Source organism: Mercenaria mercenaria, unplaced genomic scaffold (genome assembly GCF_021730395.1).
Source record: "Mercenaria mercenaria strain notata unplaced genomic scaffold, MADL_Memer_1 contig_2880, whole genome shotgun sequence".
Taxonomy (NCBI): Eukaryota; Metazoa; Mollusca; class Bivalvia; order Venerida; family Veneridae; genus Mercenaria; species Mercenaria mercenaria.
The window spans coordinates 2429-74349 of NW_026460968.1; the positions used below are offsets into that span (position 1 = coordinate 2429).

At 34.0% G+C, this 71921-nt stretch overlaps 2 protein-coding genes across 2 annotated transcripts; both read left to right on the forward strand.

The window, feature by feature from the left end:
• Positions 1 to 31802: 31802 nt before the first annotated feature.
• On the forward strand, positions 31803 to 54401 carry LOC128552534 (uncharacterized). Its single transcript, XM_053533581.1, has 5 exons — positions 31803 to 31901; positions 45077 to 45140; positions 45472 to 45810; positions 49763 to 49857; positions 51442 to 54401. Exons 2-5 carry the CDS (start codon positions 45104 to 45106, stop codon positions 51499 to 51501), a joined length of 531 nt encoding a protein of 176 aa, XP_053389556.1. The 5' UTR covers positions 31803 to 31901; positions 45077 to 45103; the 3' UTR covers positions 51502 to 54401.
• A 2883-nt stretch (positions 54402 to 57284) lies between these two features.
• On the forward strand, positions 57285 to 59382 carry LOC128552535 (uncharacterized protein K02A2.6-like). Its single transcript, XM_053533582.1, has 2 exons — positions 57285 to 57475; positions 58617 to 59382. The coding sequence occupies exons 1-2, from the start codon at positions 57285 to 57287 to the stop codon at positions 59380 to 59382; spliced, it is 957 nt and encodes a 318-aa protein (XP_053389557.1).
• The last annotated feature ends 12539 nt before the right edge of the window (positions 59383 to 71921 follow it).

The following is a 71921-nucleotide window of genomic DNA, read 5'->3' on the forward strand; positions in this document are numbered from 1 at the left end:
AAATACGGTAGTAAATAAGTAAAAATGAACATAAAAGTTCAGATTGCCCTAACAAAGCAAAGCGTTTCTTGAATAAATGCATAGAATTACCCGTTTTTCATTAGAATAAAGCCTTATGTAATATACAATACAAACAAAATCTTTGAAAACTTGCAATAATTTTCTATAAAATTCTTTGTAAATGAACATTCCTTGTGAATGAAGATAGTGGACAGTATCTTGTCTCTTTCCCTTTTCTTAGTTGTCTGTTTTCTTTATCTTTTTCAAAGTCTTCTTTGTCTTTTCACAAGTCTTGTTTGTAGCTATAAAATAAAACATAACAGTAAAATCAAAACTTTGTTAATTGTTGTTGTTACTCAAATACTGTCCTAAAAATTGTGTATTACATTTGCCTTTTTTCAATGCAAGAACAAAATCTTCTGGAAAATGAAAAACCTACGTCACATCTTACCTTTGTAGAAATCTAATTGTGTATCGAAGATTGAAATATAAGCTTGTCAAAATTAATATCGGTAGGCAACCATTTGATCATCAATAGTGAGGAATCGGAGACAACTATCCGTGGTTTTTTGCTTAATTGTAGCTTGATGCTCTCTGCCGAGGTAGCGGACAATTACAAACCACAGAAATGCATTACTTAATCCTTGATTTGTGTATTCAGTAATCGTTGTTCTATTTGCATTGACTGAAACTTCCAAAGCAAGGCTATTGACAAGTTTAAAAATTAAAATAATTATATTTTCCTCAAGGTTTGGGTAGGAAACTTCTGTATGTCTAATTTTTAGCAGAGACGCCTTTCATAACTGACGATTGTCATACAAATGCAACAATTTCATAGGAAAAATATATTCTGGAAAGACAATACCAGAAGCATTCTACGCAAACACATTATTATAATACTATTGGAGCTTTTTGTAGATTTAAGAATGGTTAACCAATGACAGGCGAATAAGATAGGATATTCTTGTCAGCGCAAGAATAAAACGTATAAGGAGTACTGTATGATTTAACAAGAAATAAATATTGTTTTTAAAAAGAGTGACGTTAATGCCGTCCTCGCTCAAGAGATCAAAACAGTATTGACTGGCAAGCTAAGTAAGCAATACATACCTTTAGGAATAGTAGTACAGATACACCAAATGCAACAATTAGTATCATAGTTAGAACAACGAGTGTTACCATAGCAACAGTAAAATTCACATATTCTCCTTGTCTTTGTTCATCTGTTTTATCTGCAATATTGTAAGTTCTGAAATTGGTTTATATTAATCAACCTAAGTTCAGCATATTAATGTACATGCACTACCATTCATGTCAGAAAGGTACATATACTACACATCATGACCTAGTAGTTTCGGCATCTGCCTCTGAAACGGAAGGGCGAAGGCTCGAATCTCTATTCAATCCAGGTAACTCGCCGGAAAGTTAATAACTACATGTGCTAGCCATTTCCTTTAGAACCGATGCCAGGAAATGATAGGATAGGTGAATGTCGACAGGGCAAAGGCGTCTCATAAGTCAAAATGGTTGGCCCTTTCTGAGATCTGACACACTAATAAACACATACATCCCTTTACTTATATATTTAATACAAAACAGAGGCTCTGATGTAGTGTTGATTGTCTTTGGTTTTTTACTGTAGTATATGGATGTTAAACCTATTTCCAGTATGTCCGATTGTTTCTTTATATTTGTGTTTATTGCAAGAGGATAAAGGTACCTCATCTTTCTGTCCAGTCCGTATGCCCATGTTGTAAACTCAGTTCTCGCCAAATGCAATTAGTAATGCCATGTTTGACACAATAGTGTTTCGTTTTCTGATCTCGATTCGTAACCATTAAAGAGTGTTGTTGTAACCAATTATAAAATAAATGGGTTTCATAATTAGCTTCCTCAGATTGTTCTTCAGTGGTTATAAATTTTAACATGCATTTTTAGCATGCCAGAAGACGTAAATTATTAATGCAATCAATTAATTGGTTAAATTGGTTGGACTCTTTTATCAGTTGTTACTAATTCATAATGTTAAAGAAAAAGAAGTGTGTGTAGGAAAATAGCAACTTGGTTCGCTGCTGTTTACTTGAAATCTTCCAAAACTAAACTTATGTCATTTAAAACAGGGTTTGTTATGAGCAGTCTAACATAAGCTTTTTAAAGTGCAATCTATTATACGCTAGTTATTTTAATGTAAGCAGAGGAGGTAAGAGGAGGTAACCACTGTGCTTACAAATGTTCATCAGCACTAAAAACAATTCTTGCTTACCCCTCTTTGTGTTAATGGTTATAGATGTCTCTATCACAATGTCTGGATATTCCTTGATTTGTGTTTTTTTTTCAGACCTTCTACGCCTCTTCCCATTAGGATCATAGTAAATGAATTTATTTAACGGCTGTGTAATGTGAATATATACAATATGTGATCCGGAATTATTACGTTGACCTTTCCTCTACAAAAGAAATTAAGCAATATACAACGTTGATAAATGTACAGGGTATTCTTTTATATACATTATGTATTAATCAGTTACTTTCAAGAAATTTATGCAATTGCTCTCTTACTATTTTTGTTATGGTTTTCGTAATGATGAGGAAACTGTCAAAATATATGTACATTTAAAGTTACTGTAGAATTCAATTCAAAAATATATTAAACATCCGCACGCGCACACTTACGCAATTTTGTGCACTGAACGGGTCATATACATGCATATATACACATGCATAAAGATAATGCACAGTTTTGACAAAACGTTTTGCCAACATTGAAAATGTATAATAACACACATAATCCTTGATTATCAAGAATTTGGGTTTCCGACTGAATTCAATTCTTTGACCAACAATTGTCGTACAAATTTCAAATTGGGTACATAAGATTGGTAATATTGCATAATTTAGTATGATTTTTATGTCCCCTCGCTTTTTAAGTACATGTATAACAAGTAAAAGATACGTAATTCTGGATCTCTTCTCATAGATCAAATTTAAAAGGTACACTTATCATGTCTAATTCATTAAAAATATATAAACTATACAACAAAAACGTGTTTTGTTTCTATCATGGCTGTTACGGGTGAACGACAGAACGAAAAAGGCATTAACAGTGAACTGTGAACTGTTTTAATCAAAGTCTACTTTCACAAAGGCGAATATGATTTATGTACTGTTCTTCCAAAATAAGGGGTGGTGGTGCAGCTTTAATGTATTGAAAATGACAGGCTGAAAATTAAACAGGCCATTATTACAACCATCAACGTGACAAAACAACAAAAGATACATTTATGAAGAAATTTTAAAAGTCATATACATATTAAGTAAAATGACAAATATCATGGTTATAGCTTGATACAGTATAGATCAAAATAAGAAATATATACGGCTAATAGTAAGAAGCTTAAACCATGTAACAACATACTATATCTGCTGCTTACAAAAATCAGTTATTGTATTATATTTTTTGTGTAAATACACTGTCACTTAATACGGTTTGATTAAAGTTTTATAAGGTCTATAATTCCAGCCACTCTTTACTGAACGAAAAATTATGAAATGGTGTTAAAATCCTACTCACATTCGTACATTTCGAGTTTTCCTTGAAATTTTGGTTCCTACAAAAACAAACCGTACATCGGAAATAGATTGTATTTGGCTCGCCAATAATCCAGAATGCTGCGTCAAGCTTACCCGACATCTGTACAAAATTATAGCTGGACGCACCTTGGGAACTATCCTCGTAGACCTTTTCGAAATTATCATGAATATGAAATGCTTTACCTGGTGTAAGTGTTGCCGGTACACATCTACAATAAAACAGAGCGATTTTAAAGTAGTATTGTTTATATATCTATGTAAATTAAAGAAACGCCGTTAGACTTCATCGTAAAGTCATGTACGATCAACTGTAAAATGTTCAGGACGGCAATTATATGTTCGAAGGTAGTAGTTTGATATGCCTCCATGATCCACGAAATTATGTAGTCCATGTCAATATTATAGTGCCATTGTCCTGCCTAGTAAAAGCCATTTTCCTGCCAGATATAAGCTTAGTTTTTGTTTCATGGTAAAGAGGCATGTCTGCGGATGGTTTTAAGCTACGTTTAATGCCTAAAATGTTATGTCGAAGCTGTTTTGTAAAATGAAAGTGAAAGTAAGTATTTTTTAAAATTCTATACCTTTTATAAATTTGTAGTCTTTCCCTATGATGCATTTAAATACAAAGTCAACATATAATTTAAGTAAAACTTTTCAAAATCGACCCGAATAGCATTTTCGGACTCACTTTCAACTGAGTTGTGTTTTGAATGTGCCAGTTATTTTATATATAGCCTTATTTTCCCACAACTTTCTTTCAGTTCTTACCCATTGCTTCCAATTAACTGCCGTCTTCGATTTGTCCCCTCTGTACTCCCAACGCTGTCATCTTTAAAGTTGGCATTATTTGCCACAAAGCAATCTTTAACATACACACCATATGGTTCAACTCCAGCTGAAAGGCGTGAAAAAACAATTATATCGTAAGGTAAATATGACAATGAATGCACGTTGACCTTTATAATTATATATATATAATATATACATGTATAACTTTATTGCAAGCTCGCAGAATAATTCAAGCATATGTTGCGTTAAAAACCAAACAGCCACAGCAATTAATACTTTGTCCCCTCAATCCGCATTCATTCACAAGTTAATTCATGCCAATTAATTTGAGTCGTGTAGTGAAGCTACACTTGTTCTACACATGTAAAATATTCATGCGTAAGACTATAACGTATGCAAATCGGTCACAGTCAAAATCTCTGTCTCAGAATATAGTGAGCTTCATTCAGTGGGCGAGTAGCTCCAGTCTCTAACTTCATACCACTTGACTCTCACCGATGTGGGTTCAAAAGTTTTGGGTGTGGAATTTGTTTATGTGAGGAAGGCTGGTGTACAGTGGTCTGTGGTTCTACCCAGGTACCCGCCTTTGTCGAGCGGCACCTTAGGTCTTCTTCTATCATTAAAACCTATAGAATGACTGCATGACCTATAACTGCACCGGCGTGATGATAAATCCTACAACGCTATATCAGAATATTCCCTGTGATAGTCTGAAAGTAGAAAGTCAATTGATCTCTTAACATTAATTGTTGGAGGGAACTTACAGTTACTTGCGGGATACCTGCGAATATACGAAGGGACTCTGGTAGTGTTGTTGAGGTAAAATGCCGCCATTACAAACTTGACCTACTGGTGGTTAAATTAAACAAGCATTTGTTTTTTTTTTCGAATGTTCCTAATTCGTTAATCATTATGTACACAGGCCTTAACAAATACCAGTAAAGCTAGGTTATTCATAATCGTATCCAACTCCTAAAAATAGATCTTGTCCCAAGTCAACCACGGTACCAAATGGAATTGTCGAGGAAGTATCGGTTGGATTCCATCGACTTGCGTTGTTGACAAACATATCGACCCTGCGTCCACTTATCTTTTGGGATTCATAAGACGGTATTCCACTTTACAGAGAAACATAAGTTTAGGCATTAATATACATCACCATTTTCAAAGGTCATGAAAGACCATAAGGTTTTAACTGTTCTGACAAAGAACATTTTTGTACTAAAATATTCAAGACTCCTTTCGTTAACACATCATTATATAACCAACAGCATTTAAGGTCTCAATTCAAAACAAGTGTCCTCTTTTGTATATCCATTATGGTAAATATTAATGATTGATTACCAACAGTTAATAATGACACTTCTACTTTTTTCTGCAGCTACAAATGTAACAAATCGACAGTGATATGCAGTTAACAAAGACTTAGGCATTTACTATTTTAATGATTTAATAAACAAGTTCGATAGATACATATTTAATGATGTTTATGCGACATCAGTTTCCACCGTGTAAGATATCTACTTTAACTGCATTTCTAAAAGTCATATACTTATATGTTAATACATAATTTTGCGACACAATGCAACTGGGAATATAAATACACCAGAATGGAAAAAGTGCATGTTGTGTTTGTCATACGGAATATATCTATTTCAAATTCTTGTCTATTCATTTTAAAAATCACTGTCAGACAAAAGAACAAACCATTGAACTTAACGTCAGTCTTGACGAAATCAAAACATCTTCGCGATTGCTTATTCTTACCCGGTTTTGACAGTATTTGAAATAGAATTTGGCAGATCTTCATCACTACACGTGCCTTGAAGCACAAACATCCCAGGTTTGAGAATGTCTGAACCATGTTTCTCAGCCCTGTCGTACAGTAAAACGGCAAAATTTATGACATCCGGTGACTAAAATAAACAAAACCATACTGAGATGCATGATTGTCTATTGTAAATGGTGACAATTTGTCATAAAGTGCGTTTGAAAAATAATCAAAATGTTAGAATAAATGTCAGTATGAAAAAAAAACGTTTAGTGAATGAATAGTCAACATGGCAGAAATCAGTTTTGAAACGTTTTGTTAACATTTCACTATTATATTTCATGATTATATGTTATATTCATTAAGTGAATGGATTGATCTTTTCACCCCAAAAACAGTATTGCTAGGTGATCCGTAGTCCTATTAAACTAATACAAGTATATTTTCTAATGTCAACCACGCTACCAACAGATTATTTGAGGACAGACCAGACTACACATACCTTCATTGCTCAGATTTACAAAAGGAAACGTCGCATGAGCAACCGTATAGTATATCACGTCACTGTTTGCAGCAGTGAAGTGATATCGGTGATATCAGTGTTTCAGCGCAAAAAAAATAAGAATGTTATTTATGGGAACAGTCTTAATCGTTTCCATTGCTTTTTACATCTATGTATGTATGTTATGTACGTCAACCTACTCCTGAAACCAACGTCATGCCACAAGGCATCGTACCCGCTTTGTCACCGGTCAGCGTGAGACAAAAGTGAAATCCCTCTATAAGTTAATATGTGTGTTTTGTTTATCATGAACTCAATTAAATCGTTGGCGCAATTGGTAGAACGTAATGTTTATAAAACGTGAAATACGAGATTGATATACCGTAATGATTTATAAACCGTAAGGTGCGAGTTCAATCCCAGGTTACGACAACATTTTATTTCTACTATACATTGTTTTTCAAGTTCATTTTAGTCAAACATTTTTGAAGATTCTTTTAAAAAACACTACATATTTCAGTCATAATGTTTGACTGTTTCTATATATTTGGATATATTTTGCTATTTTTATTTCAATTTAATTCATGTCATATAATTTCAACTTCACTTGCTATGTTTGTTGAAAACCCTTCATCCGTGTCAGTCTCTCAGTCAGACGATGTATCGGAATCAGGGTTAAGCTCGATGATCACCGGTGCTGGAAGATCAATAACTTATCGATTCAATGAACTGCACAGTTTTCTCGAGCAATGACTATTATAATAAACGATTAAAAATGCAAAAAAAAAAAAAAAAGAAAATAAAAGAAAAGAAAATGTGAACTTATCAAGGCTCGAACCTCGAAAGGCAAGATTGTTAAGCCAACGCCATATCCTTTGAACCATGCATTCGTTTACTTTCAATTCCGTAACTTATACCGTATTACTATGTATTACATATACGTTCCTACCCTTTTTGGGGAAATCAACTGTCCTGCATAAATTAGTCACGGCTCAAAACACGTGGTCGACCTATACATGTATTATAAGAATGGTTTTCATGATGTTTTTGCATGTGACATTAACTGCCATGAGTTCCAAACCCACAGGGCAAAACATTTGACCAGTTATAAAAATGTTGAATTCCCTGTGCTGTTTTTGTAAACATCACGTTATCGTTGGGGCATATTACAACTCGTTTAAATGGGTCAAGCGTGTTGTTGAACTTATAAAATAGACTGGCCCGGTTTATAGGTTGGTCAGGTTTACGGATATGTATTGTATTTTGCCATCGAAATATTTCTATAAAATGCTTCTTCCCCTTCCGTTTTTATCCGTCCATGATTACAAACACGTTTGTTTATTTTATGGACTGTAATATATTTTGCATCTATTTATAAATTTTAGCCTCGTTTCGGAGCATTCTTCCGAAAAAAACCGAAGATGCCCGATTGGTTCATAAGCAGTCGGAAAACATGCTTTCGGTTTGAAATATGCAAAAGGTTTTTTTTTGTGGGGGGGGGGGGGGTAATTTGTTGGTTATTCTTGAACATATTCATGATTATTTGGTCAGATCCGATGCAGTGGGTCACATTTTCAGTAAATATGAAGTCTAATTTTCCTATAATACTCGTTCGGGCGTTTGTAGTGGACCTTGAAGTTAATACCATTGCCTATATTATAACTTCTCAAATTGACATATTGGTTGAGCGTTGTCACTAAGCTGGCTGGGGTTCAATACTCCTAAGGCGGTATTTTTTGACAATTGAAGTGCAATTATACTCCTTTCATGGTTTTAATGTTATTCTGATAACAATTTTGCGTTACTATTGACATGTAATTCTTAACCATTGATATATGATAGTTTTAACGTTTACACGAAGTTCAGTTGCATGTTGGATACCCATTCTCACAGAGCAAACAAACGTTAGACCTGTGTTTAACTTATCGATAGGCTATAACGCTCTTTGACAAAAAATAGATATAGTAGAATATATTTGTTTGTTTAAATGTAAGATCGAAATATCTTTCACCGAGTGAAATATATAATGCAACACTTTCTCTAGACTGGCATCAGTCGTTAGAGTCATTGAATGTAAAGCACCTGGCCATAAAATCAATCCTCTCTGATACCACTTTCTAAAAAAAATTACAATATCTCTTGCCTCTGTCTCTAACGACTGGACAAATGCGATTCAGGACCGGACAAATTTCATACTCGCTAGTAATCACCATCTCTTTAAGATCATTGCAAGCGTGTTCATGATGTAATGTAACCTTTGGCTGACTGCCCCAAGAGTTCAATAAGCAGTGCTTTGCTTTTATGACTTGGTGAGTAAGGTAGAGAGAGAAATCAATTTTCACTAATTATAAAAGATCCCAGTAAGTATAAATAAATTACAATCTAAATTTGAAAATGTATAAATTACATCAAAATACTGTCAATTTAATTCTGTTTATGAATTGTTTGAATCCTTGATAAGAAAAAACAGTGGGAAGAGATTTGAAATTGAAAAAAAAAATCTTTTTTTTTCAAGATACCTTCAAATCATTTTTGTGAATGAATTAAATACATTTTATTCAATATACCGCCAAAGTTTTTTTACTTATGTCAGAGGGTAGATTAATCTCTGCAATAATTAATTCACAATTTTTTTTTCCTATCTACAGTCCCCATGCAGATTCATGTTAATTAGACTGTAGTGGTCCCTGTGAATGGCATGGTGCAATGTATTACATCAATTATAATTCTGATTAGATAGTGAAGACATGCTGTGCACAGGGGTGCTAAGTAATAACAATAACAAATAACTTGAAAACTGACCAACATAATTGAAGGTGGCAACTTTAGAAAATCATATCAATCTGAAAGTTTATATGTCATATGTGTAGAGAAATGTTTCAATCATAGTTAAAATTAAGCCTGTTTAATCAATCAGGTTGTTTAAGTGAAAAACAATATAAATATGATTTCAACTTTCCATGATTTAAGAAAGCATTTTTATGTTGTATGTATTATGGAATACATGTAACGTTATAAAGGGTGTAGGAAAGTTTGTTCCAACTGGAAAAGTAAATCAGCAAAAAGACCTGCATAGTTTTCAGTCATATTGAATGCTGATATGCTTACTCAGTGCTGCTACAAAATGTGGTACATAACAGTTTTTAGCTCGACATTTCGAAGACAATGTAGAGCTATTGCACTCGCCCTGGTGTCGTCGTCGGCGTCGGTGTTGGTTAAAGATTTTGATAAAGTCAAATATCTCTGTTTATTACTATCAGAGCTATTGACTTGAAACTTAAAATAGTTATTTACTATCACAGTCTACACCAGGATGAATAATCCCCATAACTCTGATTGAATTTTGACAGATTTATGCCCCTTTTAAATTTAGAACTTTTTCGTTAAAGTTTTTGATAAAGTCAAATATATCTGTTACTATCAAAGCTTTTGACTTGAAACTTAAAGTAGTTATTTATTTTCACAGTCTACACCAGGAGAAACAATCCACGTAACTCTGATTTGAATTTTGTCAGATTTATGTCCCTTTTTAACTTAGAATTTTTTGGTTAAAGTTTTATATAACGTTCAATATCTCTGTTATTATTAAAGTTATGGACTTGAAACTTACAATAGTTATTTACTTTCAAAGGCTACACCATAAGAAACAATCCCCATGACTCTGATTAGAATTTTAACAAATTTATGCCCCTTTTACTGGCAAAGCTCTAATTCAGAGTCAAGCAGCGTGCTGTCTTACGGACAGCTCTTGTTCTTGAACTGATAACTTTTAAAAACTGTAATAAGCTACATTTTTCTTCTGAAATACAAAAATGATTATTCTTCAAGCTAGTATAGATTAATTGTCTAGTTTTTGGAAACGCTCGAAGTATTCATGGTGTTAATTTTTAAATAATGATGAAAATGGTACTTCCGGTCTGGTTAACATGCTAAAATATTCACATACACAAAGAATGTAATTCCTTATGATGCTTACTTTTCCTAATATAAACCGAGATGTGTTACGCGTACATTTTAACTGGATTCGCGATTTGGTAAAAAAAAAAAATTGTGCAAAAATAATCACGTCTGCAGTATTTGATAAATAGTATTTTTATGAAATTAAGTTCAACTGTTGACAGAAATAAATGAAAATTAAGCGGTCAAAATAATTCATGCAGGAAATATTTATATTTTAATACACATGGTCTTAAGGAAATTTCATGAAAATATGATATAACACTTTACAGTCAGATGAAAATGTAATATACAATAATATGTAATTTATCCCCAATCAAATAACATATATACAAAAGTGCACCAATTAAATGTTGAATTCCTGTTGAGATAGTAAATGGGTTGGTGCAGGGGTCACAGAAAGAGGAAAAGGGGATTTTGTAATGGGCCTGTGGACATATGTTTTAATAGAATGGGAAATGTAGGTTATAGACTGATGTCTACCCATGTCGGATACAATGCCTGGAAGTGCACGTAGGATCTTCCTCTGCATTAAATGTCACCATTATAATTATGACATACACCGTTTCAGGTAAAATTTCATACTACTTGTATTTCCATGTTCTTGTTTTAACTGACCACAGAAATGGTTATGCCATAATAGTTATTTGAATTTTTAAATTGCGCAGAACGTTTGGCTACAAAAAAGTGTTCTTTTGTAAATCGAATTAGTAAATCGTAAGTAGTATAATGCGCAGTTTAAACTTTAAGTAGTTTTAAAAGTCCATAATGATTTATTATGAGACGTTAATTATTTTTATTAACTGTTACAGGCAGAATTTGTTAATGGCAGCCTTGATTGTTATGATGCATCAATTTTCTTTTTTTGAAAAAGTAATTTTCATTTGTAATGATTTCTTAAAGTCAAACTAGCGATTTCTAAAGCAATTTTGATAATATTATATTGAAAACAAAAACTCCTGACTCCTGTCATATTTTCTACAATAATGTAAACAAACAACATTTCGAAAGATGTGAATGTTAAATAAAGTTCTGCAGCAGCTATTCAGCAACTATAAATGCCTAACCAATTAGGCTTGTCTTTCTTTCAATTCTAGAGAAAAATCAAACATCTGGTACAGGTCATTTGAAATAGTTTATTCAATTAATCTTGTTGCCGGTCAGTTTGTGGTGGCTATTGACAGGTGCTACTAATGGCTCTTCAAGATGTTATATAACCTCAGAATCGCATTTTATAAGTCTGTTGAGATGAGCCTAGAGAGAAAATGTTTTTTCTGAGAAAATAATTTAGTGTCAGTGTGAAGAAATTAATACTATTACAGACTATTTGATCTCAACAGACTTTGTAAGTCTACACTTTCTCGAATGGCACAGTCACGGGTGAAAATGTACATTATGGTGTTCATAAGTGAAATATATACCGATCTGACACTGAAACATACATCTTTTCTATTTATTTTATGTGTTTTAATGGGTTTAACCAAATCATATCCAGCTGTTCCGCGCAACGTCACGTGCATGATATCATGATGTCATAATGTCGGGACGTCAGAATATCTTTGTAGAAAAACTGTAAATAGTTATATCGCGTTTCCTGTTTTCTTTTACATTTTATTATGAAAGAGTGTATACATTTATAAATCCTATTGGTATCTTTATGCAACTATATCTTTCTGAAGTATATTTTGCAAGGAATTTTCTATTATTTATAAATCATGTTTTTTCGTATTCAAGTGAAGTTTCATACCAGTGAAAAGAAAAAAATACATAATTTTCATTGAAAAGCATAAAACAAAACAGTTTCATTGAACGTCTGATTCAATAGCATGCCTTTCTAAATGCAGTATTCCTTGATTAGAGTGCAGAAATGAAAAATCTTTCTCAAACGCTCTTGATAACTCAGCTTCCGTCTCCTTGAGAAATCCTGGTGTAATTACAATATACATTTTTCAAGTCGGCATCACGTGCCTTATAAAAGCTAGTTTAGGCTCAATCTTTGCATAAATATGAGTAGTATAGGCACCAATGCGCATGCGTGAAAATCACGTGCACAGCACGTGCGGCAGCCATCTTGAAGAACAAGCGCGTGGCGGTCATCTTGAAGAACAAGCGCGCGGCGGCCATATTGGATCCTATTTTTAGACAGTCCCGGAGGCGGACTCATTGAGGGTCAGATGTTCAACCCTAGTAATGACCATTGAAGTACTTTACAAGCATAGGCATGTTCATGCTTCAACATGCACGTCTGTGAAATAAAAAGTTTACAGAAATTATCAAAATTAGTTATTTCTTTCACAACCTCAACATGAAAACAACGTTTTCACTTTCCAATCATGCTTTGGAAAAGCATCTGGATGCTACTAAATTGAACGCCTCTGTGTTTTATAGCAAAGGAATGATGTATGGCGCTCTCGGAAATGTACTTATAACGTAACACCCTAACGCTTCTGCACTTGACTGATTTTAATAAAGGAATGCTCATTGTTACTAAAATACCTCGAATGAAAAGTATATAATAGCGCTTTCATCAGACAAAATCATTCAGAAGTCAAATCATGGAAAATAGCCCGGGAGTATTCGAGAATATGATGAATTCCTTCGCTGCTGACCTAAAGTAAGTGTGTCCAGTACATCACAAAGTATGGATTAATGAAGCGCATTACAGTAAAGTACATTTTGGGTTTTCGGAAGACATTTGGGTAGAATTATTGACAAGCTATATAAGAAACAGGACGAATTTGAATGTGGACTTCTCCATCATCCACACTGGTGATCCGTATACGGACATGGGGATTAATTTGCCTAGCGGTCATTATTTGGTAGACATAGAGTGTGCTTTACGCGACTTTCTGGAAGCGAAGGGGTGTCTCTATGTTAAGTACAAGGACATAACAAAAACGAGAATTGAATTCGATATGAATTACTCCACATGGATGTACATGCTTCGAAACTACATGAGCAAATATCATCCGAAAATAGAACTCAGGTGGTGCGAATATAGCTTGCAACCAAATTCCTATTGCCCCTGTAACATCAGTACGGAAACTGAAGGACCCGAAAATATCTACATAGATGTACTTACTATGCTGTGTGATCACCATGCAAACAGAAATTGGTAGATTTAAAAGCGTGTCTGACTTGAATTCGTTGCTGATTTGTGTTGATCAAAATGTGTATGAAGGACAGACTAAAGAGACAGTTTTATAAAGAATAAATGATGGATGTGTTACCATCGGATCTCTGTAGAAAAATATTTTCCGACTGTGTAGAAAGACCCTACATACCGTTATATTACATGTTGGAGTATGAGCCGTACAGAATGGTTCTTAGTAAAATAACAGCACAAAATTTTCCCCAAGAATGCACAGAACAGTGGTTAAAGCAAAAGAGCACTTTTATATATTTTAAAGACACTCTGATCGACATGATTCGTTTTCATAAGATGAATTTGAGTATTGAGGCGATCATTGAAAGTAACTGGATGACTTATATTCCTGAGAACGAGGAAATAGCGCTTTATGTCAACGATGTGATACGAGGTGGTGGCCAAGAATTTCAATACGATTGGTTTCCAGTCCAAGAGAAGAATAATAAATATAATCTTATTTTACTTACGAAATCTGTAGATATTATTGATGCAATTTAGAACTGCTAGAGACGCTTATTGCGAAGCATGATATCAATTTGTGAAACGATGTTGAAGAAATAAAATACAATAAAGGAATATGTTGTTTTATTTGTGTAATCCATCACACCTGCTAACGCTTCATCTTTTCTTTCAAATCAAATTTAAACGTATGGGTTATAAATAACAAAGACATATTGTTCTTTCAATCTTTTATTGCCAAAGCTTGTATCACTAATACAGGTTACATGTATCAACTAAAATAAGTCAAAAAAAAGTCATCATTCAACTTCTTGCAATATACATAAAACGGTTTTAAAATGTCCTTCATTTTTCGTCCAGAACATCGGTTCATAATGTAATATACGCAATACAGCCCGCATATGTTTAAATCTGTATCCTGTATTTGACTGAAGTTCATCCAATAACGCTTCTTAAACACTTGCTCAAAATGAACTTTGTAGTGCTCTGGTCTATTACCTAGTGAATCAAAGAATTCGTCGGGTCCTCTTTTAGGAAAATAAAAGGCCACCCAATGTTTTCCTGATCCCTGGCTCGTGTCTGTATTTGAGATGACGTATTGTCCCCTACGTATCTGAAGTTGATCCGCAGCACATATTGTCACAGGGTACTCTTTTAACATTTCCTCGAGTTCATAGTTATTCATTTTAAAATGTCGTTCCAATCCAAAGTATCTTGTGTCATGCTTTCGCGATATTTCTAACGTCGTGGGCTGTCTAAATCACGTTTCAAAGGTGTGTCCATTGTATCCCCATGTCGCTTTAGATCACTATGCTTTTGTGACCGTCTTATTTCCGACCTAGCAATATCAACCGCTTGGGCTACGGGTGTCACAAGTTTTACTACGGGGAGATCTTCCCCTTTTTGTTCTTGTTTCATTGCTTCCCTTTCTTGTTTCTCTTTTAATTCAGCCATTTTTCTTCGATGTGCACCGCTTCCTACAAAGTAACGGCCCATATGATCAGGCCGTACGTATCCGTTTCTCAGGTCTTTGAAGTGTTGTATCCACTTTTCCGGGTCCGGTTTATCCGGTACCCATTTTTCTTGTTTATAATCGTATACCTCTATGGAACCCATTTTGGCATGGTGAAAGGTAAAGCACGCGAATTCTTCTTACAACGTTCATTCATCATCATCCGATTCTTCATCGTCAACAGCTTCTTTATTATCATCCATTGAATATTCTTCTTTGCTTTTATGATCGGGCCACAACTCATCAAATAGGTCTTTTCTAAGGGCAATGGCTTGCCGAATAGATTCTTTGACAGTCATGCCGTGCTGACTTCTTAGTTTCGTAGCCGACTGTAGAATCTGCTGCTGAGTAGTGTCGGTTTGTAGCTCATAAAAGTCAATTAGAAATCGAGCATAGTTTTGTCTCAGTCTCTTTCTTAATTGAGGCAATTCGTCATTAGCAGTGCGACGGTAAGCTTCTTCAAAAGAGAGCACTTGTTCTGTATAGTTGTTAACTTTAGCTTTAAATTGTTCTTTAATAGATTGTCTGAGAGGATCCTGAAAACGCTTATCCCAAATCTCACGGGCGTGATCGCTCTTCTATAATCTCAACTTTTCTACGTTTACCGGGAGGTCCCTTGATCAATGATCGTTTCTTTACAAAGCTTTTGTCATTATTTCTATTTTCTGTTTCATCATCACTATCATCATCATCATCATCATAATGGTCATCATAATCCTCCTCCTCATCTTCAACCTTGTCATCATTTTTGTCAGGTGAGTAGTCTTCTCCATTGAAATAGTCTTCTTGTTTATATTCATCATCTGTTCGTTTTCTCTTTTCTGGATTGTTCGCCTCGAAAATGTTATCACGTAAACGGTGTTGTTCTGGGGTGCTCGATTTTAAGTCTATTACCAAAAAACAGTGCGGTCTTGATGTCGCTCGTTCAAACCGTTTCATAAAGATATTACTAGACGAAGGATATATTCTTCTTGCCAATGTAGCTACTTGGCGTCTATCAATAGGATTATTAAATAGCACCAGATACTGCGTATTCAAAGCGATATCTCTGCAGGCTTTACCTTGAGGAAACAAATTTTGGGTGAGATATACGACAGATATGTTCCTGTGGTGACTGCCCTTGGTAAAGAGATCAGCAATTCTTTGGTCGCATTAAGCTTCAGTCATCAAGTCGTCAAAGACCAGCAGGTTCCTTTGACTAACATTTATATATTGGGAATCATTCAAGTAGTCTGAAATACCGTGTACAAATTCGACCCCGAGGATTTCACGCTGAAGTTCATCATACAATGGTTGCTATTGTCCAAAACACCATATGATACGCTGAAGCTGAGGTCTTACAAGATTTGATGATAACAGTTTTCTTGTCCATTCAGTTTTTCCACTACCACTTGGTCCTGAAACGACCATAGAAAATGGATGTTGAAACGTCGTCTCTCTTGAAGTGTTCAATATTTGTAATGATGGTGAATAATTCCCAGTGTGGTCGTCACTCCAATGCTTATTACGTTGATGTCTCAGCATGGCGTCGCGCCTGGAGAATGACTGGTGACATAGAGGGTACTTATTCATTTGTGAAGCAGATGTAAAATTATTTTCATACAAAAAGACACTGCTTTGTGTTCTTATAAATTTTAAATGCCTTTCTTACGCTTTTTAAACATATTTTGCTGTCAGAATTATTGTCAGTAAAGGTGGTGGTGGTAGTGGTGGTGGAAGTGGTGGTGGAGGAGGAAGTGGTGGTGGTGGTGGAGGTTGAGGTGGTGGTTGAGGTGGTGGTAGTGGTGGTGGTGTGGTAGTAGTAGAGTGGTGGTGGTGGAGATGGTGGTGGTGGTGGTGTGGTGGTGGTGATGTGGTGGTGGTGGTGGAGGTGGTTGTGGTGGTGGAGGAGGTGGGGTGGTGGTGGAGGTGGTGGTGGTGGTGGTAGTGGTGGAGGTGGTGGTGGTGGTGATGCAATTATTGTTGTTATTTTTATAGTAGTATTTCTAGTCTTTGTGTCAATATTTGATATTCTGAATACTTTGTGCTTCAATGATGACTGCGTCGATTTTAGGAAGAAGTTGTATGATGGATTTCCACTGCTTAAGGTAGAGTTGTATTCCGATGATACTTGCGGTGTGATTTATGAAACGTCTCAAATCCACCAGGATATCACTATCTCTGTTGCAGATAGTAATATATACGTTTTGTTGTATCTCGAACTGTTTCATATAGTGGCAGGCAGTCTGGTTTTCATTCACTTTAATTTCATAATCTACTTATGTAGTTGAATTCGTAGTCGCAAACGCTAAAGCGAAAGGCAAGGTGAATATAACAATAAGCATAATCGTGCATATGATGATTGCTTTTTCTCGTTTGATGATGACATTTGACTGGCGAGAGTTTCTCATACTGTAAGCTTTGACGTCTAAAGTCAGACTGATTTGACTAACTCAAGCGTGTTCTAATATACGCGCTTCGAAGAGCCTCGTTTTCAAAGCAAGGCTTATGTAAAAAGGGAGTGATTTCATTGGCCGGTTAAGAATAGAAATTCTAGTTTGGAACAGCTTTGAACCAAACTATCGCACAAATGACAAGTTTTAACATGTAAGCTAGCCTTCCTTTGAGAATTAAACCAATCAGAATGCGTCATATCGCTAGCCAATCAGAGCATTGCTATAAGCTATACTGACTAATCAGAACATTGCTTTGGCTCTATTAATTATATTTCTCCCTGTAAATTCATTCATTGCCATTTTGGTTATCAAAGTGTAAGGATCGGGTAAGCTTACTTTGACGTATTTCTCGCATGAGTGATTTGACTTCCGGCTTAAGTTTATTGCCTTATAGTACTTATCGAGACCTTTGGTTAGATACCCTACATGCCTAGCTTTTGTTCAATAATGAAGGAGTTAAGTATGCATTTTCCGAATCTTCTTGACGAGACCTTTCCTATGATACCTTACTTGACCAGGTTCGAGTCTAGAAACGCGCAGATAATGTTGATTTTACGCGTGAATGATCTCACTTCCGGTTTGAGTGTACCTACTTAAAGTACTCGTCCAGACCTTCGGTTAGATACCCAATATGACTAGGTTATCTTTAATAGTAAAGGCGTGAGACCGGGTGTTTCCGGATGAATGATTCCGGTTTTAACCTTAATATCTGGAAAACGGATAGAGATAGACCTAGCTATTCTATGCTATACTATGCTATATTATTGTGTATGCTATGCTATGCGCTGCTATGCTATGCTATACTATTGTGTATGCTATGCTGCACTATGTAATGCTTTGCTGTACTATTGTGTATACTATGCTATGCTATGCTATATGCTATGTTGTACTATTGTGTATGCTTTGCTATGCTATACTATACTATACTATGCTATACTATGCTATACTGTTGTGTATGCTATGCTATGCGCTGCTATGCTATTGTGTATGCTATGTTGTACTATTGTGTATACTATGTTGTACTATTGTGTATGCTTTGCTATGCTATACTATGCTATACTATTGTGTATGCTATGCTATGCGCTGCTATGCTATGCTGTACTATTGTGTATGCTATGCTGCACTATGTAATGCTTTGCTATGCTATACTATGCTACATTTTGTATATGATATGTTGTACTATTGTGTATGCTTTGCTATGTAATACTATACTATACTATGCTATACTATTGTGTATGCTATTCTATGCGCTGCTATGCTATTGTGTATGCTATGTTATACTATTGTGTATGCTTTGCTATGCTATACATTACTATACTAAGCTATACTATGCTATACTATTGTGTATGCTATGCTATGCGCTGCTATGCTATGCTGTACTATTGTGTATGCTATGCTGCACTACGTAATGCTTTGCTATGCTTAACTATGCTATATGCTATGTTGTACTATTGTGTATGCTTTGCTATGTTATACTATACTATACTATGCTATACTATTGTGTATGCTATGCTATGCGCTGCTATGCTATTGTGTATGCTATGTTGTACTATCGTGTATGCTTTGCTATGCTATACTATACTATGCTATACTATACTATACTATTGTGTATGCTATGCTATGCTATGCTATGCTATGCTATGCTATTGTGTATGCTATGTTGTACTATTGTGTATGCTTTGCTATGCTATACTATACTGTACTATGCTATACTATTGTGTATGCTATGCTATGCGCTGCTATGCTATTGTGTATGCTATGTTGTACTATTGTTTATGCTATGTTGTACTATTTAGTATCTTTTGCTATGCTATACTATACTATGCTATACTATACTATACTATACTATACTATACTATACTATTGTGTATGCTATGCTATGCGCTGCTATGCTATTGTGTATGCTATGTTGTACTGTTGTGTATGCTATGCTATGCTAAGCTATTCTATACTATACTAGACTATTCTAAAGTGTAATTTGAAGAAAATAGAAATGCATCGATTTCAGCTATTGTTTACATGTTTCAGGTTGAAATTTGGTAGATTTTAGACTGACTCAGTTCTCAAATTGTTGAGAAAAAAAATACTTATCATGATTTTGAATGCAACTTAAAGGAAATTCATGTTCGTTTACACTTTCTTTTTTTTATTTAACTCCGTTTCAAGGTCCAGTCCTATGAAGTTGTGGTTAGTGATAACAGCAGTTTTGTATTAACCGGTATAGACTGGTATTCAATTAAAAAAAAAGATAACGCTATCTGTCAGCAGAAGAACGTGTATTAAAGATTTATTTCCCTTTCACCGGTAATGCATGTTAAACCATTTGCTGAGAAAACATTCTAAAAAATTCTATTCATATATAGGGGGCAAGTAATTACAATAATTGAAGTAAATGACCACCACTTCAAAACTCTACATTCAAAGAAATATTTAATTGAAAAATGCATGAGGCATCTTCAAGGGGGTTGCTTTCCTATAATTAATCTAAAAGCCTGGAAAAGAAGGGACTCTCTATTCCATTTTTTTCATATCAAGGTGTATTTTTACTTATTTAAATATGAATTCAAATGCATTGCTTAACGTTTCAATTGACGTTAAGAGTGTAATATTTGCTTTGAAATGCTCTGGACAAGGTGGGCATAAATTAGGTAAGATTGGTTATTTAGTTTACCGTAGTTTATGTGATAAAAAGAAATAACTAACATTTAAACTTACCTAAACAGTCACGCTTATACCGTGTTCACACTAGCATATTGGTTTTATTCTTACCAGGCACTAATTTGCTATAATTGGTATTTAAAACCTATCAAAATATAATCGAGTTTGCGTCCACTCTAGGCAAAGAAATGTTGTTTAAATATATACATGCAATGTTGGAGGTTAACAAAAATAATCTTGCAATAAGCAAGAAACGTTACAAAGAAGGAGGCTAACAGAAACAAGAAGGGGTCATCAATGTTTAAACTTTTGTGTTCATCTAAGAATTTCTGTTCATTCCATCTATTGTCCATTTTGAGCGTCAGCATGACTCCATATCGCAATTTAATGTTTTTGTTTCATCAACACGCTAATTACTTTTGCCAGCCACAGCATCAATTGTTTGATACAAAAGAGAAACATATGGTATTCTTCCGCCAAAAGGTAAGATCTGTGGATTTGGGATTGTAAAACCAGTTATAACTCACATTTGCGTTCACATTTGTAAAATAATGTAGTATTACTTTTTAATATAGTATTAAAACCACCTCCCGATGTAGTTTTAATGCTATATTACAGAATCCACTTGACCTTTACATAATTCACGTTTTACACCACATATAGTGTGGACGCAAACGAGTTTAAAAAAATAAACCCAAGTTTATGTAGGATTTAAAATGTAGTCTGAACACGGTATAACTGACATGATTTAAGAACTTATATCTCTAGTAAGTTGCTACAGTAAAAACCAGAACAAGTCAGAGACTACTCAGAAAAATAATCATACTAAGGGTCCACCCATCCATTTATAGGACCAAGTTTGGCAGCAGTTTCTATTTGAAATAGTTTCTCTTTCAAATATATTCCAATAACTAGAGTCTAAAAGTGAAAGTAAATTCATCTCGGACTTAAGACATAGCTAAATTGACATGTTTTACAATAACTTGCAGATACAATAGTTTCGCAATGAACAAAAAAAATGTTGTATAAAATACAACAAAAGACAAAAAAACTATGATAATGACTTATAAATTAATGATTCTACTGAAATTAGAGTCATTTTATAGAGAAAACATCAACTAAACTGCAGATACAATAGTTTCATTCTGAACTTCAAGGGTGATTTTTGAACATTATCAGTGTGAAACTATTGTATCTGACATTTTTCCAATTTTCTTATACTTTCAAGATTAACATTTTGTCAAAAGGGATATATTTATAAAGTATTTCATGTTATAATGGTGAGTTTTATTCCATGCAACATTTACATCTTCAAATTAGTTTTTCCTTCCTCCGAAAATTTTACAAAATGCAGACACAATAGTTTCACGATCGATCCTCGATATGTTTGAAAAACGAATCTTGAACAAACATTCTAAAACCTTGTAATACAAAGTATGTTTCACTAAGTATGTTATACATTGTTTTTGCAAAAGGCTCAAAATTACTTTTCTCAGTTTTCAATTGATCGCGTAGTGTTCTCAGAACCATTGTCCCCTTCTTTCGAACATATTTGTCAACATTGTCGTTATCAAAATCACGTTTCGCAGAGCGCGAAATGTTTCTCCAGTCATTGTCTCTATGGCAATCATGTATAACCTGAAGAATATTTGGTATACAGTCTACTGTTGCATTTGAACACTCGTAATGGTGGTGGATCATGACACATTTTATTTTGTAAGTTGATATACTGAAAGATGGCCTGTTACTTATATTCGACTCTTCTAGGATATCGCCATCGTTCTTTCCATTTATAAGATGTTTGAGAATTCTGTAAACCCTTTTGTGTCCATTGGATAAAATGGTTTTCATAAATCTTTTCTCTGTTTCTGTAAAAGTTACGACGTTATTCTTCAAAATTAGATAACTCTGATCGTTAACAACTTCTTCCGAAAATTGCGAATAAGTACACAGGTCCCTTACATCTACACACAACCTATCACTTTCGATTTTAAATGCTGGGGTAAGGTCTACATAAATAGACTTGCTGCGTTTTTCTAATTTTTTAAAAATGAATTTGATTTTAACACCGGGTCCTTTGACTTTATCAACTTTGTCAAAACGTAAATGAAGTCCTGAGCTGTTCTCATACTTAAGCGAATCCGTTAATTCTCGTCTGGAAAGCATTTTACAAATTTCATCATTGAACGTGTCCGATATAGAGAGGAATAGATACTTCTGAATTTCATCAGGCTTCTCTTTGAATGTTTCTAAAATAAGGATAAAGTCAAATTCATCTGGAAAGTGGTTTTTTGTTCCTTCGTAGAAACTTCCGACATACAAAATATCCTCATTGTCAACTTCTGTGCATTCTTTCAGTTCTGCTTTTGGTTTACAATGTCCGTATTTCTTTATCAGGTACACAATCTGTTTAACTATAGTTTCAATCCCATTTTGGACAAATTTTGCTTTTTCCTGTTTTGTGTATTCCAACTTCAATTCACCGAAAATACTAGAAATGCGACCATCTTCAATGTCTGTCATACTAGGTTTTAATCAATGCTTAAGTAAAATCTTTCTGGAATCATAGATCGCAACCAAGCAATATGATTAATGCAGACTCAGTTTGATTGTTCATGAGAGATAATGAAATATGCAAAATCAAACATGTACTTAATCTAAAACTGACCGAGCCGAATTCTATTATATAGATGCATTGCATGGACACCATGATCCAAAAATATCACAAATGATAAATGAATACCGTCATAAGAGGCAGTAAACGTTTAGAGACTTTAACTTATACAGAGTAGTTACATTGACTAAACTTTCAAAATATAATATTTATGATGATACACGTTTTGATTTCCTCCATCCGCCTCCATCCACAAAGCTTGAAATTCCGTCTGAAACAGTCGAAAACAAATCCATATTTAAAACAGATAATTAAATTTGAAATTGAAGATTAATTAAATACTTAATATAAAAGAAAGTTTGTGCAAATGGTTCCGAATGGTGTCTATATTTACAATACTATTTTCTTTCAGACAACCAGTCAAAATAAAAATAATAATGTGTAGTCGATAATATATCCAGTGGAACATGTCAATAGCATAAATGTTTCAGTGGATCTCATTATGTCATCAAAACTGAATTAGATATGCATGGACCATGTATCAGAAACCTGGTTACTGTTCTAAACACTGACAAGATATTCAAAAGAGATAAAATGTGACACAACATTTAAGGTGTCCCTAAACATAGTCCACTTTTCGCGCAGAACAGAATTTTTTCATCATTACTTTTCCAAAAATAAAAAGAAAATGTAGTGGGCAATCATATAATTAAATAATACAAACCATATCGTGTTCATTTTTCAACATTTATCATAAACACAAAACACTTAAAACAACATTTATTGCACGTAAATTATATTTGTAACTTCACCAAAATTATAGTGACAAAATTTACCTTATGAAATAGATCCAGGTGAATCCAGATAATTACCAAGTTCAGTGCAAAAAGCAACTTGGATCATTGTGGATTTAAGATAAAATAGCTTAGGTCTGAACGACATTTTAGTGTAGAAGTGAACTGGTAGGGGGATAGGTAGCTGACTCAATATGTCATATATTTTGATAAATTATTTTTGTTATCATTTTCTGTTTGGTGGGATCTTCTTTTAAGCTTCTTTTGACGCAAATAAAATAGACTAATCCTAAGTTCTGACTTGCACAGCTATATAAGCCATTTATTGATATATCTCCAACGAAGAGGTACATTAAATACAATGTCCCTCTAGATTGTCTCGTTCAGTGCATTGAACTCATCAATGGTTCGTTTTCATAAATTTGAAACAGGCCTTTCACATTTTTAAATAAAATTAGGGTAACATTTTTATTAATTAAGGTTAAAAAGTCAAGCTACTTTTACCAAGTTTTATTTTCACTCAACGATGATCACTTTGAAATATTGCATATTTATCTTCGAGGTTTTGAAAGCAAACAGAAATTGATTTTTCTTTGAATTCGAATGTAAATTATAAGTTATTTATTTTAAACAGCAGATATTTTTGTTAATGGAAGCATACTTACTGGTACACGTGAAGCTCTTGCTTTCAGTTATAAATACTTTAAGTAAATCAAACTGATTTACCTTCAGACTATAATAATTTATCTATACCACATTAAAGTATATTTTAATCAAAGTTTATAATTTAACAACACCTTCTTGTTCATAAGGTATATGGATCGATTCCGTAAGGCTACGTAGATTTTGAACCCCAATGTATCCACAAGCACACCTTCAAAATTAAAACATTTTATTTTAAAGACAAAGAAGAAAAGTAGATATCGGCTAAAACGATGACGAGTGTTACATCTTTGTGGCGGTGATTCCAGTCTCCTCTTTTGGTGAATTCCGTCACTGGCTTCACTTTTCCACTCACCTTTATAAAGAAGTTTTTCGTCAAGAAGGGTAATAATAAAATTCAATGAAAATTGATAAAACGAAATTCTGACAGGCTACTTGTATGTAACGTTTTTTATTATTCTTTCAAAATAAGTGTAAAGTGGAAAAATGAGATAAAAGTGTGCTAGCATGAATTAGATTACTTTATTTAACTTGCACTTGCATATAACTCATCATAAAAAAACAGAATATTTTTTTAACGGAACTTATGTTTTAAGATGCATTTTTTGGTAAAGTATATCTTGCAGTTTGTGTGCTTCAAATACCTAAAAACAAAATAAATCTTATTACACAAGTAACGAAAACACAAGACAGTCTTTAAAATTTGGGGAAGTATTTGATAAAATAGGTGGTTTAGGGTAACACTACTAACAGGTAGATAACAGACATAATACGTAAGATTGTACGAACAAAATGTAAGTTACAAATGGTAGAGATGGTACTTATTAAACGACAACAACAACAAATCAAATGCAAAACTGAAGTGCATATCGCTTATCTCACACTGGCAATATATTAACATAGCACCGTGCAGTAAATACTTGAACGTTGTTTTGGTGGATAAGCTAAAGAAAGGTGATTGTCATTTTTTAGCTCACCTGAGCACTAAGTGCTCAAAGGTGAGCTTTTGTGATCGCCCTGTGTCCGTCGTCCGTCGTCGTCCGTCGTCAACAATTTGACTGTTAACACTCTAGAGGTCACAATTTTTGCCTAATCTTAATGAAACTTGTTCAGAATGCTACCCTAAATAAAATCTTGTAGGAGTTCGATATTAGGTCATCTGGGATCAAAATCTAGGTCACCAGGTCAAATCAAAGGAAAAACTTGTAAACACTCTAGAGGTTACATTTTTGTCCCAATCTTAATGAAACTTAATCAGAATATTACCCTCAATAAGATCTTGAAACAGTTTGATATTGGATTATGTGGGGTCAAAAACTAGGTCACCAGGTCAAATCAAAGGAAAAGCTTGTTAACACTCTAGAGGTCACAATTTTGGCCAAATCTTAATGAAATTTGGTCAAAATGTTACCCTCAATAAAGTTTATAGTTTGATATTGGGTCATCTGGAGTAAAAAACTAGGTCACCAGGTCAAAACAAAGGAAAAGCTTGTTAACACTGTAGAGGCCACATTTATGACTATATCTTCATAAAACTTGGTCAAAATGTTAATACCGATGATCGTGGGGTCCAGTTTGAATCTGGGTCATGAAGGATCAAAAACTAGGTCACCAGGTTAAATCAAATGGAAAGCTAGTTTACACAGAAGAGGCCTTATTTATGACCATATCTTAATGAAACATGTTCAGAATGTTAACCTTGATGATCTATAGTTCAAGTTTAAATCTAGGTTAGGTGGGGTCAAAAACTAGGTCACTAGGTCAAATCAAATGGAAAGCTTGTTAACACTTTAGAGGCCACATTTATGACTGTATCTTCATGAAACTTGGTCAGAATGTTAATCTGGATAATCTTTAGGTCAGGTTTGAATCTGGGTCATGCTGGGCCAAAAACTAGTTCACCGGGTCAAATCAAAGGAAAAGCTTTTAAGACTTCAGAGGCAACATTTATGTCCATATCTTAATGAAACTTGGTCAGAATGTTAATCTTGATGATCTTCAGGTCAAAAGGACAGGTGAGCAATACAGGGTCTTAATGGCCCTCTTGTTTAACTAACACAACCATTTTATTTAAACTAAAGAACGTCTGCATTATATTAATGAAAGTTTCTGTAACGGCAGATTCCGTAAGGTAAATGCGATTCCGCACGCCTCTGTCAATATGCAAAAGGTACATTTGTAAACACAAGTTGCATGTCATAAAAAGTGAAATAATTTCTTTCGGCAAAGTTTTTGGTATGGTTTGGTATGGTTTTGGTGTGACCATCAGATAGAATATACACTTTCATATCGCTCTGTTTTTAACTAATACATTTTGAGGTCTTTATTATTCTTGGCAAATGAATTTTGTAAAATGTTGAGAAATTCAATGTCGTAACATCCATATAGTCTATTTATATTCTTTCTCATGAATAATGTTTTCTTTCTTATGATCATACCATACCTGTAAATTATCGCCTTATGTCTTTGTATTAGTTTGTTTGAAAATAAAAGATAATGTTCAACTTTTTTGTTTGAATGGTTATTCATATATCTTGAAGTAATCTATATTTTTGGGAAACACATACGAATCTATGCATACTTTATTCAGATAACTAAATAGTTCTAGAAGAGTTTTCCGTCACTGGCTTCACTTTTCCAAGTAGGACTAAAATTTTCGGATTAAATATTGCCTTTCTGCATCGAAAATATGAAAGTTAAATCATTATATAATTGAGATACACCGATATTAAGTTTTCAACAGAAAGTAATATCAGTTTGAGGTACCATCTCTACAAATAGGGACATACTTTCGGTGCAATCATTCCTATACTGTTATGGACGAGCCGCAGTTCGACATTATTGAAGCTTTAAATAAAACCACACCACGAGGCTCCTTGCTGATATTTTAAATACAGACAACCTGTTTTTTTTTTAGATTGTGAAACAGGTATATCCAAAAGAATTACAACTTAAAGAAACTAACATCACTGATTTAGAAGCCCAGTTTTTGGACTTACACTTAACTGTTGTTACTAGTAATTTAGAAACAAAAATATATGATAAAAGATACGACTTTAATTTTGAAATTGTCACTTTTCCCCCACCTGGACGGAGATGTCCCTTGAGACACATTGTTAAGCGTCTTTATATCACTAATTATTTGTTCTGCAAAGTTTTCTCAAAGTTAGAAGATTTGAGTCTTGGAGATCTTCGTATACCAAAAAGTTATTACAATAGAATTACCGATATCATATCCTAGGGAAGGCTTTTACTAAATCTTACTACAGATCAGTCTAACTTACAGAGATGTAACAAACCTTAGAACACTTTTAAAACTTAGTCTTACACACCTTGTATACTACAGGGATGTGGTTTAAAAACTGCGGAAAATTAAACATAATGCTTATTTTAATCAGATATTTATTAAATGTGTTAGTACGCGTTTATCAAAAGAGGATACAATGCGAGACTTGAAAAGCACAGTGCATGTTTGGTTATTGAACCCTCTTCTATTCTTTTTCGATGGTCCGATGACTTACACAGAGTAAGACTCCGTGATGCATTTCTCCTAGACCCCACTGGAAAGAGAGGGAGTTCCAGCTTGATAAGGCGTTCCCTTAATAGTTAGGCCTTTAGTGCTCATACTTGATTTCCTAATATTCCCCAATTCCCTACATTTCCACACAAATTTCTCCTTTTACTATAAGTAAAGCCTTTTACTTTACAGTTTGGTACCTGCCATTTTCTAGCTGGTTATGTTGCCGCCGTCAGGCTCTGAGCGGTGCCCAACTGTATTGCTTTGTCCTACTTGTCTGTTTTTGTTTTGGTGTTTTTTTGGAGGTGTGTAAGAGTGTTTGTTCGTCTTGTGCACTTCCATGTTTATATTGTTGTGGTTTGAGTTTTTGGAAGGCTCCGTTTTTGGAGCACGGCTCTCTCTGTTCAATATTCATTCTTACTTTTATACACTTACCCCAACACCCCCACTCATTTCTCTACCCATACCCATTTGCTTTTCTTTAATATGATAAAAATATACTTGTTATTTATTGTCTGCTATATCTTTCTTTATTTGCTGCAGGCTGGCATTGCGAGGCATGGCTCTTGTCGTGTTTTCTGTGTTCTGTGCTTCCGGGAAATTTATTCTTATTTTTTCTTGTTAGACGCCCTTTCACATTTACCTTAGATTCAACTTGTTAGGTGAGGCAATGTCAATAAAACAATTCCCCTCTGAATTATCACACAAATAATCTCGGGTATGAATACCCGAATAGTCCCAATATGTAACAAATATCTTTTAGAGAAACATTAAAAGACATTATTAAGCAGTAACTCATATCAATACAGTCGAACCTCGTTCACTCGAAACTGACGGAACTAGCAAAATATATTGGAATTATCTGTAGTTCTTGCAATCGAACAATAAACGTAATACGGGAATTTAGCCGGGACCAGACGTTAAATCCGAGTGAAGGGTGGTGTTCGCATTATCCGAGTTCAAGCGAATAATAGTACAACCTTTCAAAACAATGCAGACTTCTCGCCATACCATTTCAGCTCTTAAGTATCCTTAACGCCCGTTTATAATAAAAGCAATGCATAGATTTTATCACCTATTAACATGATCAATGGATACCAGCTGGCTGTAGACGTGTCCTTACGTGAATTAAAGCTTCTGAACTGATAATAAACAGTGTTACAAAGACTCGTTAAATGAGAAGGCGTTGGATATTGCGTTTCATCAGTGTAGTTTTAGATACACCAATCAACATTTGAAAGCTTATGTCATAAAGATACGTGAAAACCAAAACTATCAAAATCTAAAAATGAAATTTGAAGTAAAGTTAAATTCAACATTTGCATGGCGGCCACCAGTAAGCCAATACTACAGAGGATGACACAGTGTACACCGTCTGTCATACACTATCTGGCTTATAAACACATTCTATAGATTATAAAAAGCGTTTTGATGAAACGGTGTTCAGAATAATGTCATAATTAATAAGTAACTTTCAGACAAATTCAAAACAGCAGGAGCTCAAATTTAGGTTACCAGGTCGAATGACAAAGAATCATGGCATTCACAAACACTGGTAAAAATGTAAATATTAAGAAACTAAAGGTCAAGGTTACATTTTACTTGTCTAGAAACAAAACTTTTCATTACCTATATGTTGAGTCATAGGAAAAATATTTACATAAGAAGGGTCAGCATTTTCCCTACTTATCTGCATGAAGATGGTGTTTGCTTGTTAGATCATTTAGATAATACTACTCATGGTGAATTATTGTGATCACTTACAATCTATCTGTACGTCCATACTTTCCTTTCAGACGACATTTTTATCTAAAACCACGTTGCAGAAGTTGTTTAAAACTTAGAATACATGGTCCTCTTGAATATGAATAAAACTCTGGTTGCAATGGCAACGAAAATGAAAAACTTGTGCAAAATAGAACATGTACAAACCTTTGTAAAAATGTTAATTTCTGTTATCAAGCTTCTTGATGTCAGAGCCCTTAAGTCGTTGAGTTGCATGCTCGCATTTGAAATGTAAAGGACTTTGAATGGTAATGAGTCTAAAAATGACACAATCCTGCAATAAAATGATGCATTTTTCAAACAGTTTATAGAAGTATTGGTATTTATTCAACACTAACAAAATCAAAGGGTTTGGTTTAGATACTGTTTGATTAGTATATATGCATTTGTTAATAGACAATATTACAAGAAAAAACGCCTAAAGTACTGAATAGGAAGCTTATCGTTCCACTCTCTTTTACGGATTATGCTACTGGATACCATTTCTCATTCAAATTCAAAATAAAAATACAAACCCAGCTACCAGTCCTATTCATTCGCCTATAAATAACATACATATATTCCCGATATTTCTTAGTGGTGAAAAATAAGTTTATGTATTACTACGGTTACTGTACTGCGCACTCAACGTATGAAAATAATGGTGTGTACATATCGAAATCTGATTTACAACTTAACATGCCTTTACATGACACATTAAAATTAATTAATCAGGATTTACAATTATTACAGTTCATTCATCTTCAAACGAATAACACAGAAGTGTTTTCACAACACGCGACTACCACAAATTAATAATATACGTTCACAAGGAATATTTAATTGAGTCCCATTTACTTTCTCTTATCTGGTTTATGTCGATTCTCTATTGAATGTGATTATAATAGTTTTGGAGAAAATCAGTTACCAATAAAAACCAGTTTTCTTAACAGAAGGTGTCTTTGTAGAAGTATGCAAGAGTTCACTGTTTAAATTGTAATGTTTCAGTCATGGTCTCATATATTTACCTGGATTGAAATTATGCCCAGATATAAAGGTGCACAAGCTTGGAAAATCTCCTCTCACGATCTGTTAGAAAATATATGTTGAACTAATTTGTCTTTAAATTTATTTATTCACTTGTTTGTTTGATATGTCTAATGTAATCCGTATCTGATATTATCTTTATATGGGATAGGGGTCTTCCGATATAGTGCCTAAATTTTTATTGTCAACGACTTTTAACGTGATCCCACGCGATTAGCCAAATCAGCCAAAACCAGATACATCCAGATGATTTTTTTTCAGATTTAAACAGTAATGCAGGATGACCAATTTCTTAGTTCACGGCTTTCTGTGTACAGTACGACAGATTTACATCTTAAAAATATGGGAAACTGGGACACTTCCTTAATGAAAATTCGTCTGTGATAAATGAGACAGACATTTTATGAAGCAGTAAGTTACAAACAGGTCCCCTTTCCAGTTAACGTTGGTGATAGCCATACCAAAACATATTCTCTTAACGATTTTTACCATATTATGTTGAAATCTTCCCTGGCACCTATACACTAGTTTTATAATTTGGGACTTATTTTCGACCTTTTTGAAATTTTACAGAGCAATACCCGGGTATATGTCTTTTCTCTTAGCGAAGCTTCCGGCTTCTTGTTTCAGATCCATATATACTTTATCTTTTACGTAACCTGCAGCTTTCAAACCGCCTACGAAGATGATGAGCCTTGAAAGAAATATAGACCCCTGTCCCATGTCATAACCTGTGGAAGCAATGCTTTCAACTGAGGGAATTGCTTATTTTAATCTACGCTTTTACCTCAACTACTTTCCTGACTTTCCTGAAGTATTTTCGGATACTCATACCGATCCTGTTAAGTTTTTAGGGATTTTCTTCTATTAGACTGATTCAAAAGCATGCACTGAGTGCTTGAGCAAGATGTTTAATTTAACTGTACTCTCTATCTGACACTTGGTGTATACTTCCATGTTAGTACTTAGACAATCTTAAGATATTTTTCTTTTAGACGAACCTCTGTGCTGGATTATACCACACTGACAATATCAATATGGACAGCATTACGTGTATAAGATCATACTTATCTAATATATCGCCAAATATAGTTTCCCAAATTACCTGTTAAATTAAATAGACTTGAATGAGACAACTTACTGGGTCCCTGCCATTTCGCAAGGGAATACCGTGAACAAGGTAAGTGTTTTGTAAAATCTAGTTTATTGACTATACTGTCCAACATAAGGGACCGACTATTTCATAATCCGGCGGGTTTATTAAACTCGTAACTTAAATAAAATTCAACTCGTTTAATAATTCCAATATGAAAAGACACTCGTGTATTATCCTCTTTTATACTCTTTCTTCATTATTAAGGAAGAACAACGTTTCCACCTACGTCCAAATATTAAGCACTGCTGAAGAAGGGTGCGTGGTATAACTTTGTTTGCATCATGTCATACTTATAACTTCACTATTATATAAATAGTAAGTATATATAACCGTAAGAGCATGCGGATGGGTCAACGTCTTGGAGTATATATATATATATATATACAAAATGTGTAGTTTCTTCTTTTTGACCATAATTTGACAAGACAATCTTATCATAAAAACTCACTAGAATTTATTTTGGCTTAAAAAATATGCAATATAATCTATGGTACCATTCAACGTATGAAAATAATGGTGTGTGTATATCGAAATTTGATTTACAACTTTACATGCCTTTACATGACACATTAAAATTAATTATGGTACCAGGTCCCACACCCTACTGAAACATTCCTACTCAACATTCTTAGTATGCTAATTCATCATTATCTAACTTAAATCTAGAGTAACCAACAATCAAATTTTCAGTGTTGAAATCCTCCTGAATTCAGGATTTGGCATTCACAAAATTGAAAATTTTACGGAAAAGGACCATCTTACCTCACTCCTACACAAAATGATACAACACTTATAGAAAAAAAGATAACCATTTTATTTAACAAAAACTCTCAAAAAGGTAGGTAAAATGTAACGATATTTATAACTTTATAATAAAAAACCAGTAAGAGTACATTTTTTCGGGTTTATAACAGAGATTTCTTTCTCTCAGACCTCCCTCATAGCTCTACAGAAATACAGGAATATTGCAACACTTTCTGAAAGTAAGATACCCATTTTATTGAACAAAAGCTCTTAGACTAAAACTGTAAATAAAGATATCATAGCTTTAAAGTCTCGGTAACAAAAATAATACCTTACGGTACAAAAAGAACACACACAAAAATAGCTTCATCTTGTTTATAATAAAAACCAGTAAGATTTAATTATTTTCGGGTTTATAACAGAGATTTCTTTCTCTCAGAACTCACCAGACGTTTAGAATATCAAAATTTCCAGTGGAGGACCCCCATACATATAATACTGTATGTACATTAAGTGATTCTGGAATACATCCAGTACAACAGTAAGCACACGTTTTTGACAGCATGAAATACAGACCTCAGATACTTTTATAAAAAAAATTTATGCTTCTGCTTATTAGGCTCGTAAAACACGGTATCCTTAGCTGAATACCACGAGAGACCCTGCCTCTAAATTATACAAGATATTTGCTTCTTTTTCCTTTCTCTACCCATCAGATTGCTTATATCTTGCAGTTACATACTTATATGATTAGTTTTACCTAAAAGCAATTATTTTATATATATATATATAGATAGATAGGCTTTATCGAAGCATTTTGCTTGTATTAACTTTTAGATAGGCGTTGCAGTTGTGAATAGGGTAGGCATAAGCATATTTACATATTAGATCTTAAGACCCTGGTACTCGTATGAGTTTTATAAGTATAATTTATTTCAAGTGGTGGGCTTTATCTCCGAATATATATTAAAATGCACCATAACTGTTCTGCAATTCATTTGTTTCTCGGGGAAGCTTCTCATCACCCCGCCCCCTGCATCCCCTCCCCCACCCCCCCCCCCCCCCACCTCCCCACCCCCACAAAAAAAACTAGTTCGCTGAATATTCACTTCTTGACTGGCTAGCTTTTTTATACACATTAATAGTAGATATATGCCACATTGCTTTATCTTTGGTTAAACTGCTTTAATTAAAGTAGTATGAGACGACAAAAGACTTGTATTTGCTACTTTTATCGTATTGAACGAAAGTATAACAAAAATACTGTAAAATAAATTATCTTTGTTTTACTCAGAAAAAATATTCTGCAATTCAAGTTCTGAAAACAAAATCTGATTTTCATAAAAAGCTAAAAAAAAATCTCTGCTCCAAAAAAATCCCAGCCCAAAATTAGTTCAATTGGTCGGCCTCTTACTGAGGACTACAACCCAATCACAAAGAAAAATGGTACATATGGACAGTTATAAAGTAAATAGTCTCTTGGGGCAAGTTAATTCATATCCATTTGTGACAGGAATCTTGGTTTTGATTTGGGTACGCTTCTTCAACAAGCTTGAGTTTTTGATGCAAACATTCTATCATACTAGTAATACCGACCGGAACAGAAACATTTGTTATGTATATCTAGTTCATATGGTGCAACATTTTCGAGTCATTGACAATTTTGTTTAAAAAAAAATGAAAGTTTCAAGAATATAGAATTTGTTGATGAGGACAGACCTCCTCTGAACAGAGACCATCAGGCTTTAAATACCGCTATTTTTTCCATATTTTAAATTATGCAGTATCAATCAACCTGTGAGTAAACAAATCCTGTCAAAAAACCTTTAGTGTCTCCCCGCGGTGGTCTTTATAGACAACTTTAATCTTTGATAAGGAAAACAAGTTGTTTTTAAATACCCTGAAATCCCGCGGCTTATTTTAATTTTTCATAAGGATTTGGTGGCTTATTATCGAGACCGGCTTATTTTTGAGTCCGGCGAACTTTTGAGTACATATATCCGATAACGGTTTGAAAACCGGCGTATTTTCGAGTACCAAAATACGGATGTCATATTTTTGCTTTTTAGTATAAACACCGACGTCGGTAAATTCTTATACTTCTGACATACCGTTTTTGTTATAATTTCTTAATTAAAGTAATCCGATGCTAACAGATAATGTACAGGTTGATAATTTTTGCTATTTTACATGGTGTCATAACAATGTCATTGATACTATTTCTAATACAAAAAAAAGAGAACGGCTTATTTTTGAGTACGGCTTATTTATGAGCCCATTTTGCCTGTAGTGAAACGGTGGCTTATTTTTGAGACCGGCTTATTCTCAAAACCGGCTTATTTTCGGGATTTCAGGGTATTCTTTTATAGGTATACAGTCAATATTTAGCACATCTTTGACAGTACTCGTATTAGGGAAAATTCTCGTATCATCTTAATCGTCTTCATTTTATACTCATTGATGTAGGAACCAAACTAAATTCATATAACCCTTGATGTAGCTCCAATAAAAACATTAGTCGTGTCAAGGTTTTTTTCCTAAATTGATTGTACAATTTTTTATTCTTATCCGCACGTACAATGGCTGTACATTCTTTGTGTAAGTACGAAGGTAGTAATTCGCCGGATGTGCCTCTGTGTCCACTCGAATGTAGTCCATATCAAATTTAATATTACTAGTAAAGGCCATTTTTATGCCAGCTTTATTGATGCTTGATTTTAAAGAGAAATGAGACTATGTGGTATGCTTCAACATTGGTGTGGAAGCTGTTTGGTAAAATGAAAGTAAAAGTAAGTATTTCCAGATGTCTACCTTTGCAATATTAGCGTTTTCATCACGTGTCTCAGTAACGTGACCATGGTTTCATTTTATTATGATCAACCCCATAATATTTGGTATTTTTATTGCCTAAAAACAGACCTTTAAAACAAGGGTAGTCTCGCAAGAAGTGAAAGACTAGAAATGCCAATAGAAATATGTTATAAATTGTAATTTTTACATAGAAAATAGTAGCGAAGGCATTTAATACCTTTTAACCTGTACAAATACATTGCCAATAATTTTAGTGTGATTACTAATAGTCTCTTCTTGAAACCGTACATAATTGTACGAATGCTACATTCCTGTGCAATTTCGATTTAGTCCAGGAACAATTTACCAAGACCTATTGATCACCTGTTAATTTTTCCTATGGTTAAACTATTGTTGCACCGAACTGTCTCTAGGTTACGGAGAATACCTAAATCGTTAAATCTTTTTTATCTATATTTCAGTGATATGATGAAACGTAGAGAAAAATTGAAATCAGGGCTTACATTAAAGTCCGGGTTTCTTTGCGGTATCTCCAGAAGAGATATTTTCTGAATTGTATCGCATACATGGAAGTACTGTAGCGACGTTAAGAACAGTTGGGGTTAAAAACTTTCAGTGGTGTCAAACTAGACCATCCAGACAGTCCTGATATGCTCACTGGGGATGAAACGTTGATATATCATTCTGAGCCCCGACGACGTATTAATAAGAAACAATGACTGAGGCAAGTCGGTCATTGAGAAAAAGGTCAAAAAGTTCCAATAAGGTTTAATATATCATTTTCTTCAATTCTAGTTACCCAGTTGTACAGGTTCCTTGCAAATATGGTAAAATCATCCAAGTTCTACAAAATTAAAGTACATGTACTTAAACTGTCAAAACATTCTATCAAGAGCAACGCCCAAGTAAAAGTTTAAAAAGCATAAAGCTTATTCATGACAATGCGTCCACTCCAAAAAAGTCAAATTATACAATCATTCTTAGAACAAGAAAAGGTAATGTGTAGCTTTGACCTTATTATCCTTATGAAAACCCCCATGACATTTTCCTATTTGCCTTGCTAAAGTAAATCTTCGCAGGTTAATACTATGCCACTACTCGTGCCATTGGCTCTGCAATTTTCCGTGATGGCTCAGTACCTAGGGGAGACTAATGTAGGTCATGGGTAGCAAGACACTACCAAATTGATAAAGAACATTTTGCACGCCTTAGCTGGTTACCTGTGGCAAGTAGGGTCAATAAAATAACTCTATGTCATATGTCTTTAAGATGCACTCTAACATTGCTCCTGCTTACATGAGAATACATTTTATTCCTGTTAATGCAGTACATAAGTACCACACAAGATTTAGTGTAACAGTTAATTCTGCTTTGGACAATATAGATAGTTCGTATTCAGATAGAAAACGTTTTGCTATTCCAAAAGTGAAAGGCTACGGTATAAATAGATGCCACAGAAATTCCAACGTTTATGTCAAAGGTCAAAGAACACCTGATTAGTATTAACTGAATTTTTATAAAATTGTTTTAATCATTTTTAAGGTTCCAAGGCAATTTCATTCGGATAGATTTATTCTCTGCTAGTCATTTTTGTCAGATGTTTCATGGCATGATTTTACCATAATAAGTTTCATATCTTACATTTCATGATTTAACTTCAGGTATTGCATAAGGTGCAGTACTACGCGCTTGGACTGCCAAGGCAGCGACTTGTTACCTTATTTTATCAGATAATTAAGCAATTTCATTTATATATAATAATATATTAGATGTTAATATATAATACTTATTTTTTAATCCATCTATTCTGATAATGTTAGTTTTTTTATAATTCTGTATTCTATGAATTGTGATAACCTAAGTCTTTCGCTTTTTCTGTGATATGTCTTCCCATGTCATACCATATTATACTATACAATGACCACAATGGAAATAAGGGATGATTTCTATCTCTTTTTTGTGTTTTCCTTTGTGTTATAATGTATATGACATAGCTTTGTATAACATTCATACTTGTTCATTGTTATCTGTATGTTGTTATTTATATTGCCATGAATATGTACATTGTACACAGAAATAAATCTGTTTATCTACCACAAGGGTTGTTTGTGCAGGGGTCACATGAAAATTGTGTTGATCTGATTTATAATTAAGGCATTCGAAGACTATTAAAAGAATTTATTGAATCACTCTCTTATCATATAATTCTCTACGAACAAATCACAGGATATTTTACAACCTAAATGCATGCAATCTTACTAAGTAAACATATTACTTTATCGTGAATGTCTCTTAGAGCACGATCTTTTGATTGATCCCAAATATCGACGTACTTGGATTATAACGGTCTAAAGATAACAAAACCCACAGTTTCGACTTACAGGATGAAATGTCGCTTTTCTTTGTTAACAGTCTAAACAAAATATGAAACATGTTATTTAGAGGAAATTATTTACCACAACAAGGTCCGATTGATCTGGGGTTTTATGTGTAAATATGTCACCAAAGTACTGTCATATCCCTTCGCATTTAGGAGAAAGCATTTGTTCATATTCCTTTATGTCGCGAAAGTTTTCATGAAAACTTATAGCTACAATTGTAAGTGGTGGCAGTTTCATGCCAACAAAGTAATGTTTGTTTGACCACCAGATAACGCGACGACTTTCTACCACTATTGTATGGCATGAAGGAATGACTTTCAGTTTCCCTGTCCGTATGTTAAGTCAGAAGAAGTAACAGCGTAACGCAATTTATCCGTATAACGTAAATTAAAACTCGGACACGGTATACGGATATGAAAATCATTTTATGAATTTAGGGCAACCCGCCAGTAATTTATTAAAATTGCAACTTTACTATCTTTCTAATGATAAACTATGATATAAAAAAGTTTGACAATTTTGATTTTTCAAAATTTTGTCTTTCAATCAACTTGAAATGTGCGGATCTCATCATTTTTGTCAAAGGTAGATATTAATATCTAAGAAACAAGAACACTGACCTATACATTTTATTTCACAATATTATATCATATGTTTTCTTATGACTGTGAGACGTTTCATTAAAATCCACAGTTTAGAAAAATTTCTATTCGCTGAAATGTTATCAAAATGGATATTTTCCTAATGACTCCAATTACGAAAACTTTTGTGAGGTCTAAGTGTTTTTTTGTTTTTGTTTTTGTTTTTTTTTTTTTTTTTTTTTTTTGTTTTTTCAAATCAGGCTTGCAAAAACCTCATGCATTCGACCTTATCATTATTTTTAATTGCAGAATTTTAAAGTAGATCTGTATTTTGAAATTCTGATAAATCAAGGTTTAATCAAATTATTCATTGTAGAAAATGTTTTGATCCGAACGAACGTACAGAACTATCTTAAGCAATATTTCTATAAGACCTAACATTTTACATTTATATCAATATTTAAAACAAACATGAAACACTAAGTATTATAAACAAACGTATGTTATATTCTGCAGAAAGATTTAATATAATGTGACATTGCAAACCAAATTTTGGCATACATCATATTCTTGTGTTTTCAATTGAGATTTGATTGAAGACAAATTTCCATCATCATCAAGTCTCTTTGTTTCTAATAAATTTCTCAATATACATTAATACGGTTAAACAGAATAAAACATTGCCTTGCATAGTAAAAGTACCAGAAAATATTGTTACATATACATATGAAAATAAAATTTTAAGTTGTGAAAAAAGTTTTGTTTTCAAGATACAATTAGTCTCGATTAAAACGCATAAATTTATTTGGATTCAGAAAGAGTAAGTAATAGCAAATAAAAACTTAATTGATTTATTGTCTACTGTTACGTTACTTTCTTTCTAAAGATAAACTATGATATCAAAAAGTTTGACAATTTAGATTTTTCAAAATTCAAAATTATGTATTTCAACTTGAAATGGGCGGATCTCTTTTATCATAGGTAGATACTAAATATCTAAGAAACAAGAACACTGACCTATACATTTTATTTCACAATATTGTATCATATGTTAATACATATGTTACTATATAAAGTAACAAAAAGGAATTTGTTTTCAGCAGGTTATTGCTTTCATGCACTGATTATCACATATCGGCCCGGGCCGAAAACTCATAATCATAATCGGCCCGGTAAACACGTGCGCGTGAAACCAATGGCCACATAAAACGTCATCATGGTCAGTTCGCTTTCAACATGTAGGGCAAGGGTATGTTATTCATTTTAATGTTTAATCTCAAACTGTTTATTTCTTTCCATTTCAAGACCAGTAATTGAATAGTTGTTATGACTGCTTTTCATAAACATAGATCTACGTACTGCTAAGAAAACTTCAGTTTTAAAATCATGGAATGGCTCAGATTATGTGTTGTTCCGTGTATTTTTATAATGGCGAACCATTCTTGAAGTTTGATAGATACATAGATCTAAATACGAATTAATTTAGTTTGATAGATACATAAATACAAATTAACATCGCGCCTTACCGACAAGAAAGTGTGTAATTTGTCTAAATGTGCAAGAAAATGTTTAGTGCACTCACTCAAGTTAAATTTTCCCCATATTGCTTCCGGGTACCTACGACTAAACACAGATTTTGAGAAAACTAGCGTCAGGAGTTGTAATTAGGGCTGCCTACTCCCCTTGAGAAGTGCAATCAAACATATGTATTAAAGACATTAATACACGCCAGAGCCAGGCCGGGAGGTGATAATCGTCCCGGAATTCATAATGGCCCTCAGGCTAAAGCCCTAGGGCCATTATTCATTTTCCGGGCCGATTATCACCTCCCGGCCCGACTATGTCGTGTATTAACCTCTAATTTACTTATGACTGTGAGACGTTTCATTAAAATCCACAGTTTAGAAAAATTTCTATTCGCTTAAATGTTATCAAAATGAATATTTTCCAAATGACTCCAATTATAAAAATTTATGTGAGGTCTAAGTTTTTCAATTCAAGCTGGCAGATACACTCATAAATACGACCCTATCATTTTTATTTGCAGAAATTTTAAGTGTATTTTGAAGTTCTGATAAAGGTTTAATCAAATTCTTCGTTGTAGAAAATCTTTTGATCCGAACGTACAGAGCTACCTAAAGTAAGATTTCTGTAAGACCTAACATTTTACATTCCTATCAATATTTAAAACATGAAACACTAAATAGGGCGACAAACTATCAAGCAATATAAGCATATATATATAACTTTTCATAAACAAACATATGTTCCGTCATCATCAAGTCTCTTTGTTTCTGATACTCTTCTCAAGATATATTAATACGGTTAAACAGAACAAAATATTGCCTGGCATAGCAAAAGTACCAGAAAATATTGTTACATACACATATATTTGCAAAATTAAACTTTCAGGTGTGAAAAGAAGTTTTGTTTTCAAGATAAAATGAGTCTCGATTAAAACGTATAAATTTATTTGAATTCAGAAAGAGTAAGTAATAGCAAATAAAAGCTTAATTTATTTATAATTTAGAATGTTTTTATTTACAAAATGTCTATTATATGAGGAAAAATTATTTACATCTTTAGTGTTGCAGGAGAAAAATGATGTAAGATAGAAAAACAGTAGTTGTACTTAAACTCGTATCAATCAAACATAAACATAAGTATCGATTATTGACATATTGTAAAGGCATTCCTACATGCCATACAATAGCGGTAGAAAGTCGTCGCGTTATCTAGTGGTCAAACAAACATTTCTTTGGTGGCATGAACTGCCACCACTTACATTTGTAGCTTTAAGTTTTCATGAAAACTTTCGCGAAAATAAGGAAGGTTTTCATGAAAACTAAAACATATCATGAAAACATAAAAATTTCTTGAATGCAAGATAAATATATTAACATGAAAATTTGCTAGTTAGTGCTTTAAAATGCCACAACATACATTGTACCGATAAAGTGTCATGATACCAGCTAACTTTTCCTGAAAGTAAACTTTTCAGGACATTTAGGGAAAGTGCAGTGTACAAGAACCATAACTGCCCTGCCAATTGTTTTAATTATTTCCGTTTACTAAATTAACTTGTCCCTGGCATAACTCTAAAAGTAGAATAGGGAATTTATTTCAGCAGCATACATAGATAGAGGACAATAAAGGGAAATGCGGAGTACAAGAACAATAACTCGACCGTGCCTATTTTTCAATTACTTCCCTTTATTAAATTAATGCCAAACATAACGATAGAGGATATTAAGTTTATGACCACGAATAAACAAGCTCCAGAACTCTAACTAATAAGTGTATACCAAAAATACAAACGGAGCAGTATTGTTCCTAAATAACAAAGGAAAATATAATCTCCTGGTGGGGGAGGGAGGGTTTTCAACATAATTTTAATGAGAGTTTAAAAAAGTGACCTGTTTGTTCGGCTTCCAAGACAAAAAGGAAGAGCTCTGCGCGTTTCTCCTTGATGACGCATTCTTGATGACGTAGTTACAGACCGCGTGCATGCCAACCAACAAGACCGGAGGAGTTACCTCCCATAACATCTCCAGATAAAGACATCTATTTGGAGACAATCTCCAAATACCTGTACTTATTTTACAACATTTCTGATACTTTGCTTCGGCGGCGGGGGAGGGATGGGGCGTGGGGGAGGGGGGTTGGGGACGATTGGCCATGTCCAACGTGACTCTTGTTCTTATAGGGGTGCTAACTACGTATTCTTAACTGTCACAGGTCTTTGACACAGTCAGGTCCTTTATGGCCATTTAACAGCTTTAATACATGTCTTTATTTCGTTCAGGTGGTATTACGGGAGTACTGTTTAGCTTGACAAATCATTTGGACTTAGATTATTTATTGTCATAGACCGCTTGACCTTGAACAATAGATGACCTATATGAAATTGGAGGTTAATGTGCCAACTGTCAAGGCCAAATCTTCATGTTCCTTAAATGGCCCCGAAGTGTTCCAAATATATAGTTGACCCTTACTGGCAGAGGTCATTAAATGGTCAAAGGTCAAGGTCGAAGCTTTTATGGTAATTAACGGGTTAGCACTTGAGCCTTGAATCCGTCAACTTTATAAATGTTTGTCTTGACCAATAGATGTTCCAAACTGTTTGAGGTCACTGGATCAAATGTCAAAAGCAAACCTACAATTTAATGCATTGATCTTCGCACTTGATAAGGAGGTACGTCTTCACTGGCAGAGGATTATTTCTACTCAAAGTCAATGGCAAACCTTTTTACTTCAATAACGTGTGCAATGTGACCCAGGTGAACGATATGGAGTCATCATGACCCTCTTGTTAAGCTCAAACGTCAGTTCAGAGCACTAACTAGCGTAATTTTGTGTTAAGATATTTAACTAGTCTTCATGATATGTTTCTGTTTTCATGAAATCCTCCATTATTAACGTGAAGACTTCTTATATTTTCGCGAATGTTTTCATAAAAACTAATAGCTAAGTTGTGGCAGGTTTATGCCTCCATATATTACACAATGCATATCTTTCTTTAGAGTGTCAATGTAGCGATAAAATGTATTTCAGGGTAAAAGTGTTTCTTTGTCAATAAAATTTTTCACAGTGCAGATTTAACAGTGTGAGATTTCTTTTTGTATTCTAAATACATCCCCTTATACAATGGTTTCACGAATGTTAATTTTTTTTCCCAAGCCCAGTTATCTTACTTATTTTAAGGAATACAGTAAAACTGAACAGACACACCTGACTGAATACACTAAATTAACAAGGCAGAAGTGCGAAGAAATCGAAATACCATGTCAAATATAGAATATCTGTCTTTGTTTAACATAGTTGCAAATGGGGTCACATGGTGACAAGTCATCTGACTGGCACTTGTGCATAGCGTATCCATCTGCTGCGGTGCTTATGTTCGTAGACTTGTAATGATGGATGAGGGTTAATATAATTTTCATGTGAGATCGGTGGTTCTACTTAAGTGCCTGCGCCCATGATAAAATATTACCAGACGGTTCACCTGGGGTCCTCCTCCACCATGAAAAGCTGAAGAGTCGCCATATGACCTATATATGTGTGACGTAAACCCCCAGCAAACAAAACCAAACCTTAACAAGCCGAAAAACAATTGCCTTAGAAAGTATAAAAAGCAAACAATCTATAAACTTTTTATAAAAAGGCTCCCCGTACTTGGATTCAGTGTTGTTATATTTTCTGTTCCTTTGTGATCATGGAGTTCATTCAATACATGTGTAATAGAATTCCGCTTAAGCCGGTGCTAGTGGGCGTGATACATGTAGGTGTTGCGCATTTCAATACCTCTTATGAACAGACTCAATCAAACCGAGTCTGCTATTATTCTGTTTTTGTTACATTCTATGTTTCCAAGGGATCTTTTATTGCTTTTAATAAATTTTAGGATCGCTAAAGTTTGTTAATTCTGCATTTGAGACTTTTCGTGCAGTTTTAGGCAGTTTGCTACACCGTACATAGATACAATTTTATCCACACACAGCGCTACTTTTATGTATGCTCAAAGTGACATTCAATAAATAACGACTAGTCAGTTTTAAAAACAAATTTTGAAATCTTATTAATTAATTACATTATGTAATTGATTCGTCGAACAAAATTTTTCCATTAATGTATGGATCTGTAAATGTTACCAAAAATTCGGAATTTACTGGTAAAATATCAGCTTTGTTTATTTCCATTTTTCAGTTGTTATTCTTTATACAGTTATTTTTTGTCGGGATCTTGTAAACTGCAATGATTTGGTTTTATGGGCTAGATGCATTCTAAAGCTTAACTTCCCAACCGAAGGTAATTCTATATTCAAAATGATGGAAATATCTTAAGAAAATTGGATACAGTATTTACAAATAATTCCATATCAGTTTACGCAGTCTGCAAGTTTATTTTCGATGGAAGGTATGTGAAACATGTTATCGTATTACCTTTTTATCGACAAAACAGGTTCCATGCAATTTTCAGGACAAGCCGAAATGTGTTCTCTAACATTCCCTCTGGTACATTTAGGCTAGATGCATGCTTTTGCCAGTATTATTGTCAAAATGCTTAAAAATGTACACATTGCTATCAAAGTAAAGGAGTCCTAGAAATGGACTGGACAGTATAAAGTGAGAGGAATAATAAAATAAATATATAAAATTGAATACAAACTGATAACAGACAGGACACTAATTAGTACTGATGAGAAACAAAGAAAAAAGAAAAATAGAACCCGGGATGATATTATCAACATGAAAGTCAAAGCGGTCCCTTTACCAGAACCAGTTTACTTCGTTTTACATATTCAAGGAGCATACTTTTATGTCAGTGGCAAAATGAAATGTGCCACGTAGATTCTCGATTCTACAATGCAATAAGTCGAAAATTACTGGAATCACGATTACTTCCTTCTCTTTCAATTCATCGACACCTGATTAACATTGTTTTATTACATGTTTTATTGTATCAAGGTTCGTGTGGTCGGTTTGGTTACCTTATTTATTCAAAAAATAGTATACGTCATGTAAATGATATTAAGAACAATTGTCTACGATTGTTTTAAACTTATGAAAGATTCACTCGAGAGGAGGTAACACCTGATATGAACATTAAACGTAAATAAACTGCATACATAAAGTATACATACAAGGGGACGATTACTGTGCAAGTTGTTGTATATTTTTAGATTTAGAACAATTACATCACAGACAGTATGGCGTTCTTAATGCAGATTGAAGTAATTTTATCTGGTACGTATTGCAATCATTTTACTTTAAAAAGTCGTTGAAATACCTTGTAAATAAATTATTGTAAAATTTACAAAGCATTTCTTCTTATTTATCTTGATAACAATATCAATTCATTAAAAATGCTACCGGTATCCATTTTTTATTATTTTACCTAGAAATGTTTTGTTAATTATACCTTTTCCTTTTGTCATATATATTAGGTCCATTTATTCTATTAAGCATATAAAAGAAGAATGTTTCTGTAAAAGAAGGGTTAAGTTTTATTTTGCATTGCATGAAAACTTTTAATCACTCATTTTGTGTCTGTCTACAGTACAAACATCATTTTCAGTTTGGACAATAGCTATATCAGCTCAATTTACTGAAACCATAGACGTAACCGAAGGAAAAGACGCGACGTTTAAATGCAATTTAAGCGACAATAACTTCACACTACCAGAATGGAGAAGACCTTCAACTTTACTGTTTGATCAAGACTCTTCAGAAATTAATGTCAACTTGACAGATTCATTTAAGACAAGAGTAGCGCGGAGCTCAAATCAGCGTGACCTTGTTTTAAGTCATGTTCATTTGACTGATGCAGGGGAGTACCAATGTTCCTACACAAGTAAAGGGAATCAGACGATCATGTTAAGTGTTTCCCTTCAACCTACTGAAGAAGAAGAAAAAAGTAAGTCTTGTGAAACATTTTTCCAGTAGCAATTTTCAGGAGCCAAAATGAGCACGAACACATCGTACTGGTAATATTTCAAGAACAAGATATGTCGACAGTATATAAATAATGTCATTATAGTTTTAATTATTGTTTTATCTATTTCAACGTCTTAACAACAAATAGTAAATAACCTTGACTTGAATCATATAGAAATTTGCCACTATCGATACCATAAGATGGAAGTACCTCCATCATTTTATTTTCATGAAAACTGCATATAATTACTAAACAAGAGGGCCAAGATGGCCCTAGGTCGCTCACCTAAGAAACACTCCATAACAGTGTAAAACATGTTTGACCTAGTGATTTCAAGGAAACAAATATTCTGACCAATTTTCATTAAGATTGGACCAAAAAATTGGTCTCTTGCGATAAAACAAGCATTTTCTTAGATATGACCTAGTTTTTGACCCTAGATGACCCATGTTCAAACTCGACCTAGATTTTATCAAGGCAATCATTCTGACCAAAATTCATGAAGATCAACTGAAAAATACAGCCTCTATCACATACAGAAGTTTTTTCTTTGATTTGACCAAGTGACCTAGTTTTTGACCTCAGATGACCCATATTCAAATTCGACCTAGATTTCATTAAGGCAATCAACCTGACCAAATTTCATAAAAATCAATTGAAAAAAAACAGTCTCTATCGCATACACAAGATTTTTCTTTAATTTGACCTAGTGACCTAGTTTTTGACCTCAGATAACCCATATTCAAAATCGACCTAGATTTCATCAAGACAATCATTCTGACCAAATTTCATACAGATCAATTGAAAAATACATCCTCTATTGCATACACAATGTTTTTCTTCGATTTGACCTAGTGACCTAGTTTTTGACCCGAGATGACCCATTTTCGAACACGGCCTTGATTTTATCAAGGTAATCATTCTGGCTAAATTTCATGAAGATCAGTTGAAAAATACAGCCTCTACTGCATACACAAGGTTTTTCTTTGATTTGACCTAGTGACCTAGTTTTTGACCCCAGATGACCTATTTTCGAAATTGGTCTAAATTTCATCAAGGTAATCATTCTGACCAAAATTCATGAAGATCAATTGAAAAATACAGCCTCTATCGCATACACAAGGTTTTTACGTGATATGACCTAGTGACCTAGTTTTTGACCCCAGATGACCCATTTTCGAACTCGGCCTAGATTTCATCAAGGTAATCATTCTGACCAAAATTCATGAAGATCAATTGAAAAATACCACCTCTATCGCATACACAAGGTTTTTCTTTGATTTGACCTAGTGACCTAGTTTTTGACCCGAGATGACCCATTTTCGAACTCGGCCTAGATTTCATCAAGGCAATCATTCTGACCAAAATTCATGAAGATCAATTGAAAAATACAGCCTCTATCGCATACACAAGGTTTTTCTTTGATTTGACCTAGTGACCTAGTTTTTGATCCGAGATGACCCATTTTCGAACTCGGCCTAGATTTCATCAAGGTTATCATTCTGACCAATATTCATGAAGAAAAATTGAAAAACACAGCCTCTATCGCATACACAAGGTTTTTCTTTGATTTGACCTAGTGACCTAGTTTTTGATCCGAGATGACCCATTTTCGAACTCGGCTTAGATTTCATCAAGGTTATCATTCTGACCAATATTCATGAAGATTAATTGAAAAATACCGTCTCTATCGCATACACAAGGTTTTTCTTTGATTTGACCTAGTGACCTAGTTTTTGACCCGAGATGACCCATTTTCGAACTCGGCCTAGATTTCATCAAAGTTATCATTCTGACCAATATTCATGAAGATTAAATGAAAAATACAGCCTCTATCGCATACACAAGATTTTTCTTTGATTTGACCTAGTGACCTAGTTTTTGACCCGAGATGACCCTTTTTCGAACTCGGCCTAGATTTCATCAAGGTTATCATTCTGACCAATATTCATGAAGATTAATTGAAAAATACAGCCTCTATCGCATACACAAGCTAAATGTTGACAGACGACAGACGACAGACGACGGACGACAGACGCCGGACATTGAGCGATCAGAAAAACTCACCTGAGCATTGCTCAGGTGAGCTAAAAATGGACACACATTGCAAATGGCACTAATGTATAAATCTACACATTTGTGAAAAGGTCTTTTACCTCTCTAAACAGATAAATCAAAATTGATCGTTTAGCTTAAAACTTCAAAAAGATTTAGGTCTCTCTAAAGGGGACAAAATGACTTGCCCATCACAAATTTTGAACAAGGCTAACACCTACGGGTAGCCTCCAATATATAAAAATACTGCACATTATATACTATTTCATGCTAAAGGTGTGTAGCAGCACTCAGTTTAGAGCAAACACGCCTGCTGGGTTAAAACTTGCCGTCGTTCATATGTAATGGAGTGATTTCTTATTTTGAGCCTATAATATTACTTGAAGCGATGCTATCGCACCTAGTAATCACGTCGTTGACGAATATTACAAGTAAAACATTTTCTGATTGGCCAAACAAAACGATATTAAATCAGCCGTAAAAACTAATTTCGAGCTCAGAAAGAAATGTTCAAGCTGTCGGCAATAAAACCAATTATAGATTTTGAATATATGTTTTGAATGAAACATAGCAATACGTATTAAAACCACAATACGTTAAAAGACCGGTTACCGTGACGTTTCGTCCAAAAGTCGACTCGACCAAAGATCAAATAATACGTACCAGGCTGTCTGTTCTATGTAAAGCTTAAACCTTTGCAGGCATATTTCGAACTTTTCAGAAAGGTTTATCTCAAAAGCCTAAAGTTTCCAGGAAATATGAAGCACATGTAGAAAGTAAACACAATTTATTGCGATAATGTTTTTACAAAAAATGTACAACTTGCTGGAAATTTTAATATATTTTCGTGATAGCATCTCGCGGCAGTTCCAAGCATTCACGCGGAATATCGCGCTACAACATTTTTCAGGAAATAAATAAAAAAAAACACAATATTGATTATTGCTGAAATGTTTTCAGAAAAAAATGCACATATTTCCTTTAAAATTTAAAAAAGGATTATCGTGATAGCTATCTAGCCATCTCGTAGCAGAAGTATGCCACTATAAAATCCACAGTTTTTGTTTGTTTGTTTGTATGTGTGTGGGTTTTTTGTTTCAGAAAATCGTCGTTAAAATCGAATGTGTCAAAATTTGACGATGTTGTTGTAGTTTCAGCATCTGTCATTCAGACTTCAGTAATTTTGGTGCAGCCTTTTAATTGTCCGTGCTATATATCACCCAGCTACAATAACCTTTCTTGTCAGTTGGTCTTGTTAATCCATGTGTATTACATCACTCTCCGTAATGTTAAAATGAAATTCACTACACTCTATAAAGGTTATAATGAACTTATTTTCTTACAAATTAAGATATGTAACATTTCCACTGTTTAGATAGCTCATATATTGACTTTTTATAAACTTTTATCAGTATGAGATGGAAAGTGTATAATATTTTCAAGAAATTCATACATTTCAGTTCGTATTACCACATTTAATCGCGATAAATCAATGGTCGTGGTTTCTTTGCACCAATTAGTCTACTTGAAAAATCTTGCCGATTCCCAACACTAATCACACGCCCCAAAATCGCTGATGCCCGATCATAGCTAGTCGTCGTACATTTACAAGTGGAAGCGATACATTTATTTGATACCGAAAGAAGACTAAATTCATTCCATCATATGAAATTTCTAAGTTGGTTAAAATGACCACTACACCTAAATGTGCTAACACAGGCATTGAATGGAAAAAAGAATTCATAATTGTTTAAGAACACGTGAGGCTGAACTAAATTAAAATTTCAATGTTTTCAATTTTGTAGAAGTATAGAATACAATGTAATCTTATTCACTTATATTATTACCTATCCTGTGCTTTTCTTTTGTGTTTTAGATATATGTATAATATCTATAGTGGGCACTTCATGTGTGGTTTGTGGTTTATTGACAGTAGTTTTTTCATTGATGCTTTGCAAGAAAAGAAAAAAGGTGAGTACTTTTGAAGGCATATTAACTATTTTTGATTAAGTGCTAGGATTACCGTTGTATTTTGGCGTAGCAATTAAGTCTTCCATTATTCAGTTCCATTAGGCAGCAAAACAAGATTTAACAATAAGTAGTTTACTATAGCTGGGGGACAATCAAGAAGTTGTTCTCTTTTAGTTACTCTGTGCGACTGTCACGGCTTTAAAAATTTACGTAAAATTGTTTTTTATCTAACTGAACTTATCATTTAATACGGTGTCCAATTTCCATTTAAAGCTGTCCAACTTTGGAAGAAAAACAGGTTAGAAAAGTTTTGGAGTATATATTGTTAAGTGATTTACAACTGGAGTAAGTACACAAGCATACAAACCGACAATATTTGAGCAGGAAGATTGTGAATCCATTATCCATGCTTACAAAATATCACGTAATGATGGTAAAATCATGCCATCGTAAAATGGCGACACTCTTTGCAACGCCTGGTATATCAAAGGGTAACATGTCCTTATGCTACAACCAACATAATAGTATTAAGTGTATTCATATTTTGTAGTAAGCGATCCGTCAAAAATAATAAAGATCAAAAAATGTTATTGTTATATTTGAAGAACGAGCAGGTAAAATTAATATTTCTTTATTAAGGATTCTGATACGACAAAATGACATTTCGATGAATCAGTTAAAAACAATTCTGGCTCTGGTACCAAATTATTGAGAATTCTTAACAATGTTCTTGTAATTGATTACTCCTATTGAAATTTTGAATATGCTGCAAGCTTAAGATAAAGGGAGCTTTCTTGTTTTCTTTGGCTATTTATTTAGGCACAGCAGCTGTAATTCAGTCAAAATAAGCTGCCGTGGTATCTAATAAACAGTCCTAATTGTTTGATTTTCGGCGCAATTTTAGAGTAACCTAGGGGCTTACAGCACATTATTTCAATGTACTTTACATAAAAATACTTTTTACATGATTTCGAGTTGTAACTTAAAACGAAGGTAGGATGTTTATTCTGCGGACCGTTTTCCGTCATGCGCATTGTAACAGTTGACCGGCATTTCACTGTACGATATTCAACATCGTTTTTTTTTCTTTCCGATCTTTTAAGCAGAAATATAGATGACCTTGGGCAAATATGTCAGTGAATGGGTGAACGTCTAGAAAGTATATCAGGATGAATATGAAATGATTGGATTTTATTTGAAACAAAGATATTTCTCTTAGTGGTATATAGCATTTTACAGGAAAAGTATGTTCTTGACTAGAAAAAAATACATGGTTCTATCACTTATAAAATTTAACTCGTAATAGCCTCTTAAGACATTTAGGTATATTACATAAATGTTGTAAAGATTTGGGATAAGAGATTAGTCATGACAAACAGTATGTTGATACAAAATGAGTGGAACAATTATAGAGTTTGTAAAATATTTTAATACATTTATGGCCGATATTCAATTACACAAGCATCTTTGCACAAAACAAAATAATATTATAGCAAAAGTGACTACGGCTTTTAATGATTGAATTATTAACACTCAAAGCTTTCATATTACCTTTTATGCTTTTGTTGGTTCAATTTTTTACAGAACAAAACAGAACAGAACAGGACGAAACATACAGAACATAACGAAACATGTGACATGTGAAAAACAATATAGGGAACTGTAGTGTTGCACATGGAGGTGAAAAAAAGTTCTTAATTTTGGCAAAAAAAAGTATTTTTCTACATAGTAGAGTGCTTGAAGTATACGAAACTTAAGTGGTTTGGTGGTACTTGAATCGGAAATGTAATTTTTAAAGGCTGATGAAATGCATATTTTTGCTGGTTACGGACACTACAAGTGGTACATTTTGTAAAATAAAGATTCAAAACTATGGTAAACTTGAACTATTTTTACTGTTTTATAGCACAAACATATGGAAATACATAATGCAAGGCCAAAATAGGACTGGGATAGGTATAGATAGTGAAAAAAGAAACATATTTGTTGGATATTACTTTGTTGCTAAAAACATGTATATTTCAAATCATCTGACATCTTCAATTCCAGTGTTAGTGATGAAAACTTAATAAAAAAAACCACACAAATTCTGTCTTTGTTGAAACAAAATTACGTAGATTAAAGGCAAGTGATTAATTTTTTTAAAAAATCCTAAATAATGATAGATACCAGTCATTGGTTACGGACACTACAAAAAAGCCTCAAGAATTGTTTTATTCTATTTTATTTGCATTATGTTAAAAAACGTTAAACCCACTCATGAATTATTTGGTATAATTGTAAAATGATATCTGATGGAAAATGTATTCAAATTTGATATTCTTCAAACAAAAATATACAACTTGCCATATTAAAACCAATGAAAAAGGAAACAGAACAACAAAAATCTGAAAACTTCCTGTTTTCATGAAATCTTGTTACTTAGTAAGCAATATTAAGTTCTCTAAATGATACATTATTATCAATACTTTGTATGCATATCATATAAACACACAACTAACACTTACACTTTTTATTCAAGAATGTCAATAAGCAGAACAAGAAATTAAGTTCATGGTTATGGACACTACACTATGACTAATCTAACGAAAGTATACATATATATAGTCTTTTTGTAACTCCTTTTTTTCAAATTTTCAAATTTCTGGGTGTTGAAAAGGTAGCCCTATTATCAGTCATAGTAGATTCATCTATAAATGCAACAACATTGTCTCTTATCTCCTATGACAGAACCTGTTTGTGTGGACACACATACAATTTCTTTCCACTCTTTTTCCTTCATCATGTGATATTGATATTAGTTCTGCTATCTTAACTTATCTAGTTTTGAGTGATACTCTTCTATACTTCTTCTCGCTGTCTAATTCTACTATTTTTCTTTCTTTCTCATTTTTCTTTTAATTTTCACATTGGCCTGGATTGAGTTTCTGCCTTTCTTGCTATTTAACCTCTTGTAACATTTTCAGCATTTTTCTGTCTTTTAACTTTCTGCACTGCAGCGGCCTCATCAGATCAAAACTCTATATCTGAAAGACAATTGTACAATAAAATCAGATGTACTTCTACGTATAAAGCAATTAAATCACAATATAAAACTAGAAATTGTGTCCATAGGACACAGTTGCCCACACATACTGTGCCATTCTCTATAAAGCAAAATGATCATAACTAGGGCCGGTAAAAATATTCTCAGAAAAGGTTCCTTCCTTTATGATCATCTGCACATAAAGCTTGTTCATTTGTTAAAGTTTGAAGCAAATCAGGCTGACAGTTTGGGAATCGTAGAACACACACAATTCTATTATACTATATTCCATAAAGCAAAAACTATCAAAGGGCCATAACTGAAGTAAAAATAGTCACAGAAAGAATTCCTCCCTTTACGGTCATCAGCACATCAAGCTTGTTCATCTGTGAAAGTCTGAAACAAATCAGGCTACAAGTGTTGGAGGAGTTGGATACACAATATGTTTCTCTATATTCCTTAAGAATAAAGCAGAAACTATCAAAGGGCCATGACTGTAGAAAAAATAGTCACAGAAAAAGGTCTTTGCTTTATGATCATCTACACATGTTCAGCTTGGTCATCTGTGAAAGTTTGAATCAGATTAGGCTAATAGTGTGGGAGGAGTCGGACACACAAGATTTTTCTAGATATGTTCTATATTTCTAGATAAAAATATAGTACCTTAACTGTGGGAAAAATAGTCACAGAGAAATTCCTCCTTTTATGGTATCTACATATCAAGGTTGTTCATCTATGAAAGTTTGAAGACGAGTAGTCTTATGGTGTGGGAGGAGTTGGACACACAAGATTTTAAACGAACTGACGGACGTACATACATAGAGTAGCAACACTATATGCCCATCACATAAATATAAAATCTCATGTATATGAATATATATGTACCTGTCATTTCAGTAATACTGGTTGTTTTTTGATATTGTTTCAATTTCTGTAGTGTCCGTAACCAGATTATACCCCGCAGCTCTGAAACATTTTGAATAGAAACATTATTGTAAGCTACATGCATTTAAACTATCTGAACAATGGTGCTCCCAAAGAAATTGATTATAGTGAATAACTATTAATAGTGAATAACTACGTATACCGACATTGGTGAAATTTTACTTACAAATTTCGTTACTGACCTTCTCCATACGCTAAAAAGGTAGTTCAGTACTTCTATAACATTCAATGGTCTGAGAGTAAACAGATTGATACCATTTATTTAGCATATGCAATAAATGTGAACATTTTTGATTTGTAAATGTAAAATATGTTAAGAACCTTGTCTACGCGTTGTAAAACTTTACAACATAGAAAATATTACATAACGAAGATAAATTAATTCGCGTCCTATAAATGAAATATCCACAGCTTCATTCATAACAAACGTCGATATGAATTATACTGCGCATTATTGATTATATGTTTAATAAAAGTATTACTTTTACGAGGTATGATTTATGCATATAATTCAATAAATAATGGGCACAAAATATAAATAATGTAAAAGGGAAACGTAAGTTTTAAAACTCAATTCTTCCAGATTAGTTTTTATAGGTTCTGGGGGGGGGGGGGGGGGGGGGGGGTAAGCGCTGCGTGGAATTGCCACAGTCACGTGAGAAGAAACAAATGACCACATTCCACGTTTTGTAAACCGAAACAGCTTACATGTTCTATTTTGCTACATAAATAATGTTTGTATTTACAATAGAAACTAATAATATTATTTGATTTTTGTTTGTTTGTTTTTTGTTGTTGTTGTTTTTTTGTTAGCTCTGTCACAAAGTGACAAGGTGAGCTTTTGTGATCACGCAGCGTAGGTCGTCCGTCCGTTCGTGCGTCCGTGCGTAAACTTTTGCTTGTGACCACTCTAGAGGTCACATTTTTCATGGAATCTTTATGAAAATTGGTCAGAATGTTTATCTTGATGATACCTAGGTCAAGTATGAAACTGGGTTATGTGTGGTCCAAAACTAGGTCAGTAGGTCTAAAAATAGAAAAACCTTTTGACCTCTCTAGAGGCCATATTTTTCAACGGATCTTCATGAAAGTGAATCCGAATGTTCAACTTGACAATATCTAGGTCAAGTTTGAAACTGGATTACGTGCCATCAAAAACTAGGTCAGCAGGTCAAATAATAGAAAAACTTTGTGACCTCTCTAGAGGCCATATTTTTCATGGGATCTGTATGAAAGTTGGTCTGAATGTTCATATTGATAATATCTAGGTCAAGTTCAAAACTGGGTCAACTGCGGTCAAAAACTAGGTCAGTAGATCTAAAAATAGAAAAATCTTTTGACCTCTCTAGAGGCCATATTTTCCAATGGATCTTCATGAAAATTGGTCAGAATTTTTATGTTGATAACTGGGTCACATGAGCTCAAAACTAGGTCGCTATGTCAAATAATAGAAAAAACGACGTCATACTCAGTTCAAAACTAGGTCACGTGGGGACAGGTGAGCGATTCAGGACCATCATGGTCCTCTTGTTGTTGTTCTTGTTGTTGTTTCTGTTTGGGTATTTTTGTTTTGATTTTGTTTTGGCATTTTTATTCTAAACAAGTTCGTTTTAGAAACATTCTCACTAACGCTGAAAATAATACTGTATATACTGAATAAATCTGTCATATATCTTTCGATATTTTAAAAAGTGCTTTGTGTCGAATTTACTTCCTCGGGGGAGGGGTTTAGGGTGTAGATGTAAGCGATTTTTGTTTAAACACCCGTTTTCAACTGTATTTCTGGTTATATCAAGATTGTAGACCCGTAATGTTTATGTTTAATAATTGCATAAACTTGATACAGTCTTGAAGTTAACATTGTTTCGCACTGTGATGCATTTTTAACCAACTTTAATCGTGTCTTTTTTTCTAAATTTTGTATAATTTATGTTATTTCCTTAAGCTCAAACACAGACAAATTTCAAAGTGATAACCACAGCGAAACAATCGCAGAGAATTCATTATACCAAACATTTTACAGGAGAAACATCAAAGTCTTGCGTAACAATTATAAAACATAACATAATCTGTCGATAACATATTTTTTCCTGTGGAGCCTCAAGTAAAAGGATTTAAGCGGACAGAAATGAAGCTCTAACACCGAAAATATAGCCTATGACCTTTTTCTCTGCATTCAAAAATAACCATAGACAAGAAGTAAAACCTACCTAAATTTCTTCCACAAAAAATGCAAAATAAGTAGGAAAGACGTATTTTCAAAGACGTCTAAACCTTCATCCTTCTGTATCAGAGGTTAACTTTAAACTTTAAACAGCAAGAAATGGCTAATCAAATGAAATTTTCCGCTTTTTTACAACACATCAATAATAAGTCTTGAAAAAATCAGTTTATCTTACTAAATAAAAGAACTGAAATGAATAAAAGTTTGGCCCTCATGGGGTTTGAACCTATGCCCTCCTGGAAAATTAGTTAAAATAGGTTTATGGTATGAATTGAATATTCTTCAAAAAAGGATATACACTACTACGGGTCCTTTAATTTTCATAACCATCGTATTGTTTTTAATGAAAAGGAGTAGACCATAGTCATTAACAGTCCGGTTGGTAGCGGAGTTCGAGCCAAAAATTTCCCTCATACCGACAAGAAAATCACCACACTATTTCATTGCTTTGGCTAAGTAAAAAGTGTGACAGGTATATTTTAAAAATGTATTGATTTTTGTCTACGCATTGAACTACTTTAGTTACGCGGTAAATATTTGTCATGTGACCAAGGTGAGTGACACACAGAAAACTATATTTATCCGCTAAAAATATAAGTCGTCGGTAGCACCAATCTTTATAACGTGAAAATCACGATATACATTTTTTATGAAGAATTTGCAAAAAATAGCAGTGATTTATAATTAAAAATGCAAATAGGGCCCCTTTATATATAACAGATATGATGCTAGTCTTGATAACCCTCTTGTGGTATTTTGTTGATATGTTGCTAGTCTGGGCCAATTATTTTCAATCATGGCTGTTATATTTCGATCTTCTCAGATCGTTCAGCACGACTTTTATGTCGTGTTATTGGTACTGTTTAGTTTCTCAGCATGACTATTTCGGCCTGGGTGGTTCCAATACTCCCGCTTTAATAGCCTTGGGTATTGTATAATCACCCCTTGGATATGGTGCCTGTTGCAGTATCTTACTGAAATAGACTTAACCGTTTAAGACTAAATATAGATGCTAGTGAATGCATGTTTGATCAGTCTTCGAATAGCCAGCTTAGTTGTAACATCACTTAAAATATTGTTAGGTTTTCTTTAATAAAGATATTATAGTGTCTGTACACATTTGTGTTTGTCATTTGACTATCGGACCTATACTATAACTTTATAAAGAACATAAAATATAACATGGTGTCAGAAATTTAATTGGAATTCTAATTCACATTATTAGTGACAAAAATGGAGTTCGGGGGAATTCAGCCGCCTGTTATGCATTGGGAGGACAGCAACCTGCCGGAAGCTTGGGAAAAATTTCAACGACACGCAGAACTAGTATTTTCTGGCCCATTAAAGGGCAAAACTGAAGAAGAGCAGATATCCTACCTACTTTTGTGGGTTGGAGAGAAAGGCAGGGACATGCATTGTACATGGTGAGAAAAAGAAACTGAAAACGTACTATGATAAATTCAAGGCCCATGTACAACCGAAATTAAACCCAATTTTCGCACGTTACATCTAGGGTTACATAGCTAGGGATCAAAGAATATGTCAAAATTGTCATTTAAATGTTATAGAATCTGGGTATCATGTGTTATTGACTTGTCCTAAATATAAAAACTTACGTTCAAAATATTTGCCAAAAACATCGTGGCCAAATCTGAAAATGTTTGACAATTTGTTGTCATCTGCTAAGAAAAAAGTCCAATGGAATATATGTAAATATTTGAAGGAAATTTATTTGTTAAGGGTTTGAAATGTTGATTACAAATTATATATAGCATGTTTTGATAGAACTGTATACTGTTCATTAGCCAAAGGCATATATATGTCGATTATGCTAATAAATGTTGTTGTTGTTGTTGTTGTTGTATTCAACATAATTATTTACAATTCAAAGCTTTTTTGACAAAATGTGCATAAAAGCAGCAAATCAAATCATTTACTTAATACATGCATGTTAATGTTCACCCAATGATCACACTTAACAGAACTGAATAGGGATTGACACCTCTAACACCTGATTGTTGATACAACAATACCTGTCAGCTATCTACTGTCACTGTGAAAATTTCACACGCCCATTGATCAGTAAAAAAGCCAAAATAATTGAAAGTAATTAGATTTAATTGACAATTACAACCCAAATCTAAGTCAGTTAAATTAATTAATTTCAATTACTTTAATTTAGTTTGTGCTTAAATATTCATTACTTTCAATTAGAACAAAATTTTTAATTAATTATAATCAGTTAAATTACAATTATAATTAAGCACATCCCTGATATGCCGGAATTTCAGATAGAAACGGTAAGCACTTTAAACTCTATCGATCGTGCTCTGGTCAGTTTATCTCTTGGCCCTTCCCAAACTCGCATAAACTTTAAAATTGATACAGGGAGCGCTGCAAATATTGTTCCACTGTCACAATTTCAATCACTTAATGTCAGTGTCCCCTTAGAACCCCCTTCGGCAAAGCTGATTTCATACATTGGCGATGAAATCCTGGTGTTAGGCAAAATATGGTTACAATGCCAATATAATGATAGAACTGTAGACACATTGTTCCATGTAGTAACTTTCCCGCTTTACCCCTGTTGAGTCTCAAATCATCCATTGATCTTGGCCTCATACAGCTGACTTACGCTGTAACCGACGACGTTACAGGACTAAGTAAAGAGGAGGTAATGACAAATTACGGAGACTTATTTACAGGAATCGGTATTATCCCAGGGACGGCTAAGTTGCATTTAAAAGAGGGTGCAGTGCCCGTGGTCAACCCACCTAGAAGGGTCCCAGAAGCCCATAAAGCACGTCTATATGATGAGCTTAAACGCATGGAAGACAATAAAATAATCTCTAAGGTTGACATACCGACAGATTGGGTTAATTCCCTAGTAGTGGTCGAAAAACCCAAAACTGGTAAATTACGAGTTTGTCTTGACCTTAAGGCTCTGAATGAGGCTATAAGAAGACAACACTACCCAATGCAGACATTAGATGATGTCACATTACAGCTTGTTGGGTGTGAATATTTCAGTCTTCTCGACATAACACATGCCTGTTGGAGTATAAAACTAGATGACGAATCTTCGTATCTGACGACGTTCAGTACTCCCTTCGGCAGGTACCGCTACTTGAGATTGCCTTTTGGGATATCATCAGGTCAGGACATCTTTGTCAAAAAGGTCAATGAGATATTTGAAGGATTGCCAGGCATTGCCGCAGTCGTTGATGACATATTGATTTATGGAAAAACACGCAAGGACCACGACAGAAATTTAAGAGCCGTGCTAGAACTCGCACGTGCTAAGTGTATTAGGTTCAATCCTGATAAATGACGCATCGGTCTTAAAGAAGTACCCTTTTATGGTCACCTGATAACGTCAAAATGACTCGAGGCCGATCCTGCTAAGATTACGGCAATATCAGAGATTGCCATTCCCACTAATCGCACAGAACTAGAAAATATACTAGGCATGGTTGATTATTTACGAAAGTTTGCGCCAAATCTGGCTGATATAACTAGCCCCATGCAATCGTTACTCAAAAAAGACACAGAGTTTTTTTTGGGACCAGCCCCAAACAGATGCCTTTCAGAAAATGAAGCAGGTTATCACAAATAGTCCTGATTTGGCATATTTTGATCCAAATAAGCCCATCACGTTTGAATGTGACGCTTCATTAAAAGGCTTGGGCTCAGTACTCATGCAAGATGGACGACCTATTGCATATGCATCAAAATCGTTAACACCTACGGAACAAAACTATGCAAATATTGAACGTGAAATGCTAGCGATATTATTCGCATGCAAAAAAAATTCACCAGTAAATATACGGCAGACCCGTCACTGTATATTCTGACAACAAACTATTGTCCTCTATAATGAAAAAAACCCCTCTCGGCAGCCCCACCTCGCTTGCAGAGAATGTTGCTGCAGTTGCAAAAATACGACCTTTACATGCAACATGTAAGCGGGAAAGAGGTGCCTATAAGTGACCTACTCCCCCGGAAACCAATGTCAGACAGTTTCGAAATCGAAGGGTTTAGATTTACATGTACACACTGTACTGAAAAGCATGACATACACAGACAGCAGTCTCGAAAATGTGAGACAGGCTCCAAAGACTGACGCACAAATGCAGACTTAGAAACAGACAATACTTCAAGGATGGCCAAATTCTAGATCAGATTGCAATAATATGGTCTTGGAATATTTCAGTCATAGGGACGAGCTTTCAGTTTCAGACGACCTTATTTTTCGAGGTCAGACGCTTATTATTCCCCAGGCGCTCAGACAGCATATGATTGAACAGATTCATATCGGTCACATGGGTACAGAAGAAAGTATCATGCGAGCCAAAGATGTAATGTTCTGGCCTGGAATGATCAAACAAATAACTGACTACATACTGAATTGTACAGTGTGCTTGAAATATAGAAATTCCAATCAAAAAGAGCCATTAACACCTCTCGAAATACCCAAAGGCCCATGGCAAGGCGTTGCCACTGATCTCTTCCATTTCAATGGAAGCAATCATCTACTTACTGTAGATTACTACAGCCGTTATTTTGAAATTGACAAATTACACGATACGCTGAGTTCGACAGTTGTGTGGAAACTAAAAGCACGATTTTCCGTGCAAGGCATCCCTGTAAGACTGTTCTCAGACAACGGACCACAGTATTCATCTCAAACTTTCCAGACATTACAAACGAGTGGAAATTCAATCACATCACATCTAGCCCATTACACCTGATCTCTAACGGACTTGCAGAACGGACGGTCAGACTGTAAAACGTATTCTGCAAAAGGCTAAGGATAGTAGACACGATCCTTACCTGGCAATATTAGAATACAAAAAACACCCCATTAAATGACACCAAAGTCTCACCAGTTCAAATGCTAATGGACAGACGAACTCGGTCAATTCTACCGACTACAAACAAACAGTTACTGCCTGATACTGTGAAACCTGGGTCAGTACGACCTCATATGCAGCTTGCTAAAAGTAAACAAAAGAGGTATTATGACAAGACAGCCAAGCCTCTACCAAGGTTAAATTTGAACGAGGGTGTCTGCATTCAAATAGGAAAAATCTGGAAACCGGCCAAAGTCATTGCTTTGCACAATGATCACTCTTATATTGTGCAAAAAAACATGATGGAGGTGTTTACCGCCGAAATTGTGCAAATCAATGGAACAGTTTCCAGACATAGCAGATTTCGCGCCAAACATTTTGGACGAATCTCATAATGCCAACATTCCAAATACCCCTGAAGAACCCCACAATTTAGAGAATGTTCCCACGGCCAAGATCAATAATTATTATAAAACACGATCAGGTAGATTAGTGCAGCCAAACAAATTCTACAACAGAAATGAATGGACAAATTGAAATTAATATCATTTAAACAGTCGATCCCTCGGCATTTTAATTTAACAGTGAATTCGCATTAGTCATTTATCATATCATTCAATTATTATGTATAGATTTAGCTTGGTAAAATAACAACACTTTTCAGATTTGACATTTAAATCTATTATAGCTTATTTTATTTTAAAACGAGGTAGATGTTGCAGTATCTTACTGAAATAGACTATAGCCGTTTAAGGCTAAATATAGATGCTAGTGAATGCATGTTTGATCAGTCTTCGAATAGCCAGCTCAGTTGTAACATCACTTAAAATATTGTTAGGTTTTCTTTAATAAAGATATGATAGTGTCTGAACATATTTGTGTTTGTCATTTGACTATCGGACCTATACTATGACTTTATAAAGAACATAAAATATAACAGTGCCTGCTTTTTAATTTTGTCTTTTGACAGTTCCTGTGATATGCAGGCTCCATAACCTCAGATCCCATTTCTAAATTCCAGTTTGTTTAGTTCTGCCCATTGTTTTCTCGTTTTGGGCAAACCCATTATTTTATCTGGGGACCAAACGCAGCTTTTCATGGAACTACACGCCACAACCCGTGTATCATTGAAGGTTCCATGTTCACCGCCGTTTGAATACCTGCGGATGTCTCTAAATTGTTTTTATGTACTTTTAGCATGTGTAAATGTCGAGTTCTGCTCAACCCGGGGCTAGAGGGCGTGGACGGTAGCATGCATTTCCACTACCGTCCATGAACAGGCTCCATAAAACCGAGCCTGCAACATTTTCGTTTCTATCGTGTTGAGCGACCTGTGAAGTTTCTACTTTTTCTTTTTTTTCAAGTGCGCTAACAATACTCTTACGGTATTGGACCCCTAATAGCAATGTTTAAAAATGGCATTTGCTTGATATATTCTTAAAACGGACCATGTTTCGCACTGTGTTGCAAATTTTAAACAACTTTTACCGTGCCGTTTTTTTGTAAATTTTGTATAATTTATGGTATCTCCTCAAGCTCAAGTAGAGACAAATTTCAATGTGATGGCCACTATCTAAAACGTTTGCAGAGAATTCATTACAGCATTAATTTTGATAAAAGAAACATCAAACTATTGGTAAACAATTATAAAACACAAAATAAAACTGTCAATATCATTTTTTTTCTAGGGTGCCTGAAGTAAACGGATTTAATTAGACAAAATTCTAACTCCAACATTGAAAAATTAAGGTTGAAACCTGAAGGTCTGTTTTGAATTTTGCTCACTTCATTCAAAAATAACCTTGGGGCAGAAGTAAAACCTACATACATTTCTTCCACAATATGTAATCTAAAGAATGAAGGCAAAATAGGGAACTTTTACCGCATGTAACTCAGTATTTTTAAAGATGTCTAACTCTACCCCTTGTGTTTCAGAGGTGAATTCACTTTGAACAGCAAGAAATCGCTTATCAAATGAATTTTTTTTCCACTTTTGTACAATAAATTGATAATAAGTCTTAAAAGAAGTAAAAACTTACTAGTAAAAAGGAAAATAACGGGAAAAAAATTTGGTCCCAGTGGGGCTTGAACCTACGCCCCCCTGAAAATTGCAGTCAAGGTAGGTTTATGGTAGGAATTGAAATCTCTTCAAAAAGGAGATACTCTATTACGGATCCAGTACCTTAAGTGAATCAGTTGGATATCTTGACATTTAGAAAATATTTGGCCAACTACATACTGAATGGTTCATATCACTTTGTTTTATGTAAGATTTTTAAAAAAAAATGTTACAGTTTTGAAAGATTTCTAAAAAACAATTGTTACAAAGGTTGATTTGGTTTTTGGTTTTGGTGTTGAGGTCAAACCGACCTTTAAAGCCTTAGTCTGCTTGATGATCTTATTCCATACGCACAAATATTGGTTCCCTATTAGATCCATTAGATATAAAGTCAAGTCAAAGATTACGATTCGAGTAACCGTAACCGACTTTGGTCTGGATGTGGGTTACTTTTTTGGTTCAATGAGTACAAAAAATGCATTTAGTGAAATATTGAAAAATGATGGACTCTTTTCTTGCCTGGCTTCTCTATTAAAATGTATACTGGTTCAGCTACGCTTCCCTACAGTCCTCTCAGGGCTTTGATTATTTACAATGTAGTAAATTTTTGTTCATTCTAGGGAGTTTTGTAAACGGTTGCTTTTCGGCTAGATATTAGCTAGTTTCGGAAGGTCAGGCTAATTTAGTAAATTTTTCAGACTTTTCTAAATTATCCATTTCGAAGGAGGAATCTGAAATGTTTCGTTAATATTATTAACAAATTTTGTACAATTTATATTGAACATTTTGTGTAACCCGATAATTGTAAAGTACTCTTCGTTATAAATCATATATGTCAAGCATTTCGTTGTAAATTATAGAAAGCCGATATGCATTGCATTGTAATGTATAAATGTTTATGTTGGCAAGTATACATGTAGTACCGTGCATTTGATATTTTATTGTTATTTGAAATTATTGTGTGCCAGTCTAAAGCGTATCTATAAAATGTCCGTATTGTTGTATGGTATTTGTTATAACATCCATACTAGCTATTTATAACATTTAATTTGCATTGCATTGTGTTAATTAGTGGTTGTAAATAATAGATGCAGTTTATCATTTCCTTATCTATAATTTTTCATCATACACTTTTCATAAATTTTTCTTACTTTAACTTTAGACTGTTAAGTTTTTTATTTGAGAAATAATGGAAGTAATAAGTGACGTATTGTAATCACGTGACGTATAAACTTAGTAGCACATATATTTTGTATAAGTAGAACGTATGATTTTATGGGACCCTACGGAGTTATGGTGTACCCAAAGTAGCAGTTTTATGCCCTTATTTGTTGTTTTTTTTTTGCAATGGTGCTTACCATATGTTATACATTTTAGCTTTTTTCCACCAGACGACTTTTTGATGATGTCACGACCCGGAAGTACAATACCCGAGGTTAACTTACCTTCACTCGCCTGGATGTGATTTTCCCAGCGCAGAGCTTTCGTCCCATGGTTGTGCCTTAACCGCAAAGACGATGATTTTTGTAGACCACTGAGACAGCCCAGGGATACAAACACCTACCAACATAGGATGCCAAAAAGGAGTCAACGTTTTCACGGTTTAGAGGGACTTTATTTGAAGATACGTTTTTTCTGTGCTACTTTAAGTTTGAAGTAAAAGGAAACACCTGTGATATGCAATGGTAGAAATGAACTTCAATTTTTAGAACTATACATCTTCTACAAAGAGATACTGAGCTCAGAAATTGTTTTATTTTTCCGTTCGTTCTTTTCTTATAATAAGATTTTTTCTTTCCTTCATTCATTGTAAATAATCATTTTCTGTAAACAAACTTGTAAATATTGTAATGGGTGTTAAGATGTTCTGGTAGTTATTGTCCCCGGTACGTCCATCCTGTCACATCAGACTCTTGGTGAATCTTGGAATTTGAATATATTAAAAGACAAAAGAAAGTTCAGTAAAGGCTCTTTCAAATTATTGAAAGTAGTCAAAACTTACGCTATACCCTGTTGTATTCATTTAGCTGTTGAGACTATTGATTTAGACTATAATTGGAGAAATCTTAAAAACTATCAGTACAAGAGTTATCCAATTTGCTTCAGATATATTTAGAAGGTCATATTTTAAATATCAAAATTTTTATTTTCACATGGAGAGGATGAAAAACATAAATATGTTTAGTAAATTGGTGCACTTAGTTATCATTTGACATTAAAACAAACTTGTAAAGATGAATTTGAATATTTAGGTACCATCTCTATTATGTTGTTAGGAAGGAATCCTCCCTACAGATCTTATTGTTTTTAATAAGATGATTTCAAAATGACTTCGTTATTTGGCAGAGTACTTCAAACGGATTGTGGACACTTAAGAAAAAACATAACCTTTAATAGGTATGTTAATCGGTTTGGGACAAGATACAAGTTGTCAAAAATTGAATCAGATGTTTTTCAACTTAATTGGTAGGTTTTACATATTCGTAAGTTTATATTAAATCTTTTTCCTTGTAAAATATGAAAGGATTATAATGCATTTTAGTAATATGGCTGTCACAAAATTTGTTATGAACATAGTACATGTCAATTTCTTGTTAAGTCTCTTTTTCGATGTTTGTTTTCTCATGGTTTTCCAAGATAATAATTTGTAGAATAAAAGGCTATCGTTCTTTATATCACACACGTCAGAGGCTGGTCATGAAGAAGTTACCAAAAGATGATGTTGAGTCACGACTTGATACCGATGTTACCACACATAGTGGTTGTTTAATGTGTAAAATGCATGTACTCATATATTTATAAAATATAAATTTCTGTATACATGACTTCTTCAAAGCGAAAAAAGCTTTTGGGTGGTAATATAAACAAGAGGCGCAAACGTCACACCGACACTATTATAAGTCCTATGGCGACATTCTAGCTTTTGATTATGGATGAAGACACCATTATTTCATCACGAGCCGGCACCTGAGTAGAATAATCGGCCTTCCGTAAACCAGCTGGATGGCTTCCTACCATGAAGAATTCAACGCCCTGAGCGAGGATCTGCATCCGCGTCACAAACATTTTGCATGTAAGCAGGTTTCTTGAAAGTTATTTTCTTAAACGCTTTCATACTTCACATATGTCTTTTGCATCTTTTGATGACCCCCACATGACAAAAAGGGTAACTCTAGCTTTCATTTTGTGAAAAGAATGCCCTTTTGTGATTTAGAATTTCAAGTTAAAATTTTTCATGTAAGCAGGTTTCTCAGAAACTTCTAGAACAAAGGAGTTATAAATTCACACATGTTTTTGGCATTATAAGTTGATCTCATAGAAGAAGTAATATAACTGCAGCTTATTTATTCCAACTTATGCCCCTTTTAGCTTAGAAAATTTGATTAAAATAAAATCTATAAGAAGATCTTATGGAAGCACAGAATGCAACCAAGAAAATTAAGTTTTGCATGTGTAAGATTTTTCAAAACCTTTTAGGATAAATGGTATCAAACATTTACACATGACTGCGGCGTCATGAAATGACTTTACAGAGAAAGTTATATAATTCTAGATTTTATTCTGTTAAAATTATGACCTTTCTTGGCATTGTACGTTTGTGAAAGTTTTGCATATAAGCATGTATCTAAGGAACTAGTTGACCACTTAACCAATGTTTTTCGATTCTACAAACATCTTTGGCATTATCAGATGACCTTACATGTCAAGTTTAATAAGTTTGCCTTACATGCCACTTTTTTAACAAAGAAAAGTTTGCTTAAAGGCCTAGATCCACTACTATTTAAGTGTCCCCCCACCCTCCCCCAATCCAATATACAACTCCCATCTTATCTGCTGCTTACCAGCGATTATGTAACTGATAAGTGGGCAATTAGCACAGCAGGGGACCCAACTAAACCATGAAGGTGTGTGTAGTGGAGTTGAAAGAAATTAAGTTTCCATCAGTGAATGTGGAATAATAATGATTATTATTATTTTGATATTATATAGATAATAATAATTATTATTTTCATTTTATATTGATAATAATAATAATGATGATAATAATAATAATCATCATTATTATCATTATTTAATATTACATATAAAATAATAAAAGATACAGTAATTATATTGAAAATAAAATGATAACACAAGTACAGTATAGTGAAAACTCAATGACAAATAATATTTTCCAATATCATAATTATTATGAAAAAGGTCATATTGATGAAGGTGATCCTTCCATTATATTTATATAGAATACTTACAAAAAGAATGGAAAAATGATTTTCTTTTACTCATGCAATCACCATTATTTGAATATAATATATCAGGGTAATATCAAATAATTGTGTTCCATCTATACTGAATTTTCAATTTCAGTAAGTTGCCAAAAGTGTACTTTTCAATGCTTTACTTTGTAACTCTGAAATGCACATTCTGTTTTCAATTTTAGACAATGTTATTTACAGTATTCTGTAAGCTTTTGATGAGTGAAAGTCACATTTTTCCGAAATATCAAAATTCTCGAGACAGAATTTTAAAACATAAAAACTTGCTTATTTCCTAAAGTAAGTTTCTCATTATTTTATTATTGTGAAAATAAGTTTTTTGTTATTTTATTATTGTGTTTGATCAACAAATATTTTTCTTTACATAGAAATGCCAAAAAATAGATATAACATTAAACGTTATCAAGGTGGATGGATAGCTCAGTGGTTTGCACACTGGCCTTCCAATCCTGAGGTCGGGGGTTCGATCCCCGACAGCTACTCTGGAATTTTCAGAAACGCTTTTCAGTGTTTCCCACCCAACTAGAGGTGTACTGGTCAGGAACCCAGGCAATCCTTGCGTGTATCAGTGCTATACACTGGGCACGTTAAAGAACCAGGCTGTCTATTCGCAACGAGCTAGGCTAAGTTAGCCGGACAAGCCTGTATCTGATTTCTGATCTCTCTGTCGTGGGGGCTTTGTCTCACTCTGTCCCTCTGGTCAGATCGCTCTGTGTCTGTACTAGTAGAGGATGAATTATGCGCCCTGTGTGGCTGCATTTGAACTATGTAAAGCGCATTTGAACGTGAAATTGATCATGAAAAGGGCGCTATATAAATCTGGTATAATAATAATAATTATCAACATTTCTTAAAACACTGTTTCCACTTCTCACTAATTGAGACACTTGTAAGGTAGACTGACTCTCCAATAACCAATGACCCTTGTTTATTGGAACCATGCTGTGATAGTCATTAGCTGGTGAAGACAGAAATCCCTTGGCCCACTGCCAAGATCTAGGCCTTTAAGTTTTTTCTGATGATCCACCAAGAGGTTCATGAGAAGAAGATGTTTAATTGCTTTTTTTTTTTTTTTTTTTTTTTTTTTCAAGCTTAAGCTCTGGCCGTCCCTAAAAGCCACCAACCGGAACTATTGGAATTAAATGGGAGAAGTAAAAATTTTGTCATCGGACGATATTCCCAGTACGATCGACGACAGGTCATTTACCATTACCAATACCTCGCCCTAAGCAAATCTTGATGATGTTTTACGGAAAAAGATATAGTTGTCCATATATTCATATCTGAAATATGACATGGCATAGTAAAGATCAGATTGCATGCAATGCATCATGCATCTATTTGTAACAGGAAAGTTTCAAAATGACCGATTTATCTACTAAAATATCTATGAAGAATCAATGATATAATGAAAAGGCCATTTTCATTTGATAGTAAAACGAAAACAAAACTTGTCAAATATGTAATTGTTAGAACATTTTTCTTTGAAATCTTCCTCATTCATGTAAAGTTTACAACTAGTAGGAATTTATACTTAAAGTCAAGAAAAAATATGCAATTAGAAAGCATCATTCCAAGATTGCAGCCTTCCAAAATCAAAACATTACAGAAGTGTATGCATCCATGTGCAATATGTCAACAAAGATAAAAAACAAACACATAAAGGAGTATGATGGAGCGTATCTTTAGAACTAACAGTGGCTAAAACATCCCTGGCGATTTTAAACAGTATATGATGCATATGAACTCAATGTCCTTGAAGAAAAAAGAGCAACAAGAGAAACTCTATAAAGTGCTATTGTATGTCTATCTATCACAAACTATTGATTTTAAAAATGGAAACCGTTAGATTTGTCTAATATTTCAAGCTTCAAAATTTGGCGTATCTGCAATGTCCCATTGTCCCACTTTAGGCTATAGTAAAACGCTAAGCAGTTTTGTCAGAGCTATAGCTGCATTGTCAAGAAGTCTGCAGTGTTGCCCAATCACTCATCTTATGAAGGTCTGCAACTTTCTAATTATGTCATTTCAAATGTAAGTCTCCAAAATAATTGTTCTCTGCAGTCAATGTATGTAATTTACCTGCACGGCACTTTGACGGCCAGGGTTTGTCAAGAACTGCGAAATCTAGATATTGTTATATAGGAGAAATGGTGGTGGTAGGCTGCATGTTTTTGTTAAGGATTGCACAAAGATATTTATTAATTGTGTATATCTTAGTTAAAATTTTCAAGAAGATATCCAACTGAAAACGATATGTGGTTAAGAAGGGTGGAGGAAATGATTGATTTTAAACCAATATACCAAACTCTTCCTGTTATCAGTACGAAATAATAACTTTACAAATATGACTTTTCACATCTTGACAGGTACAGTCTTTTTACGAAAAGTCAAACTGCAACCAGAAATTGATACCCTTCAACTTAAGAAATCTCTGCCTTTAGGTGAGGGAGATCACTGCGAAGAAGATTGAAGAAAATAACTATTATTTTACAAGTCCAATTTCATTTCTTAAGCATCAACTTCAATACTTTTGCGGCATAATCGTTAATTTAACACATTAGATGTACAGCAACCGAAAATTGTTTCCATAAACATTCACCAAAACACACTATGTGTAGTAAGATGCGCATAATGTTACTTTTATCTGATCCAGTATTTCTTACTCACATTTTATATATTTTGAAAATATGCAAAATGAGTGCAGCCGGGTGAAACTAAAGTTGTCATTAGTGTCGAATATAACAATATGTTTTGAACGGCTATTTAACTTCGATACGATGATTAAACAGTCTTAAGCAGAACAGCGATTATGTGGTTTAGAAAATGAATTTCAATTAGTCCAGACTTTAAGAACAAATCATGATAATTCAATCTACCAAGAATCTACGTATAATAACCCGTACATATATACGTTACAGATAACGAAAACTAAAACCAAACAAAACATGTACATGAATAAAACTACTTAAATAAGTTCATTGTCAATTCCTTTAGCTCATAGAAACGAATTTCCAAGCATTTGTACTAACTCAAAATAAATATAGCAGAGGTAGTCGTATGTAAGTCTAAATAGAATCACACTATAATGCTGATTTTCTGTATTTTATCGGAGGTATACTTAAGCACATGTTTGACTTTATTTGAGTAATCAGACTACATACATATTACATTATCCATGGTTTGTAAGTTATTCATGCAAAAATTAAACACATTGTGTGTGGATTTATCATATGCATGGATTTCCATTAATGCATACTTTAGTAAACACTAGATTTTTAGTGCAGCAGTGCATAATTCGGAAACCTATGTATCGTGTTAGTATTTGTAACCTCACTTCAGAACAACAAACGTCGCTCAACCGAACGACGGCCTGCTAAATTTCGCCAGGGCAAACTAAGTATGGTGCCCCGCCAAACGTAGTCTCGTCAAACGTAAACCCGCTTCGTCCCACCTTACGTCGTTAAAGTATCCTGCTGAACGTTACCCAGCCAGACGTTGCCCGGTCAAATGACGCCACGCCAAACATCGCTTTTTCACCTTCCGGGATTACGTGATGGTATAAATTAAATCAGAGATAAAATTGCTCACTCTTACCATTAACATTTGTCTCAACCCCACCCAACGGACTTCAGTCTTTAGTGATCTTGTCTGTTATATGATGTGAAACTTTAAAATTCCAAGAATGTTTTATGAAATGTAAAAGAATAGAGGACAATATCGTATGTGCATCCGCTCGCCCGTCCGTCTAACTATTGTCCAAATTATAACTTTTTCGTTCATTGGCAAAATATTTTTATGCTTGTCTCAGTAAAGTGGATTGTTGTGAGTCAAACACCAGATTCCTATCCAAAAAGTCAGTCTCACACGACAGTGACGGGATTGGGCAAGGTTTACGTCAAATTGCTAAAATTATGACCTTTGTGTATGAAGCAGAAAGCGTGAAATAATGAAGTTGAAATGTCACCTCGGGTCTTTCGTAGATAATACATCTGAACTACCATATCAAACAATGGCAGCAACAGAAAATAATCTCGGTAATATTAACAGAAAATGATGCCCCAGGTGCAAAGTTTCATTGCAGTGATATTTCAGATCATTCTGGCCTAACTAAAGTAAAGGAACCAGCGCGGTAGCCATCTGGTCTAGTCGCGTAATGGCTGCCAGGTATTTGAACACTTTGTTTTCACTTGGCATGGCAACAGAGGTCTAAATTTAAGCTATTTTCTGTTTACATTTCATTGTGGATGTATTTTTGACATTTTGGTAGGAAAAATAGGAGAGCAGGTTATATTTGGTGAAGTGAAGCTCAGTTTTAGTATGAGTAGTACTTCCAGGTCACAACAGTGTGATTTTGATGTGATTTTACAGTATACAAATGTGACCAGAGAAATCTCTCTTAGAAGGTATATGACCCCTACTTTTCTCTTCATTTTATGTCAGTTTTATCATTACTCTTTAAAATGAGGTAAGGATTTGTTCTCTGAAATGGGTCTAGCTATGTTTGGTAGCTCTTTTCAAAATGCCAGTTTTATATAGAATATATAAGGAAAGCTATTTACCTGTTTCTGACCTTCTGCATGTGAATTTAAACTTCAAGGCTTGTTAGAGTGTAGAGGTTTAACTATATCTGAGAAAAAGTCAGATTTGATTGAAAGGTATACTGGGTATACCAATTACCTTG

Bases quoted from the DNA above. Each gene is read 5' to 3' on its own strand.
- LOC128552534 (XM_053533581.1), top strand. From the start codon at position 45,104: ATGGCGTTCTTAATGCAGATTGAAGTAATTTTATCTG. The intron at 45,811-49,762 runs GTAAGTCTTGTG...TTTGTGTTTTAG, and splicing joins TACTGAAGAAGAAGAAAAAA to ATATATGTATAATATCTATA. The intron at 49,858-51,441 runs GTGAGTACTTTT...AATTTTTTACAG, and splicing joins TTTGCAAGAAAAGAAAAAAG to AACAAAACAGAACAGAACAG.
- LOC128552535 (XM_053533582.1), top strand. From the start codon at position 57,285: ATGGAGTTCGGGGGAATTCAGCCGCCTGTTATGCATTGGGAGGACAGC. The intron at 57,476-58,616 runs GTGAGAAAAAGA...TGTTCCATGTAG, and splicing joins AGGGACATGCATTGTACATG to TAACTTTCCCGCTTTACCCC.